We start from the raw sequence: 70,600 nt of genomic DNA, 5'->3' as shown, positions 1-70,600 counted from the left end.
CTTCTGGCACTGCTCTGAGCCACATCCCGTACACAAAAATGGCTCGGTCGTAGCCTCTCTCTGCAGCATCCCTTATCAATTCCACGCCTTCACCATCGTGCAAGAAAAAGTAGGCTTGCATCCCCCTCTGGAAAATAACCCCTGGATTACCCGCGTCATAGAATCTCCTCATCATCGGTGGGTAATGTGGAACCGCCGCTTGTTCATGCACGATTTCGGCGGGATCAATCGCTCGATAGAAACTCCTGCTTGTGCCGATACGGTTGAAACGAGAACATACAGCACGGAGGCGGGCTGTTTCCCTTATAGTTGGGTTTGTAGCGGCCAGAATTGTTTCCAGCAATTCATCAGGGAGTGAGAGAAGATAGGAAAAATCACCATCACCACCTCTGTTTCTCCTTGGAACCATCTTTTATTTCGATGAAAAGAGAAAAGATAAGAAAATGGATTGAGGAAGAGGAGAAAGGATTGAAAATGGAATGAAAGAGGAAGTTATGATGGTTCTAAGTAGGATGTTACACTGAAGGGATTGAATTTAAAGAGGTAGTGCGGTTTTAATAGAGCCGAATAGCTGTCTTTGAAGAGAGACGTTGAAAAGAGACGAAAATGTGTCTTTTCGTTTACCGGCAAAATTAAATTACCACAATAAATACAGGGAATAACCAAATCCAAGCAAATTTCACCGTTAAACTATTATGATGAATGATTTAATTTAATTTATGATATACCACAATACATTTATGATTTCTGCCACAATACTATTTTTATTTATGATTAAATCGAAATTTCAATAACAACACAGACCTTTTTTATATTTTGGAAACTATATTTCTTGTCATCATTACAGAAGTTTTCTCAACATCACGTTAACCGAGATATAGAGTACAGATTGAGTCCACATAGACGAAATCATGATTAGTTTTAAAATATGCGTACAGAAATAGGTAAGGTGAGACTTTAAATAGATAATGACGTTTGTATACCAAATATTCTCCGAAAATTCCCACAAAAGAGATAATGTCGTTTGTATACTCAAAATACATAATATGTGATAAATGTCTGTAACATTCAAGTGTACAAGTTTAGGTGTACATATTGAGTCCAGATTGAGGTGTTCTTTTTTTTTTCTAGTTATTAGGCGTACAGAGAGAATTTAACTGAGATTTTAAAGATATAAGAGATAATGCTTCTCGAACAACTGCCACAACCACCCATCGAAATTAATTAAAGTCAACAGAATTAAAGTATACATAGATAGAAACCAAAACAAAGTACACCTACATACATAGAAGGCCTAAATAAGTACGTGTACAGATCCTAAACAAAAGATTAAATCATAAAGTACGAAATATGGAATCTAATCGATTACATAAACCAAAAAAACATATTCGCGGATGCTAATCAAATCGATGAATTCTGAAATAACAGCAACGCCGAGGTGTACACAACGCAGGTGTACACACTGAAACTTGTTGAGTTTCACCAATTAGTCACCATTTTTCCATTGACGGCCCAGACCTCACTGCATACCAAACAAATACGAAGAACTTTTGCGTTTCCTGTGCCCAAAAACACGGCGTGCACATGCTTGGCCCCTTTAACAATTCGTCATGCCAATCAAGTTGAGCATTGGCAACACCACAGCGACAAGACCAAAGTGTGGCAAACTGAGCATTAGTTTCAAATCTCCTCTTCGAGAATTCTTCAGGCAAATTATTGACATAACCACGCTCACCTCGATCAATAATTTTACGAATTATTCTTCTCATTGCCCCGCTGCTTAGTTTTGAAAGATACTCTAAACCCACGGGGTTTTCGACCACTGCTTTCATGTACATGCCATACATGTAAATACCTGTTTCGTATCCCATATCTGCAGATTCCTTGATGAGTTTTATGCCACATTTGTCTGCACGGCAGAAGTAGTCTTGCATCCCCTTCATGAACAGCAAACCCGGATTGCGCGCGTCATACATCCTCTTCAACAAGTTGGGAAATTCCCAACTTGCGATAAAAGGCATATCGAAATCTTCGGGAATAGGCATCTCCAATTCCACGGGATCAACCGATGCTAGAAAATTTTTGGTTTCTGTACAGGCCTGGAACCGTTTGCAAACTTGCTTCAGTGTGAAAATATGTTGGACGGAGTTGCAACTGTATGCGAGAACCTTTTCAAAAGATCTTCGGGTAGCGCCATCAGAGGGGATTGACAATCACGGATATCTGCATCACATCGCCCTCTCTTTGGTGCCATAGTTAATTTGTGAGGTTGATTTGTGAAGAAAACGGTTGTTTATGGAGAAAAAATAACTGCGGTTTAGGATTTGTGAGGATAACGGTTGTTTATGTTGCATATATATAATCATTAAAAATTCCACTAACTGAGCGTATACATTAAATGCGGTTACCCGTTCAGATTATAAATGAGTTTGTAAAATTGGTGGCTAAACAAAAAATTTTCTTGTTGTACACCCATTTGATGTACACCTAAATGGATATTGGTATATAGATACAAATTAAGCCGGGAACAAAGTATTCACACACCAATTAATAAATACTAAAATAAAGTAAAGTATAAACAAATTTATCTTGATGTACACCCATTTGATGCATTTGATGTACAACTAAACGCATATTGGTGTACGGATACCAAATTATTCCCGGAACTACGAATTGACACACCAATTAATAGATAGTAAAGTAAACTAAATTATAAGCATATAAATTATCAAATAAACCCACATCCTAAACATTATCAAACACATAATCCAACAAATACACCTTTCATAAATTGTCAAGTTCAACATTAAACTTCGCCATTCGTCCTAAGTGTTGGCAACAGCCGGATTCCCAACAAACTCTTCGTATGACTCCATGGCGTATTTCTCCCTTAACCTGTCAACGTCATCGTCCGTTATCAAACCCATATCCTCCACTGCAAGCCCTGCAGCATGCATCTCTAAGAATTTGGCCGCACATGGGCCACAGTCACCGGATCTCTTGTTCTGATATATGCCCTCCAAACGACTCCATGTGTAAGGGGTGGTACGTAGGCCTTCCGTTAATTTGCTATGCAAATAACGCTTCAATTTAAATGGCATACTTTGACACACGGGCGCCGTATACTGCTCCACAGCCGCTTCATCATTATGACTGATGAATGAGTCCAAAATCTTTATGTTGCCCATTATAAAGTCAATTACAAGGCCCACCCAATGCTCAGACCCACAGTTCATCGGGACGTATACAACGTCCACAAACCGTAGAAACATTTGCCTCTGACGTTGATTAGCCCACTTTGCAGGTTTTCCCAATACAATGCCCTGAATGGTTTTCCCCCAGTCATACTGATTTTTTTCTCCAGATATGAAATCGTTGTAGTAGTTGCCGATGATGGATATGAACAAGGTATCTACAAATGCTACCCTGTCTTTCAAGTATATTTCACCTCTACGTCTCCAAAGCATGGCCATTATGACTTGCATGTGCTGACGAATAACAAAACATAAATAACATATATTACAGATAATTAAAGATTCAGTAAGTACTAACTATATACTTACCATCGTGTTAACCCACTCAGTAGGCTTCGCTATTTATAGGAAGAATTGATTGTTCACAGTATGACCAGTGGTAATGCAAAAGTCGCTGTAATGAGAGCAATTGGTAATTGATAACAATGAAAGTTTAAGGATAAATTGCTTTGAATACGATATAACTTACATGTTTCTTTCACGTGATAATAACTCCTGGAATGCTTGAAGTGGTCTTGTTCCACTGTTTCGAGTGGTTTGTACGCAGCTTTCGATCTGGATACAAATAGAGCTTTCACCTTTGAATCTGCGGTGTAAATATGTCGAATCTTGTCCGACCGTACGCGTGCGCGTTTTCCTCTACCTCTTCCTCCTCTTCCTGTTCCTCTACCTCTTCCTCCTCTTCCTGTTCCTCTACTTTTTCTCTTTACACCAGACGATCCCTCAACTTCTTGTGGGGGTTCTGGAGTACAAGGGGTCTTCTGCGAAGCATCACTTGCATCCTCAGGCGCAGTATGGTAATCTTTCCCCGCATTTGAGTCCTCCTCATTAGCCACAGCCTACAAACCACCGTAACAATAAAGCGTATAACATATCAATCGTATACCTAGCGTATACCTAAAGAGTACTGTATACACATGCATATCATATGAACAAGTTTAATGTCTGACCTGTGCATCCAGTGCATCTGTCTGCGCTTCATTTTTCTTATATGCGTAGCTCAATGGGTGAGGAGTCTGAGGTTTGTAGACTACTAAGGTGCCTGACACCAAATTTGTTCTACCACTATCCACCTGAATAAGTCATAAAAACATAGCACAGTACACACACGTTATGAAACTTAATAGAGTCAGCTGCTGACTAAACAATTAGCTCACCTCGTTGAGGCCAGAAGGTGGATCTTCATCCGGATTGACGAAGTAAGGAGGTGGACGAGTTGTTCCTGAATTGGCTTGTTCAGGTTCAGGGGTCTTCGTCGGAGCTTCTGGAGTCTTCAAGTACGCATGGTCCCTGGGAGAATAATGGTCTGGGCCGTAGTAAGTAGAGGTCCCTTCTTCATCATCTCTTTCTTTCTGGTGTACACCATCTTGGGGGTGTACACCATCATCATGGCGTACGCTAGACTGTGCACCATCATAACCTCCTTCTTCACCTCCATCTTCGGCTTCGTCTTCATCTTCATCCGGTTTTTGACCACCTTTTTTTGGATTCTGTCCTTCGTCATCCTGTTCCCCATCTTCTTTTGACTGGTGTACATCGTTATCTTCTTCGTCATGTTGGTATACGCCCAATCTCTTGTCCAACTCTGTCTTAATCTTACGAAGGAGCAAATTATTCTGACTTACTATCCATCTTTTAAGATCTTCAATCTGTCCACTTTGAGGGGTTTCATCTTCCGATAGATTAGAAGAGTTCTTGCCCCTGCCTCTCTTCCTCTGCATCTTACGTTCTTCAGTTTGATGAGTTTTCAGTTTCTTCTTCGGTCGGGTGGATGGCTCAGGTTCCTGTTCATTGGTAACCTCGTCCTCTGCATCACTAAGATCCACGATAGGTGTCGGTGCCACTGCAATATCCAAAGGTGTGAATTTGTACCCCTCGGCCATGAGTTCCTGCATGAATGCAACTTCGGCATCCTCTACCTCATCTCCCCAACGCAATTCATTCTGTTGGTCATTGTCACCATCATCCACTACCATCTGTTTCACAGACAACTAAGACAAAAACAACAATTGCAAAATTATCAACCAAAATGACAGAGTACTTATCTTTTAAGACAAGTACTACAAAATAAGACTACAAATAGTACAAAATATAATACTACAAATAATTTACCAGAGGATCGGATTCCACGGCAAGTATGTCCCCAAGATGCAATAGTGTGATAACGTTTTGACAGCTTTCGGGATCTTCAACGAAAGTCTTCAAGTTATCAGGTTGAGGAATTTTGGAAACCAACATTGGTATAGATTGGAGGGCCATGAGTTGTAGTGATAGAGGGAATCCATAGCATGCACTAGTTTTCTGTTTAAGTTGACGGCGCAATCGTGTTAAAGGATTCTCCCTTTTCTCGGCATCCGTGATTGCCTTCGGAGCTTGAAAACGAGATACTGTTTTGTTAAAGGATACCCTCCCCCATGGATACAGCATGAACCTATCCAAGTCAGTCAACATCTCAACGTATTTCTCGGTGAGGGCCAGATTTTTGCTATTGCAAAATAGAACACCGTCGACAAGAACGATTAGGGCCAATGGAAGCCGTTTCCATCGGGGTAGATCTGGGTCCTTTAGCATTTCAAGCACATCAAACACGTTTATAGCGGTCGCTCTTCCGAACAGGTCTTTCCAGATTCCTGTCTTTCCGATATCTTCTTCTTCTTCTGTGCTATCAGGTTCGGGATTGCAATTCAATCCAGTGATTTCCTTAAACTCCCGTATCGAATATCTCAGAGGCTGTCCACCAAAGAGGAACCAAATCTCGTGTTTTTTCGTGGTCACAAGTTGTCGTGATAGAAGGGCATGGACTAGTTTGGCGCTGTTGCAAAATAACTTCCCAAACTGGGAATGAAGTAGCTTCTCAAGATCTTCAGTACCCTTTAACGCCTCAACAAGGAGGCCAATGACATTGGCCTTTGAATATATGTTCAACCGAGCACCAACGGGGTAGCAACCATCGCCGAAGACCCTTTTTGGTAGTTTTTCCGAAAGGTGATTTGAAGCTTCTCCATCTTCCATGCCTGTATTCGAAGGTTCTCCGTCTTCCATTCCTGTATTTGAACCAAAACAACAATTCAGAAATGCAGGAAAGATATAATATTCTGGATAAACAGTTAAATGCAAACCAGGGGAAAAGTTTGAGGGAGTTCGAAAGGAGTTCGAAAGAGAGAACAGAGATCTGGAAAAACTACCCTATTCGTATGCTCTCCTATATAAACTTCTGTAACTGTTTCTAGATGATATAAGAGTAATCCAACCGTTTGAATTCAATATATAGACATAAGTACTAGAGTTCATAACCGCTAATACATAAATCAGGCCAATCAGGCGCCCCGTTTCAATCTTAATTTGAGTTACAAACCGCCAGTACAGTTCAGATAAGGTCGAAGTTCATAAATGTAACTTACTTTTAGAATTCTGAGCAGGCCATTCTAGAAGATGAGGAGCGAATTGTACTTTGAATCTACACCGCCGGCGTGGATTGAGACGACTCGCGTGAATGGGATGTTCAACCCGGTCACTCCGTCGCGGTGGCATGGTCGGTATGGGCGACTGCTCCGTCGGAGCTGTCTTCGAGTTACTCCGGAGCACTCGCCTCGACACCGGAGGCACGGTGTTGTTGTGCCTTAACGATTTTTTTACTCTCCGCGCCATTACAACGGTCAGTCGGATGGCTAATCGGAGATGGATTGCCCGAGATGCTAGATGGACTACGTCCAGATGTGGATCCCAAATTTAATTTTTAATTTAAATGTTGGGGTGTCGATAAATTATACATTTGGTTTTACTTCGGTTTATGATATTGGACTTCGGTTTATAAATTTGTGTAATCGGTTTACCAAATCGGATTTAATCAGAAATTTTTAGTTATTTTACTTCAATAATGGCAATTTTGAAAATAGAAAATTGTCTTAGGGCCCTTGTAGGGAGACAAACAGTAAAAACAGCCATATCCTTCCTTGGTTTTGAAAACATCCTATTCCTCTAATTTAAAACTTAAAAATTACCCATTCAGCAATTTTCTCTTTTATATTTTGGGTGAGATTGATTGTGGAGGTGCCAGCCATCTAATCATTTTTTCAGAAAGTTAATTTTCGATTAATATTTAAGGGGTTGTATTTTGTTTTTAATTGATGTCAAAAGAAATCATAACACATTTGCTTATTCTTATTTAATTGACGTCATACGATAAGAGTCGATAAAAATATCGAAATTTAACAACTGATGTTAAATTGAAATTTGTAACACTTAATATATATTATTAAATACCTCTAATTGGTGTCAGATATCTAATTAATGTGAATAATTACTTTTCTCTATGATATACTCCAGAAAGAAAAAAAATCTCGTAGTACTTGGTTAGCATCATAGCATGGCACTATTGGTGGACAAGGTAAGGCTTTGTCGCTTTTGTAAAACATTTTCTTCGGGCATCAATTGAAGTGCAGAGCTTCTTGTCTTTTTTTTCTCCTAAAGAAAATTCTCTAATCATGTCTCTGCTTCTCAGCCGATTCTCGATGCTCAGCCCTGTAGCCATGAGAAGGTCCTCTCTTCTTCTTCCTTGCTTCAAACCCCTCCTTGTTCCATCGTTTGTGCTTCTGCTTGTGGACCGACTCTAGGAAAACTCACCATTAGTGACTTTACTGAAAGTGGTACCACTAATTCGGGTAAGAAGGTGCCTTATTAGTTGGTGTATCCTGATCTATATGATTATGCAGTGATGACGATTGGGGCATCTCATGGCTGGGCAGCTACTCTGAACAAGGACGACTGGATCCTGCGTCTCCAAGATGATCTAAACCCATATGCATCGGACACAAACCCAAAATGCATCTCGCTTCCTCCTCTTGTGGCTCTGCCTCACTGCCAAACCAAAATCATCACGTACGTGTCAATGTCCTAGTCTTCTCCAGAGGATGAAGACTGTGTTGTGGCTGTCAAGTTCTTGGGACCTCAGCTCAACTTTTGCAGACCCTCTGCCGCTGCTCAGAGCGAGTGGACCAACGTCAGGATAAAAAAACCCCTGCTTTTTCTCCTTTAGAGTCATGTTTTCCAAGAAAGACGACATGTTTCGCATCCCCGGATTTGGAGGCCACGTCATCGGGTCATGGGATCCCTGCAAACCAAGCGGTAACCCCAAGTTGCAGAGCTTGGGATTTCAAAACCTTCAAAAGCTGCTGCCGTGCGCACACGAGGTTATGCAATCGTGCTCTACGACCGAGCACTTGGTTGAGTCAAGAACCACCAGTGAGACTTTCTTGGTTAAGATATACAGGAAACTCGACGAGATCATCGATGCTGTTTCCAAAATGAAACAAATTGTGTACTGACGTTAAAGCTAGACGAAAAAGGCAATGCTGTTCTCATGGGTGACATCGGAGATCTCGTCATTTTCATCTCCAGGAATGAACCTTTCTGTGTCCCTGCTAGCTCCTTTCCCGGTTTGGTACCTAACCATGTTTACATCTCAGATGTCGATGAATTCTCATATGTCCATCTGTCTCGCATCTTAATCCTTAATTACATTGGTACATACCCAGCCCCTTACCATATCCCACCTCAAAATATAAATTAGAGTTGTGCTTTGTAATGTACTCAGAGAGTACTCATGCATATCACTGCTTTTATTTTCACAACTAGCTAGTTTGACTAGATTTTTATGCGTGATCATCCATAATTTTCACCATGAACCTTGAAACAATACATTCCATGAGTATTTTGAACAGAATAATCAATTTCTGCATCCATAGAAGTAAAAGCTATGATATCATTATATGCTCTTATATATTGGAGAAACAAAAGCTCACTTAAAAGCTTAACTAATAATGGTGGAGGCTCACGAGTAGTAGAGAGTAAAACACGACTTTGTGTAAAATAAATTAAGAACAATTGTCGTTTACTAACTGCATCTGTTTCAGTACATTCGAATGACCAAACCCAAACATGACAATCGGGACATTGCATTAAGCTATTATTTGGTTATTTTTTTCGTGGTCTTCATCCTTTTATTTAAAATTTTTAATATTATTAGTTCTAATATATCAAAGAAACAGTATAGTATTATAACTAGCAATAAAAATACTCATTATTCTATTTTTTTTGGGATAATGCTGTCATTTAATATTAGTTGAAAATCACCATCTATTCAAAAGAAAATTTTAATTAATATATGTAAATTAACATTCCAAAAGTATATTTTTAGAAATATCTAATTTAAGTGATATACTGTTAATCAAAGTTTGTTGTTGGGAGAAACTTTTTAATTCTGTTTAATTTCAAGTATTCATAGATTTTTTATACTTTCCTGCAAGCAATATATTTTTAAAAATATATTATATCAATTTTATATTAAATTTTTACACCCTTAAATGGAGAATAACACAATAACAGACATTATCAGCCAAGTTTTAATTACATCATACAAGAGTAAATTTTAAAAAATGATAAAGCCAATACAGAATAACTAAATTTGATATTATTGAATAAATAAAACCTTCTTTGTTTAACAATAGTGAACTTGTAGATCTTAAGCCAATAGTATTAGAAAAATTGTAACTATAGCAAATACTTTCACTTTATGGCGTTTAACAGGTAAATTGTATACTTGATAAATAAAATGTTTACCCATCTCTAAATAAAAATAAAAACAAAACTGTGTTTTATACTTCTTAATGAAAAGTTGTGCATCTTCAATATGTAATTGTGTCTTTATTTTGAAAAGATGCAATGCTTCAATATTGAAATATAAATTATTTAAATTTTGAACAATTGCAAGAGTTTAATAACCATTAACTCAAGAGATGTAATTGTTGGTAAATTAACCTTAATTTCAAGGGTTGTAATATTTAGTAGATAACTATATACTCAAGAGTTGCAATGGTTGATAAAATGACTATAATCTCTAGAATTGCAATGTCTAGTAAAATAACCATTACTCAATAACTATTAACTCAAAAAGTGCAATGATTGGTAAATTAACCTTAATTTTAAGAGTTACAATGTTTAGTAAATACCTATAAACTCAAGAGTTGAAATAGTTGAAAAAATGACCATAATCTCTATGATTGCAATTTCTAATAAAATAACCATAAACTCAATAGTTGCAATGGTTCACCGAAATAACCATAACACTTAAATCCCCAACATTCATTTCCTATTAAAATGTAATCATAGATTCACTATACAAACAAAAAACCAAAAGACAACCATACAATGGCTAGAAGTTATATAAAAAATATATACAGTTAAAAATATATTTAATGAAAGACACAACGGTTCATTCGTAGTTTTCCACAGAAACGTATAATTAAAAAAATAAATGAAAAGACACAACTTTATAATAATGATATCTTTCATATTAATAACTGTTATACACACAAAGGTACTATTAATTTAAAAATAATAATAAATACAAAAAAATGATTCATTCATAGCTTTTCATATCATTATTTTCTTCACATATTTAGGGTTTTTTTGGGTTCTTCCTAGCCTTTTCTTTTGTCTCGAATTTGTTTTTGGGATTTTTCATTTTCTTATTTTCAAGACTGAAATCTTCATCACTTTCACATAAATTGGCTTCTTCTTTGTCTTGAAAATATTTTTGGAAAAAAAAACCCAAAAAGTTTGGACTAAACAAAAAAATGGTAATTCTTTTGGCAATTATTTTACTAATCTTAAAAGGCAACATAAAATATTTTCCTATGTTTTTTTAGTTTTATTTTAAAATTTGTTTTTTAAAATTATATTTAGCTATGAATAAAAAATATCTTAGATTGGAGGGTCTCACATCCTCTCAACATCCAGAAAAATAGTTTTGGAAAACAAATTCAAAAATTAGGACTAACCGAAAAAATGGTAATTCTTTTGACAAGTTTACCACTAATTTTAGAAGTTAACATAATATTTTTTCCTATGAGCTTATTAGTTATATTTTAAAATCTGATTTTTAATTTATCATTAATTATACAAGTGTAACACTACTTTTGGTTATACTATAATAATTATATTATTTATTTGACACAGGAAACATGATATACCAAACTATAATGGGAAATAAAGATGCACTTTCTAAAGTAGATAATACAACTAATAGATTTGGATGTGACGTGAAAAAAGAAGACAAAGTAGAAGTTAATTTATGTGAAAGTGATGAAGATTTTAGTCTTGAAAATAAGAAAATAAAAAATCACAAAAAAGTTTCAAGACAAAAGAAAATAAAAACCTAAATCTGTGAAGAAAATAAAGATAAGAATAACTATGAATGAACCATTTTATCATTTTTATTAATATTTTAATTAATTATAATTTTTTGTGTATAACAGTTATTAATATGAAAATGTTATCATTATTATAAAGTTGTGTCTTTTTATTTTTTAAAAAATTATATATTTTTGTGAAAAACTACGAATGAACCATTATGTCCTTCCATTAAATATTTTTTTTTGTAAATTGTATTTTTTATGTATATAACTGTTTGCTATTGTATGGTTGCGTCTTTAGTTTGTTATTAGTACATGTGTTGTTATTTAGTGAATCTATGATTACATTTTAGTGGGGAATGAATGTTGGAGATTTAAGTGTTACCTTTTTTTTTAGTGAACCTTTGCAACTATTGACTATGGTTATTTCTCTAAATATTGCAATTCTAGAGATTATAGTTATTTTACCAATCTTTGCAACTCTTGAATTTATGTTATTATCTAAACATTGCAACTATTGAGTTTAAGATTATTTTACCACCATTGCACCTATTGAGTTAATGGTTATTAAACCATTGCAACTGTTGGAATTATGCTTCTTCTAAACTATTGTAACTATTCATTTGTACCATTTTGAATTCTATAAAATAAAAACTATGAGTCGACCACTGTGTTTTTTCTGTTTATTTTTTATTTTAAATTAGTTATATATTTTCGTGTATAACTGGTAATTTATTCAATGGTTACAATTCGAAATATGTCTTTTCGTTTTATTTTATTAAGTGTACCATTTCGTACATAATCACCGATTATTAAAATTTTCTTCTCTTAATGCTTATGTCTTTTCAAGATTGTATATATTTTGTTACATTTTTTATTATTTTATTGATTTTGTTTTCTTAATAATGCTCTATAATTTTGAAAAATAACACCTTATACACCAATTTTTTGTTAAAAAACCTCAAATTAACTTAATTCTATTTTTTTTACCAAAATGGTGTTAGATGATTTTTTTGAAGTATATGGTTAGACATGAATAAAGAGAAACTTGAAGTAGAACGTGAAAGATCTGCTCATTCTCCAAAAAAATATTTTTGGAACGAAAGCCAAATAATTTGGACTAAAATGGTAATTCTTTTGGCAATTATAGTACCAATATTAAAAAGCAACATAATATTTTTCTATGAGTTTTTAGTTCTATTTAAATTTTTTTTAAAAAAATTCTCTTCAGTCATGGATAAATTAGAGGGTCTCACATCCGCTCAATATCCAGAAAAGTATTTTTGGAAGAAAATTTTAAAAATTAAGATTAAATGGAAAAATGATAATTCTTTTGGCAAGTTGATCACTAATCTTAGAAGGAAACATACTCTTTTGTTATATAAGTTTATTAGTTATATTTTAAAGTCAGATTTTAAAATTTAATTTATCAAATAGCACTACTTTTGCTTATACAATAATAGTTATATAATTTATTTGAGATAGGATACATGATATACCAAACTATAATGGGGATTAAAGATGTACTTTCTAAAGTAGACAATGCAACTAATAGGTTTAGATGTGAAGTGAAAAAAAAAGGACAAAGAAGAAGCCAATTTATGTGAAAATGATGAAGATTTTAGTCTTGAAAATAAGAAAATGAAAAATCACAAAAAAAAATTTCAAGACAAAAGAAAAGGTTAGGAAGAACAAAAAAAAACCTAAATATGTGAAGAAAATAACGGTATGAAAAGCTATGTTTTCTTTGTATTTATTATTATTTTTAAATTAATTGTACATTTTTGTGTATAACATAAGTTAACAATATGAAAGGTTATCATTATTATAAAGTTGTGTTTTTTTGTTTTTTTTTTTGAATTATACATTTCTGTGGAAAACTACGAATGAACCGTTGCGTCATTCTATTAAATATATTTCTAACTGTATATATTTTTTATATAACTTCTAGCTATTGTATGGTTATGTCCTTTGGTTTTTTATTTATATATGTGTTATTTATTTAGTGAATCTATGATTACATTTCAATAGAAAATGAATGTTAGAGATTTAAGTGTTATTGTTATTTCGGTGAACCATTGCACCTATTGAATTTATAGTTATTTTACTAGACATTGCAATACTAGAGATTATGGTCATTTTATCAACCATTGCAACTTTTGAGTTTATAGGTATCTACTAAATATTACAACTTTTGAAATTAAGATTAGTTTACAAATTATTGCATATTTTGAGTTGATGGTTATTAAACCATTGCAACTGTTAAAAATTTACATGGCCCTTGATCCCTGCATCTCAGGGGAGGAAAAAAAATCCCTTATTGCCAAACCTACGCAGGAAGAGATCAGGTCAGCATTGTTATCAATCCATCCTGATAAAGCCCCCGGTCCTGATGGTTTTTCAGCAAGCTTTTTTCAAACCAACTGGAGTACAGTGGGAACAAAGATACAGAAGAGATAAAAGAGATTCTTACCTCAGGGATAATACCGAGATCTCTGAACAGAACCCATGTTCTGCTCATTCTGAAGGTCCAAGCTCCAAAAACAATGGCGGAGTACAAACCCATTGGTGTACTATAAAATCATTTCTAAGATCCTGATCAGAAGACTCCGACCATTACTCTCCAAGATAATCTCTGAAAGCCAATCAGCCTCTGTATCTGGAAGAGCAATTGTAGACAATGTGTTAATAACACATGAAACCCTCCATTTTTTCAAAGTGTCTAAAGCTACCAAACACTGTTCTATGGCCGTCAAAACGGATATGAGCAAAACCTATGATAGGCTATAATGGGAATTCGTAGCTACTGTTTTTTAAAGACTTGGTTTCCACTCTAAGTGGACCAACTGGATCTTACACTGTATATCTACGGTCTCCTATTCATTCCTAATAAACGGAGCAGCAAAAGGCAATGTCTTACCTCAGCGAGGGATCAGACAAGGAGATCCTCTATCGCCCTATATCTTCATTCTTTGTAGTGAATTCCTGTATGGTCTCTGCAAAAAAGCAATGTATAGTTATTTACTAAACATTGTAACTCTTAAAATTAAGACTAATTTACCAATCATTGTATCTTTTGAGTTGATGGTTATTTAGGTGAACCATTGCAACTATTGAGTAATGGTTATTTTACTAGACATTACAATTCTAGAGATTATGGTCATTTTATCAACCATTGCAACTCTTGAGTTTATAGGTATCTACTAAATATTACAACTTTTGAAATTAAGATTAGTTTACAAATTATTGCATATTTTGAGTTGATGGTTATTAAACCATTGCAACTGTTAAAAATTTACATGGCCCTTGATCCTTGCATCTCAGGGGAGGAAAACAAATCCCTTATTGCCAAACCTACGCAGGATGAGATCAGGTCAGCATTGTTATCAATCCATCCTGATAAAGCCCCCGGTCCTGATGGTTTTTCAGCAAGCTTTTTTCAAACCAACTAGAGTACAGTGGGAACAAAGATACAGAAGAGATAAAAGAGATTCTTACCTCAGGGATAATACTGAGATCTCTGAACAGAACCCATGTTCTGCTCATTCTGAAGGTCCAAGCTCCAAAAACAATGGCGGAGTACAAACCCATTGGTGTACTATAAAATCATTTCTAAGATCCTGATCAGAAGACTCCGGCCATTACTCTCCAAGATAATCTCTGAAAGCCAATCAGCCTCTGTATCTGGAAGAGCAATTGTAGGCAATGTGTTAATAACACATGAAACCCTCCATTTTTTCAAAGTGTCTAAAGCTACCAAACACTGTTCTATGGCCGTCAAAACGGATATGAGCAAAACTTATGATAGGCTATAATGGGAATTCGTAGCTACTGTTTTTTAAAGACTTGGTTTCCACTCTAAGTGGACCAACTGGATCTTACACTGTATATCTACGGTCTCCTATTCATTCCTAATAAACAAAGCAGCAAAAGGCAATGTCTTACCTCAGCGAGGGATCAGACAAGGAGATCCTCTATCGCCCTATATCTTCATCCTTTGTAGTGAATTCCTGTATGGTCTCTGCAAAAAAGCAATGTATAGTTATTTACTAAATATTGTAACTCTTAAAATTAAGACTAATTTCCAATCATTGTATCTTTTGAGTTGATGGTTATTTAGGTGAACCATTGCAACTATTGAGTAATGGTTATTTTACTAGACATTGCAATTCTAGAGATTATGGTCATTTTATCAACCATTGCAACTCTTGAGTTTATAGGTATCTACTAAATATTACAACTTTTGAAATTAAGATTAGTTTACAAATTATTGCATAGTTTGAGTTGATGGTTATTAAACCATTGCAACTGTTAAAAATTTACATGGCCCTTGATCCCTGCATCTCAGGGGAGGAAAACAAATCCCTTATTGCCAACCCTACGCAGGAAGAGATCAGGTCAGCATTGTTATCAATCCATCCTGATAAAGCCCCCCGGTCCTGATGGTTCTTCAGCAAGCTTTTTTCAAACCAACTGGAGTACAGTGGGAACAAAGATACAGAAGAGATAAAAGAGATTCTTACCTCAGGGATAATACTGAGATCTCTGAACAGAACCCATGTTCTGCTCATTCTGAAGGTCCAAGCTCCAAAACAGTGGCGGAGTACAAACCCATTGGTGTACTATAAAATCATTTCTAAGATCCTGATCAGAAGACTCCGGCCATTACTCTCCAAGATAATCTCTGAAAACCAATCAGCCTTTGTATCTGGAAGAGCAATTGCAGACAATGTGTTAATAACACATGAAACCCTCCATTTTTTCAAAGTGTCTAAAGCTACCAAACACTGTTCTTTGGCCGTCAAAACGGATATGAGCAAAACCTATGATAGGCTATAATGGGAATTCGTAGCTACTGTTTTTAAAGACTTGGTTTCCACTCTAAGTGGACCAACTGGATCTTACAATGTATATCTACGGTCTCCTATTCATTCCTAATAAACGGAGCAGAAAAAGGCAATGTCTTACCTCAGCGAGGGATCAGACAAGGAGATCCTCTATCGCCCTATATCTTCATCCTTTGTAGTGAATTCCTGTCTGGTCTCTGCAAAAAAGCAATGTATAGTTATTTACTAAACATTGTAACTCTTAAAATTAAGACTAATTTACCAATCATTGTATCTTTTGAGTTGATGGTTATTTAGGTGAACCATTGCAACTATTGAGTAATGGTTATTTTACTAGACATTGCAATTCTAGAGATTATGGTCATTTTATCAACCATTGCAACTCTTGAGTTTATAGGTATCTACTAAATATTACAACTTTTGAAATTAAGATTAGTTTACAAATTATTGCATATTTTGAGTTGATGGTTATTAAACCATTGCAACTGTTAAAAATTTAAAAATATATTTTTTAATATTGAAGCATTGCATCTTTTCAAAATAAAAAGACAATTACTTATTGAAGAGGCACAACTTTTCATTAAGAAGATACAAATTTCTAAAATAACTATTGAGTTTATGGTTATTTTATTAGACATTGCAGTTCTAGAGATTATGGTCATTTTACCAATCATTGCAATTCTTGAGTTTATAGTTATTTTACTAAACATTACAACCATTACACCTCTTAAGTTAATGGTTATTAAACTATTACAGCTGTTCAAAATTTAAGCAAGTTATTTTTCAATTTTGAAGCATTGGATCTTTTCAAAATAAAGACATGATTACTTATTGAAGATGCACAACTTTTCATTAAGAAGATACAACTATATAAAATATAAGACATAATTTTTGTTTTAATTTTCAATTAGAGATGGGTAAAAATTATATTTATCAAGTATACAATTCACCTGTTAAATACCATAAAGTTAAAGTATCTGCTATAATTACAAATTTTTCTAATACTATTGGCATAAGATCTACGATTCACTATTGTCAAACAAAGAAGGTTTTATTTATTCAATAAAATGATCAAATTTAGTTATACTGTATTGGTTTTCTCATTTTTAAAGATTTACTCTTGTAGGATGTAATTAAAACTTGGCTGAAATGTTTGAATTGTTACTGTGTTATCCTCCATTTAAGGGTGTAAAAATTTAATATAAATTTGATATAATATATTTTTAAAATATTTTGCATGCAGAAAAGTATAAAAAAATCAATGAATACTTGAAATTAAATAGAATTAAAAAGTTTCTCCCAACAACAATATTTTATTAACAGTATATCAGTTAAATTATATTTTTAAAAATATTTTTTTGGAATGTTAATTTATTTATATTAATTAAAAATATATTTTGAATAGATGGTGATTTTCAACAAATATCAAACGATAGCATTATCCCAAAAAAAAAGTTAGAATAGTGAGTATTTTTACTACTAGTCATAATATCATAACTGTTTTTTAAATATATTAAAACTAATATGTTAAAAATTTAAAAGAAAAAGGATGAAGACCATGCAAAAAAGAACCAAATAATAACTAATGCAATGTCTCGATTGTTGTTGGGGTCGGTTTTCACCCCAAGCGGATAAAACCATCTCAAAATAACTAAGTATGGAAGAAAGACAAGTGGGAGAGCCGTTCTCACCAAGACCAGTGGGAGAGCCGTTCTCACCAAGACAAGTGGGAGAGCCGTTCTCACCAAGACAAGTGGGAGAGCCGCGATCACCAAGTGGGAGAGCCGTGAAGATAGACCAGTAGGGAGAGCCGCGAAGAAAGATAGATGGGCCGAGCCGTATCGTAAGAAATGGGCTGAGCCCCTCTCCAACATGCCTGGGCCGAGCCGCGCCTCGGTGAGGTGGACCGGATCATGTCTCGACTAAAATGGCAAGTGGGCCGAGCCGTGGAGAAGTTAGATGGGCCGAGCCATGGAAAAGTTAAGATGGGCTGAACTAAGGCCTTGAGAGACGGAGCCCATAAAATTCAGCCCATAAAAACCCTAGGCGAAATACAAAGGCGGTGAGCCGCACGAGGCGATAAGGAAATATTCCGAAAATCTCTCCCGAGATTCTCGGCTAGGCGGTTCGGAGAATTAGTATAAATAGATGATGTGTACAATTCATTTGGTAACTTTGGCAACCCTAAGCAATAAGAGCTAAACACTTTTACAGCAAGAAAAACTTTCTTTCGATCTTACTGTTTTTGACGATAAACCCTAGAAGTTTCCGATCCCTTAGTTTTCCTTAAACAAATTTCTGGTTGTGCGAGTTTTGGCTCACACAATTGTCATGTTTGGGTTTGGTCATTAGAATGTACTGAAACAGATTCAGTTAGTAAACGACCATTATTCTCAATTTATTTCAAACAAAGTCGTGTTTTACTCCATAATGCTCTTGAGCCTCCACCGTTATTAGTTAAGCTTTTATGTGAGCTTTTGAAATATTTCTGATATATAAGAGCATATAATTCTATCATAGCTTTTACTTCTATGAGTGCAGAAATTGTTTATTCTGTTCAAAATACAATTAAGAATTTTCTAAACCAATATAATATGTCCAATGCTATATGATCTTATAAATTCAAGACAATTTTAGGTTTTCGAAAGATTATGTTGACTTAAAATATATCAAAACTATTTCTAATAGCTTGCACTTTGAAATCCAAATACTTTCCATATTTTTTTACAGATCATAATAGGTCACAGACTAAAGGAGATACACAAAAAGATTTCTCCTAATGGAGACAAAGAATGATGAAGACTTTATCAAAACTAAATTAGATTTTCTCTTGTCGGAAGCTAACCACTTTGTCCCACCCCACAGCCCTGGAGGAGGAGGGCTAGCCCTGTATTGGAAAAAGAGGTTAATCTCAATATATACTCAGCATGCACCAACTACATTGACACCATGGTCACTCTCAAAGATAAGAAGTTTGGTGTCACATTTGTCTATGGAGAACCGAATCAACAAAAAAGGAGAGCAATCTGGGATCAACTATCTAATATTACCGAGGGAAGAGACTTGCCATGGTCCTAACAGGCGATTTTAATGAGATAAGGGACAATTCCGAGAAAGTGGGAGGACCAACCCGAGCTGAAGGTTCCTTTGGAGACTTTAGAGCCTTCCTTTCCAAGTGTGACCTCTATGATATCAGATACTCAGGCAACCACTTATCATGGAGAGGGACCAGAAATACTCACCTCATTCATAGCCGACTTGATAGAGCTCTGTCGAATAGTCTTGAGGACAAAACCTTCCCTTCTAGACGCTGCCAATACCTCCAGTTTGAAGGCTCAGATCACAGACCAGTTATAACCTTCCTGGTACCAACCTCGCAGAAGAAAACAACACTATTCAGATATGATAGGCGAATGAGAAATAATCAGGAGATTAAAGATCTAGTTTCAAAGTTCTAGAATGAGAATCCAGATGAAGATGTGGGGCACCGTATAGCAAGATGCAGGAAAGCTATATCTCGCTGGAACAAGGAGCACCATCAAAACAGCCAGGAAACAATAAAGGAGGAAAAGAGTAAACTGGAACAAGCTATGTCATCCCTTGTACCTGATGAATCCCTCATTCAGGCAATCAACCTACGACTGAAAACTGCATACTTGGCTGAGGAGGAATATTGGAAACAGAGAAGTAGAGTTCTCTGGTTAACCCTGGGCGATAAAAATTCTGGTTATTTCCATTCCATAACCAGAGGACGAAGAGCAATCAACAAATTTCTAAAAATTGAAGACATGAATGGCAAACCTTTCTACGAAGAGGATGAGATTGTTGATGTCATAGCGGAATATTTCCAAAAAATTTTCATCAAGAAAACCTCGACATGTATGGAGACTGTCTACATGGCCCTTGATCCCTGCATCTCAGGGGAGGAAAACAAATCCCTTATTGCCAACCCTACGCAGGAAGAGATCAGGTCAGCATTGTTATCAATCCATCCTGATAAAGCCCCCGGTCCTGATGGTTCTTCAGCAAGCTTTTTTCAAACCAACTGGAGTACAGTGGGAACAAAGATACAGAAGAGATAAAAGAGATTCTTACCTCAGGGATAATACTGAGATCTCTGAACAGAACCCATGTTCTGCTCATTCTGAAGGTCCAAGCTCCAAAAACAGTGGCGGAGTACAAACCCATTGGTGTACTATAAAATCATTTCTAAGATCCTGATCAGAAGACTCCGGCCATTACTCTCCAAGATAATCTCTGAAAACCAATCGGCCTTTGTATCTGGAAGAGCAATTGCAGACAATGTGTTAATAACACATGAAACCCTCCATTTTTTCAAAGTGTCTAAAGCTACCAAACACTGTTCTATGGCCGTCAAAACGGATATGAGCAAAACCTATGATAGGCTATAATGGGAATTCGTAGCTACTGTTTTTTAAAGACTTGGTTTCCACTCTAAGTGGACCAACTGGATCTTACAATGTATATCTACGGTCTCCTATTCATTCCTAATAAACGGAGCAGCAAAAGACAATGTCTTACCTCAGCGAGGGATCAGACAAGGAGATCCTCTATCGCCCTATATCTTCATCCTTTGTAGTGAATTCCTGTCTGGTCTCTGCAAAAAAGCAATGTATAGTTATTTATTAAACATTGTAACTCTTAAAATTAAGATTAATTTACCAATCATTGTATCTTTTGAGTTGATGGTTATTTAGGTGAACCATTGCAACTATTGAGTAATTGTTATTTTACTAACATTGTAATTCTAGAGATTATGGTCATTTTATCAACCATTGCAACTCTTGAGTTTATAGGTATCTACTAAATATTACAACTTTTGAAATTAAGATTAGTTTACAAATTATTGCATATTTTGAGTTGATGGTTATTAAACCATTGCAACTGTTAAAAATTTAAAAATATATTTTTTCATATTGAAGCATTGCATCTTTTCAAAATAAAAAGACAATTACTTATTGAAGAGGCACAACTTTTCATTAAGAAGATACAAATTTCTAAAATAACTATTGAGTTTATGGTTATTTTATTAGACATTGCAGTTCTAGAGATTATGGTCATTTTACCAATCATTGCAACTCTTGAGTTTATAGTTATTTACTAAACATTACAACCATTACACCGCTTAAGTTAATGGTTATTAAACTATTACAGCTGATCAAAATTTAAGCAAGTTATTTTTCAATTTTGAAGCATTGGATCTTTTCAAAATAAAGACATGATTACTTATTGAAGATGCACAACTTTTCATTAAGAAGATACAACTATATAAAATATAACATAATTTTTGTTTTAATTTTCAATTAGAGATGGGTAAAAATTATATTTATCAAGTATACAATTCACCTGTTAAATACCATAAAGTTAAAGTATCTGCTATAATTACAAATTTTTCTAATACTATTGGCATAAGATCTACGATTCACTATTGTCAAACAAAGAAGGTTTTATTTATTCAATAAAATGATCAAATTTAGTTATACTGTATTGGTTTTCTCATTTTTGAAAATCATATCTATTAATTTTTTACAATTGTAGTTATTTTTTCAAAAAATTGAATATTAAAATTTAAGTATCATCACTTTTTATTATATTTATTATATGTATATTCATTTATATATATTCAAAAATATTAAGAGTTTAAAATACTTGATTTCTCCCACGATTTCGTGGGGGTTCGAGACCTAGTTTAACTAATAACAATCTAAAAAAAACTAATACCAATCTTGGAGATGCTCTTACCTAAAAACTAATACTGTACCAATCTTCTTTTTTTTTACTGTACCAATCTTCACTGCAATCTTTACCTAAATAATTCTACTTCCTTACCGACGGAGGTTGAAATTTTACTAAACATCACGCAAGACTTCAAGTCGTATGATAAAGGTTTTAATTTATAAATTCAAAAATTGGAACAACAACTTGATGCATAATTTTTTGTATCTACTAAACATAAAGTATAAAACCGTTCAACGAAGCAAAAATACAAGAAATATTCTTAGTTCTTCTTGTCACGACCACACTTAACTTGTACAGCAAGCGTCTTCACAACTTTGGGACATGAATCCTTTTTATCTTGCTGGAACATGCTCTTGTTCACCGGAATGACACATTCTGCTTTACCCAAACAATACTGATACAAAAAGGAAAACAGTTTTCATTACTTCATTTAATCGCAAATAATATTAGTTAAAACAATTAGGCAAGTTTTTTTTTTTTCGTACCTTCTCGATGACTTGCTTAGAGACAGGAGCATTACAAGAACCAAGGGTGAAGTTTCCACAAGATCCAGTAGGGTTTCCAAAGCTAGCGAATTCCACCGCAGAGATCTTCTTAGTACCAGAACATTTGAGATTAGCCGTGAGATGCACGTCATCACCGATGGCTTGGACTTGGTCATTCTTCTTTGTCCAGTGTCGGACACTAGGAGTGTATTCTTCCCCGATGTAAGTACATACAGTGTCTCTATTGACGATGACAAAGTCGATAAGCTCTGGCTTCACATTTGGTTCCTCCTCAAATATAACCAAAAGGTTTTTCTTGGGCTTCAAGAAAGACCTAGGGATGTGATACTCGATTTGTGTTGGCTTGCCTAAAGGCGATAAAAACGACATCCAGTATCTACCAACACCTTCTCCATTAACCCAAATCAACCCTTTTCCCATTCCATTCATCCTAATTGCTGTTGCGCTTTGGCTCTCTGGTGCATCGAAGTATGTCTGCAAAACATCTCAAAGATTGTTCATTAGAACACATGTCTTGTTCTCCGAGTTATTGCGAAACTATGATGATCATATTTTTATTTCTATGGGAAAGTTTAGTATTTCCACCTGGTACCATGTAAGTCCTGGTGCTTTTTTTGAGAATTTCTCCCATTTAACCTTCTTCAATCCTTTCTCAGCGTGGATACCGAGTCTTTCGCCTTCCATACCAACCTAAAGATTTGGAAAACCGGATCAGAACAGAACGACAGTGGAGAAGGTAAGATTCATGACAGACCTTGTTTCCCCATTTGCTTTTCTCAGTCAGATCAAGTGTTCCAGAGCTCAACCCTAAGATGGAAACACTACGTGGACCTGTGTATCTATGCTCCATATAAGATCCACTATCCTGTTGATACAAAACATTCATACATCTCATCATCAAAAATTGAATATTTTTGCTATTATAATGTTTTTTCTTAAGAACAAATATATGTTTCTTACTGGAAATCCTGTCAAAACGCCTAGCAAAGTGAGGTGGTTTTCTCCTTCTTTTAGAGAAACTGGCTTCAGGAAAACGAAACTCTTCTCTTCATGGCTACCATGTCCGTTCCCTGAAAAAATTCATTAATTATGCCAACTTCTTGTAAATGTTTCTCATAACTTCAAAAATGATTTAGACGATTGATATCGATTGTTTCTCGATCTTACCAATGTATTCTCCATTGAGCCATACATGCAACGCGTGTCCAAGACTTGCAATCCTCAAAGTAGGCTTAACTCCTTTCTTCTTAAGTTCATTGTCATCTATCTCGAAGCTATACATAGTAAAATAAGCAGAGAGAGTTTCTTATGTTTGTATTTTGATGTCTTCTTCTTAAGACTTTTTCATACATAAGAATAATTCCAATTGTAGCCTTACTTTGTTGTGTACCATCCGTAATCAGTCTCGTCTTTGGTCAAGCCATAGAGCTCAACGGGGACATAAGAGTCACCTTTAAGCTTACTAGGGACTGTCTCGGTGAACACCTTGAAATCAAACTGCTTATTTGCCTTTTTCGACTTCACAAAGTTCCTTGCAGTGTGATGAGAAACAATCTGAACCATATAGCAACAAAAAAAAACTTAAAAATGTAATTCAAGATTAATTTTCTTTCTTTCAGGATTAACTTTGATTTGCAACAAGATTATCGATTTATCATCACCTCCTTGGTGTTATAAACAACGGTTTTGCAGTCAGGGAGAATACTGATAGAGCGAGGTGGTATAACATATTCCTTGCCCTTGAATTTGATCTTTTCTGCAGATTCTGTGTTATTGTTAGCTAGAAACGCTGCACAAACTTTCGTTCCAGGCTGCTCATAGTATCGAATCTGCAATTACAAAAATACATCAAAAATCAAGAAACTTACCGTTTCCATGTATTCTGTAAGAAAGATTTAAATGCTTGGGTTTGTTGGTGCATATAGATGCAATTACCTCTGTTTCTTTGCCAGGCTTCTCAGTTCTAGATTGGCCCCAGAGAAGTGCCTTCTTGCACAAGTTAAGCGCGTTGTGAAGATGTTTTAGATGACCGTATTTAGGCTCTTTTTCCAATCCTATGTATAACAAAATGCAAATGAGAAACATACATATTGTTCCGCAATTAAATCTCTTACCAATTCATAAAGATCATATGTTATTTTTTTTTGTTTCAATTTTACCGAATTCATCAAGAGGTGCATCGTCATAGTAACGAGTGGTTACGTAATGTGCAGATGTTCTTCCAAAGTTTGTACCTCCATGATACTACAAGAAACAAACAATTTGACAACAAATCAATAATCTTTAAATATAAAAATTAGTTTTTGTTTGATTCTTTACCATGTAGTAGTTAACATGGCTTCCATTCTTGGAAAAGAACCGGGCAACGGAAAACGCGATATCTTCTGCCGATCTTTGCGTTGGGGGGTCGCCAAAAACGCGGAACCTACAATAAAATTACAAGAACCTCTTACCTCATTGTCTTTTGATTCTATAAGAAACTAGTAAATGAGTTAAAGTGAAGAACTCACTGAGTAGTCCAGTTCTCTGTCCATAAAGATGGCTTGTGGTCTTTGTTTGGACCAGGGAACGTATCACCGCAATGTCTTCCGTTACAAGCATTTATCTGTTAGAAAATTAAAAGTTCTTGGTATAACCTTTTATGATTATTATCAGTATTGTGTTATAAATATGACTTACCATTGGATCAGGAGCATCATTTTGCTTACACATAACCCATGGGATCCCCAAATTCATAGAATGTACCAATTTAGCTGCCCACTTAATGTAGTTTAATCCGTCTTCTTTATATGCACGTTGAACCGCACTATACTCATTCTCTATCTGCATCCAATTTTAATCTTTCAAAACTAAAACTAGTTTAAGATTCATAATTTTTGTTTGATAATCAATGTTACCTGTCCTAATATAATGGGGCCTCCTTGTGAAGCAAAAAGCTTCTCCTCCTTCATCTTGTCAAGTATCACTCGAACATACCTCTCTGTATGTTCCTGCAACCAATAGTTTTGTCCAACTTTTTTTTAATTTGTTCCATTATATATACTTATTAATAATTATCATACAAACAAACGTATAACTAATATACCTTGAATGGTTCATTGTCGGTACGGAAGAAGATCCCTGGAACTTCTCTAAGCCAGTAAGGAAGTCCTCTGATGTTTCATCATAACCATAACCATGAAAACATGTCTCATAAGAACTCAAAATATTAAAACCATTAAATTTTGGATAGAATCAAATAACATAACATCATATAAACATACCCATGAGTCCATTCAGCCTGAATAAAAGGTCCAAGCCTTAATGTTACATACATACCGTTCTTCTCAATCAATTTTATGAACTTCACCAAATCGGCTCTACCGGAAAAATTGAACTGTCCCAACAAAAGAACAAGCAAAAACCAAAATCCTCAAAACAATGATGAAGCCTTTCTCCTTTATTTTTTTCCAAAATGATGTCTATAATTTACCTTCCCTTGTTCATATTCATGAATATTCCAAAAAACATATGTCTGAATCGTGTTCAAACCGCCTTGTTTTGCTCTTTTGATAATGTTTGGCCACATCTAAACACAACATTCTCGATAGTTAAGTACAAAAACAAAATTATAAAATTTAGCGAAATGATTTACCTCAGGAGTGCTACGAGGGTAATGTATGGAGCCAGAGTAAATGAGTTCTCTTTTTCCATTGATGATCAAAGACGTTCCATCATAAGTTACTTCTTTCTTCTTGTTCTTCGAGGTAGTCTTCTCCTCGTTGGCACTCGATAGAGCTCCAGAGAAGGAGAGGAGAATCACAAGAATGGCTAGTAAAAGCCATGAATGATTAGAAGAATGTATTCTCATTTGACTATCTTTCTTCTTTCTTTTTTTTTTTTCTTTTCTGATAGATTTATTTTTTAAAATATCAAAACTAGAACCCAACCAAAGGGATCTCTTCCTTCTCAGAGGAATAAAAACAAGGAGAGCTCAAATAATAGACTCTGAAAAAAGACAATGAAATAAGAGAATGTTTCGCAAAGAACATAAGGTTTGAGAGAAATTCACGCGTTTCAATTTGAGAATCCACCGTTTGTTGTAAATAACACTCTGAATAACTCTCCTTTTTATTTCCTTATTTTCTCCTTTCAATTTTTTTTTTGTTTCTTTGTTTCGTTGAATTTTCTAAATTTAAAGTTTTTGTTTGAAGAGCCTAATTTGGCGGGTAAACACACATCGACTTCTCTCAATCAAAGGCTAACACCATCAGATTAACAAAGGAAAAAATGTGAGCCAATGCCTATGCTGAGAAATGAATATATAACTTGGTTTATGCGACACCATTGATATTTCGATGATTGTTGTGTTCATTATAAATTACTAGGACGCAAGACCGGCTCAACATTTCCATGAGTCTTAGGACAAACTTTGTTTTTGGCCTTATAATTTGAAATTTCTGAATTTTTTGTTAAATGAAAATTTTAAAAGTTTTTTATATTAAGTTTTTTTGTAAATTTTATTATGAAAAACATATGTATAAATTTTTTATGGATCTTTTTAGTTTTATTTTTAATTTTTTTATCTATTTTCTGTATTTTCAAACATATTTAAAAATATGGGTGTTTCAATTATTGACCCCAGGTCGTCACACCCTCTATTCCCCCTCATAAGCTGCCCCTGCGAGGATAGTGGCCTGTGACTTATGCGCATTGAATTTACCTCTCTTGCTGAAAATGCTTAAGCTTATGTAATCTTTTTGCTTTCTTAAGCATCAGAGATTTCATCTGCCTCACTAAAACTTATCTGTATACATATAACGTGTACCTTGTTTACTTCTCTTGCATGAACAATTTGTTAAATAACGGTTACTGAAAAAAGTAAAAAACCTGTCAAACAAAAGCCTGCGCGTGTATGCATATTTGTAATTAAAAACAAGAACAAAAATAGAGAGATGATGGATATTGAAAAAAATACATATGTCTTTTTTAGAAATATATTGATAAATTATTTAAATAGTAAGGTAGGATGTTGAATTTTATTAAACAAAATTTTTACAAAGTTTAAAAATTTAATGTGTGAAATCTTTGCCGGTTTTGTTGTAATGTTTGGCTTCAAATTTTAATATAGTCTTTAGATGGTAAAAAATGAGTGTATGTTGAATTATTATATAGAAAAAAAAATGATGTAAAATGTTAAAAAAAGAAAAAGAAAGTGTTGATTTGAGAAATCATTACACATAGTCTAATTGTATGTCTTATTTTAAATAATGAAATGAGATTGTTTAGTTTTTTTTTTTGTCGACCAACATTTCATTTAAAGCCCAAAGGTCTAGAACATACAAAGTACATCATTAGAGCCCAGTAACAAAACGAGCCCAAAGTACACGTGAAATCAATACGTGGACATACGCGCGTTAAGTTATAAAGCTATTAAAAAAAACACGTGTCTGCATCGGGTTTGTCTGCAATACGATGCTGTTTCCGCCTCCACTCTTCACCGCCGGCTGCTTCAACGCCGTTAAACATTAAGCTTCACCACCAGCGATTTCAGCTTCTACAGCAAGAGATTCTGTACCTTGATGTCAACCTTTTGCCGATCTTCACTTTTTGGATAAGAGTCGTCAGAAAAGAGAATCCGCAATAAAATTTATGAACACTTCAAAAACTTCTTCCAGATCTCAACCTCCGAGGAAGCTCCGCCGTTGCCAGACCCAATTTATTGGTCTGAGCAGTGTCCATCGTTGCTTCGAGTGACAAGCAAGAGGGTTCAGCGAAAAATTACTCCAAGAGAGAAAAAAAACCTGAAACAGATTAAGAAGAAAAACGGATAATCCGACGATAAGATAAAACAGCCAAAAAAAAGAGAGATCAGAAAAGGTAAATTTGGACTTAGCCGGAAGACAAAATCCGATCTATGTCCGAAGTTTATTATCCGATGAAAACGAAAAAGAAAACCGATCAAATGATCGGAATTTACATCAAAATTTGAGAGAAAAAGTGCTCTCTCTCTCGAATTAATTGCTCATATGTCATAAATTAGAAAAGGCAAGTCTTGCGTGCCATAAGCGAGTCTCTCTGCCATAAAGCATATAAAATACCGATTTTGTCCTTAATGAAATTTGTTGTGGCATTTTGAATTATGTAGAAAAATATTTATTTAATTAATTTTTAATATTAATAAATTAAAACAAAATTAATTTTCAAAAAACAATTATTTTTTCTTCCTCATCCTCATCGTCGAGATCTATCGAAAATCACCAAAATCTGATTTTCACCATCAAACCTTCTTCGCCTCTTTCTCCTTCTTCTCCTCCTTATTCTCTGCAATTAATTTCTTGTTCTTGTTTCCCCGCACCTCCATCATTATTGGAACTTCAAAACTAAATGAGATTTTTATTTGGGGATTTCACAATTAGGGATTGGATTTGCTAAAATTACTTGTTTTGGTATGCAAATTGGATTGATAACCCAATTTTATATGAGGACTAGGTTTTTGCATTAGTAATTTGCCGAGTATAATTGTTAAATTATAGTGATTTTCAGGTTGATTATAATTGAAACCCGAGTTCATTGCAGAAAAAGACAACTGGTACAAATAGAACAACTGTGAGATAGAAGACAACTGGTACAAATGGAACAACTATGAAATAGATGATAACTGGTACAAATGGGACAACTAGTACAAATTGTACAAATGATATAACTATATTCCTTACAATATACAAGAATGATTTGTCTTACAGCTGAATACATTGTCGAAGTAGCATGAATAATATAAAATTATCATTTTCCTAATACATATTATTGGTTTCACATCAAACATCCTTTATGATACAAGAAAGACTTTGATAATGTTAACACTCTTTTAATGGAAAAGACAAAAATATATGATTTTGCATCATTTGTGTTATGAAAACTTTGTAAATGAACAGCAATAGTCGAAAATCATATGGAGAACTACAAGATAATAATTTGTATTAAGGGACAACTGGAAAAATGCTAAAATCGATAAAGAACAACAACAAGAATTTTGGACAACAGGACAATTTGGTACAACTATGTACAAAATTGACGGCGCATTTGACGGCGCACATGTCTATTTTTGTCGACGCACATGTGCTCTAGCTTCGTGGATGCGAATAAGCAATGGACAACTGGACAAGTATGGACAACTATATGCAACTCCTTAATTTAATAAAAATTATAATTAAATTAAATTAAACATATAAAGAAAATATCTACTTAAGAAATGCAAACACGTCTTAAACTATAAGGAACACTATTAATAACATGGATAAAATGAAATTATCATTTTTCTAATACATAGTACTGGTTTCACATCAAACACCATTTATGATATAAGGAAGATTTTCATAATGTTAACACTCTTTTGATGGAAAATATGTAAATATATGATTTTGCATAATTTGTGTTATGAAAACTTTGTAAATGAACTGCAATAGTCGAAAATCATGTGGACAACTACAAGATAATAATTTGTATTAAGGGACAATTGGAAAAATGCTAAAATCGAAAAAGGACAACTATGAAGAATTTTGGACAACTGGACAATTTGGCACAACTATGTACAAAATTGACAACGCATTTGACGGCGCACGTGTGCTCTAGCTTATAGAGGCTTCTTTCTTCTGGGAATTGGCAGTTGCTTGTGGATGCGAATAAGCAATGGACAACTGGACAAGTATGGACAACTATATGCAACTCCTTAGTTTAATAAAAATAGTAATATATTAAATTAAACATGTAAAGAAAATATCTATTTAAGAAATGCAAACGCCTTCAACTATAAGGAATAATATTAATATCATAGATAAAATAAAATTATCATTTTTTAATACATATTATTGGTTTCACATCAAACATCCCTTGTGATATAAGGAAAACTTTTATAATGTTAACACTCTTTTGATGGAAAAGATGTAAATATATGTTTTTTTTTATAATTTGTGTTATGAAAACCTTATAAATGAACTGCAATAGTCAAAAATCATGTGGACAACTACAAAATAATAATTTATATCAAGGGACAACTCGAAAAATGTTATAATCGCCAAAGGACAACAATGAAAATTTTTGGACAACAATGAAAATTTTTGGACAACTGGACAAGTATGGAAAACTATGTACAAAACTGACGGCGCAAATGTTACTTTGACTGCGCACATGTTATTTTTTGTCTACATACGTCTTTTTTTTAATTAATGATAATTATAATTTTAAATTATATAGTTATACCACTTGTACTAAACTATACTTAGTTTTAGTTGTACATAGTTGTACTTAGTTGTCCACAATTGTATTTAATTGTAATATAATTGTATTTAATTGTCCATAGTTATACTTAATTGTCCATCTTTGCTTTTGAATTAAAAGATAAATAAAATAGAATATAACAAAAAATGAAAAAACGATAGCTGATTTCTTTTTTTTCTTCCTGTTTTGTGAAGTATACATAATAGATAAAACAAAACATCCAAGATAACATCTCACCAAAGAACTTACAAACTCTGGTAATCTACCTTACTTAAATTCTTTGTAGTAATCCTCAAACTTGGCGTCCTTCAAAAATGGCAGCAAAAGGAACCACACTTGTTCTCTTCTTGATGCCTTCAAAAGCCTCTCTGTATCTTTTATGTAATCTCATGTCTTCATTCCAAGCCCCAAACAAATGTTGTGCAATCAAACCGAGAGAAGCTGATGCAACTACTGTGTTTCCAATCCAGGGTATATGTGCCAAACACCAAACGATTTATCCAACCATCTAGAGAAAGAGAGTACTCACAATGGTGTTCATAGCTAAAGGAAGAGAGATGCCAGAAAATAGAACACAAAATGCTCATTGAACTATGATTTTATCTCCTATATCCTTGAGACCAGCTAAACCACTATGTACCGTTGCAAATATGAGGATAAGCATTAACATAGCAACCTGCGAAAAGAGTGGGTTGTACAGTCAAATAATTCCCTCAAGGAAACTGAAATTGGTTCAGTTACTGTAATTTATGCATACCTCCGGTGTATCGGAGATGCTAGAGACGGTGTCGATGCATTTTCCAAAACTGGTGGAATGATCGATCCAAACTATGTTGAGGATGAAGAGAACGACTCCAAGGACAATCGGAAATAAAGCCAAGAAGCAAGCTTCTGTTTGCCTAATCCAAGTGCAGCAGAATCCTCACCGATCAGTAGAACGAGATCCTCGGCGTTTGGAGAGACGGGGTCTTCCCGAAGAGTCCTACGGATCAGAATTTTTTGATCGATCAATCCAAATACGGAGCTTGTTGGAGGAATCAACAAAGTCTGCAATCCTGTCGGTTCTTTGAGTCCTTGCGCCGAGATGATATTGAGCTTAAGAACGTGAGATTCCTCCTTGTCACTCTTCCCAGCCTCCATTGCTTGCATCTCTATTTGATTTCACCGAGGTGAATTAATCAGCTGATTTCCTGGTAATAGTGAACTAAAAAAGAGAGAGAGGAGAATCTGGAGTGGGAGAAGAGAAAAGAGTGAGTGAGGTTGAGAAGAGAAATTGTGAGAAGAAAAGACAGAGAAAGGAGATTATCCAAGTGGTGGAGAAGAAGAAAAGGTTAAAGAAAGAGAAGATAGTGGTTGATTAAAAAAAGTTACGTGAATTTATTGTTTAATTATTTAAGAATAAATGTAAGTTGGGTCGGGTTATTGGGTTTGAGTGGAATGAGTGAGTAAAATTATGGTTGGATTGGTAATATTATAGATGTATGAGGATAATCAATGTGTTTTTGAATTTAAAAAAAAAATCAAAATTAAATTATTTATTAGAGTTATGACATTTTAGCCTACTTTTTTCTATTTTATGGCATTGGAGCTTCGGACTCCTCTCTCTCTCAAAGATATCGATGAGAGAAAAGAGAGAGGAAAAAAACTTTCTTACGTGACTCTTGATGAGATTGTTTTACTAATAGTAGGTTTGTTGTCTTCCTCCTTCGGATGCTTTGTATGTGGGTTTATCTCTGATCTTTTTTTTTTGTATGTGGGTTTATCTCTGATCTTTTTTTTTTTGTATGTGGGTTTATCTCTGATCTAAATACAATGAATTGGCCTACCAAAAAAAAAACCAAGAAAAAAGGGAATGTAAAAGAAGTAGACCAAAAAAAATTTCAAATGCGATGCATGTGAGATAGTTGAAAGAACTGAGAAAAGTCTGCCAGAGACTTTCGGTCTCAGCAGCTATTATTTTGTCTCCTAGCTGCCTAAAGAACCACTCTTTCTCTCTCTTTACCAAATCCTCTGCTCAAATCAAAATTAGGGTTTTGAAGTTGACGGCGAGAAGATGAGTGCTTCAAGGTTTATAAAATGTGTCACCGTCGGTGACGGCGCCGTCGGCAAGACTTGTCTTCTCATCTCCTACACCAGCAACACTTTCCCTACTGTGAGTTCACTCATTTTCTTTCTCGATTTCGAACTAATTGTAAAAAAGTTTCCAATTTTCTATTTGAATCCGATGAAATTTGCTTTATACAGTTGGGTTTCTCAAAGGATTGTTCTTTTTGTTCATCTGGTTGGTTTTGGCCTTTTGGGTAGTTTCAAAACTGTGTTATAACGATCATCACAAGCTTTGGAGGATATTAGTTCAAGGATCTTTGGCTCAAAGATGTAACCTTTACTGATCTATAAGATTGAGATTATGACTATCCATTGATGTGGATTCTACCCAGTAATCCTTAAACTTTGGCAAGGATCACTAGAAGCTTAAGAGGGATCTTTTGTCTCAGTGATGTTACTTTACTGTTATTTGGGATTTTGAGATTGTCTGCTACATAACACAGTTATAACTGTGTTATAACGATCATCACAAGCTTTAGAGGATATTAGTTCAAAGACCTTTGGCTCAGTGATGTTACCTTTACTGATCTATATGATTGAGATTAAGACAATCCATTGATGTAGATTCGAACCAGTAATCCGTAAACTCTGCTAGGATCACTAGAAACTTAAGAGGGATCTTTGTCTCAGTGATGTTACTTTACTATTATTTATGATTTGAGATTGCCTGCTTCATAACATCCCAATTGTTTATTTTGGGATGTTTTTAATCTCTTCATGACAATCCATTGATGTTGTCTTGACAGGATTATGTGCCAACGGTGTTTGATAATTTCAGCGCCAATGTTATTGTCGATGGGAACACCATCAACTTAGGATTGTGGGACACTGCAGGCAAGTGAGCTTTGATCTTGTTTCTTTCTTTTTCTTGTTGTGTCTCTTCTTCTTTAACTTTCTGGCTTTGATGAAACGCAGGACAAGAGGACTATAATAGACTAAGACCGTTGAGCTATCGCGGTGCTGATGTGTTCTTGCTTGCGTTCTCTCTCGTCAGCAAAGCTAGCTACGAAAATGTTTCTAAAAAGGTTAATATCATCAATTTTTGGTCCTCCTGTGGAAATTTTTTCGAGTATCTCAATTCTCCAATGTAGCTTAGTGAGTATTGTGATTCTGATACAATCCATTTGGTGTTTTGTCCAGTGGGTTCCTGAACTGAGACATTATGCTCCCGGTGTTCCCATCATCCTTGTTGGAACAAAGCTCGGTTGGTTCTTCTTTCATTTCATCTATTCTCCATCAAAAACGCAAGAATTCTTCTGATTAATGGATTCTCTTTCAGATCTACGAGATGATAAACAGTACTTTCTTGAGCACCCTGGAGCTGCTGTGCCTATATCTACTTCCCAGGTACCTTTCTTCAACTTCTTCTCGCGGACCGTTTTCTTGAGTAAGTTTCTTCTTCTTATGTTTTCTTTCGTTATCCGTCCCAAGGGTGAAGAGCTAAAGAAGCTTGTTGGGGCTTCTGCTTATATAGAATGCAGTGCAAAGACACAACAGGTACCTTAAATTCATTATCTTGAGTTTCACCACACTTAAAACCGCAAACAAAACCTCGCTGACAAAGACCTCCTTCGATCTTGCAGAATGTAAAAGCTGTCTTTGATGCGGCTATCAAAGTAGTTCTCCAGCCACCCAAAAACAAGAAGAGGAAGAAGAGAAAAACTCAGAAAGGCTGTTCTATATTGTGATTCTAGAGAAGAAGATTCTAGAGAAGGATAGTTTACTAATCCTTGTTGCCGAGTGCGCAGACACATTTCTCTCATTTCCATATAACAGGAAGCTGTTGCTTGTACTTTGTAGTCTTTAAAACTGACATATCAGAAGAACTCATTGGTCAAGTGTTGAAACTTTTGGGTTGTATTCTTGTTTGCGCTCCGAATCTGTATATATATATATGAATCCTACGTTTGCTTTCGATTCTATTAGAGATTATTCTCCAAAGTCTATATGCAGGTTCAAGAGATGGTCGCAAGAAGAGATAAAGAGCCTTCTCTTTCTTGATTGTGATTTGAATGTTGGTAAGTTTGATTTGATCATAGCCGTAAACTTATTATGCTCATCACATCACCTTTCTGGTCCAATGAACATGGACAAGAAGACAGGAACAAAGGATATAGTAAAAACTATTCTTTATGTTAAAAATTCTGATTCTCAGATCCTTTCTGGAGAACAAGTACTTTTACAAGTCCCATTAAAGACCGTTCAATAGATACAGTATAGTGCATCAAGCATGTAAGACCATCCGGCTTCAAGGTAAGTCTCTCTTTCAGAATCAAAACACAGATTAATGGTTCTTTCTCCATTACCTTTATGGGCAAAGCGGGCGGCTCGAAAAGAGACTTTTGCAATGACACCTATATTGCTTAAACAATTGTAAAATTAAAATCTGAGTCCAACCATTCCTGTTTGCAAGAGAATCACCAATCTCTGCTTACGGTTCACGCTTTAAAAACAGGCCTCTTCTTTTTTTTCCTAGAGTGTTTTACTTTTACGTTTTATTATAAATAAGGATTAGGTTTCGTTTGTGAGACCTATCCAACCAAGAAGAGAGAGCTTTGGAGGGTGAAGAGAAGTTATTGTCTTTTGGGAGTTTTTACTCTGTTTCTGATTACTAATATCTTAATAAAGATTTTGGTTTTTCCCCTCAGCTTCTCTCTAGTGCTAGATTCCTTTGAATCAACACTCTGCAGCACGATGGCAACAAGACGGATATTGAAAGAACTAAAAGAGTTGCAGAGAGACCCTCCTGTATCATGCAGTGCAGGTAAAGAGAAACTTTTGATTGTATTTATCTGATGCAAAGACACAATAAGCCAAGCATCAAAGTCATATTACTACATTTTCCTTCAAAAGATTTGATATTTTTCTCAGGTCCAACAGGAGAAGATATGTTTCACTGGCAAGCTACGATAATGGGTCCAAACGAAAGTCCATACTCGGGTGGTGTTTTCCTTGTCAATATCCATTTCCCTCAGGATTATCCTTTCAAACCTCCCAAGGTAAATAACTTCCACATCACAAAACTTTATAGCCTCTTCCTAATATAAGATCAATCGACCAGAGGGCTCATCATGATTGGGTTGTTTCTGATCTGGTCCAAGATAAAGTTTTGATCTTTCTTGTTCCTTTTGTTGTTTGTGTTTGGTTAATGTTTTCAGGTTGTATTCAGAACCAAAGTGTTTCACCCAAACATCAACAGCAATGGAAACATCTGTTTGGATATCCTGAAAGACCAATGGAGCCCTGCCCTTACTATCTCTAAGGTTTGAAACCACTAAAAAAGTCATCTCTGTTTTTCAAGATTTTCAATAACTCAAATCCGTTTTGGTAATATACAGTGAAGCTCAAGGCTTTTGGCTCCGTTACATAGATAGCACAAATTACTAAACATTTTTGGTGTTGCAGGTGCTTCTCTCTGTGTGCTCTCTTCTCACAGATCCAAACCCTGACGATCCTCTCGTTCCGGAGATAGCTCACATATACAAAACCGACAAGGCGAAATACGAAGCCATGGCTCGAAGCTGGACCCAGAAGTATGCCTTGTTCTAAAACTCACAACTCCAGAGTTGTAACCCTTCTTCATTCTTTGCAAAATGCTTACAACTTCTCTTTTTCTTCTTCTTTTGGTTTGGTCTTATTTTGTTGTAATAAAACAAAAGAAAAGAGTGGAACGTCATATATTGGTAATCTCTGTTTTTCCTTGTTAAATTGAGAAACTTGTTTTGTATTATGTTGATTAGTGTCATTACTATATTTGATATTGATTCTGATTCTTGCCTAGATCTTTTGTATCAATTTATTGGCATTCATGCTGATTTTTGATTCTTTGCTTCTTGGTGGTTGATCAATCTCATTCTTTGTAATAACTACTTCTCAATTCAAACCCACCAAATTATTCGATAGGTACATATGATTATGATTATTTTCTAACCGAAATAATTCACCAAAGCATCTATGTGTTGCAATATTTATGAAAAGTTATGGCTGTATTACATGTTCAAATATTATTATATACTTTTAAAAATAATATTTCAACAATTTTAGATAAATTACCTTTCTATTAACGGGAAGATTTGTTTCTTTTTTGTTATAGAAGTAACTAGAAGATTGTAAACTAAAACTCTAAAAGTAAGCTAATCTGTGGTATTGACATAAAAATTATGTAGTGGGTCAAGTAGTAGGTGTGTCCAGCATAAATTGATTTATGGCTTCAAAACATAACTAATTCACATCAACATTGTAATAGCCACAGATTTACATCAACATTGTAATACCCACAGATCACATCAACATTGTTATAGACTTATAGCCACATATATTCGCATGTTATAGATAGCTATAAAAGAAATTAACACCATAAACTATGTTTTCTTAAACTTACCATATGCTATATTTGAGTACGCAATTAATGCTATATACCTCGAGACAGTGTATTCTTTATGCTCTTCTATGATTAATAGGTTATGTTGTATGTGGGCTGAGCACAGCCCCTATTTGGTAAATTTCGATGAAGCCCATTGGGAGGTTGGTAAAAGCCCAACATATCGAAAGTGGATAAGGGTCCAGTCGCCAGGCTAAAACGGGGTCGTTTAAGAGATGAACTCCGCAAGTTGAAGGAGCAGCTCGCCATGTCGATGCGGATGAAACATCTCGCCACGTCGATGCAGATGAAACAGCTCGCCAGCACGATACTCCGATAGATGGTCGGTCAGGTCTATCTACCCGGCCGCCCAAGTGATGAGTGGAGATTTTGGCTTATTCTAACCTGTGTTTACTAATTGTTTTAGGAGTTTTTGGAGTCTTTTCAGGAAGTTTCGGGTGACTTAGAGGCCTTATCAGAGGATTGGAGTGTTTAGAAGGCATTGGAGCAAAAGGAGATGAATCTGAGCAATAAGGAGCTATTTCATACGCTTTTGGAGAAATCATCCGCGGAGCACCTGCTCCCGGTTTGGACCCTTCGTGGAGCACCTGCTCCAACCTCTGGAGAAAAATAAGGAAACAATTTTACCTAATCCTAAGTTGCGTGAGATGGAATAAAAAGCCAAGAGCCGCCTGTGTTTTATCCTAACCCTAAACCCTACAGACTTTTTACGCTTTCTTTTTACAATTTTCTGAACCAGAGAGTTTTTACTTGTAAGCTTTTGGGAGAAGAAATCTGCTACACTTTGAGAAGAATTCTGAACCCTATTATCTCTTCTGCGATTTTAATTCATGAATTCCTTTCCATATGTTGCTGTGTTTCTTTCCTCCATGTCTGAGTAGATCTCTTAGCTAGATTAAGATTTTCAAAGGATTTCATGAGTTAGAGATTTGGATGCAAATAAGGTTTAAAATCGATTGTCTTCACCTTTGTTAGACTTAACGCTTAGGTTGAATTGGCCATTCAATTTATGTTCATAGGTTAATCTATTCATCAAAAGTGTAATAGGTTGCTAGAATAAACACTGGTGAGCGATTTGTCCTTAGCCAACGACAGTTGAAGTTAAGGCAAATCGTGAACAGATCAAACCTGCTTGTTAATGCTTGTCTGCAATTTTCTAAGTTCAAACGACAGTTTAGAATTTAGGTTATTAGATAAAGTTATCGAGATCACGACAGTGGATCGATAAGCTTTTATGTTTGAGTTCGAGACCTGCATTTAAGTTGTGCCCTGAATAGTCATTCGATTCTCATCTCTGAAACTCCTGCGAATTACCTTGATCTAGTGCTTGTTTTAAATTTGAATTGAAATCGTTTTTAGCTTGTTTTTACTTGTCGTTAACGTTACAAACAAACCATCTTTCGTCTTAGCTTTAATTCAATCCTCGAAAAGTCATAGAGTAACACTGGTCCTCTGAATTTCGAATCCTTTATATTACAACTACATCACTGTTCTATTGCAGTAGAAACTAGGAGTACATCCAGTGTGAATAACCAAGCTACTCTGACCGAGATGTAACCTGATTTGAACACTATAAATAGCCCTGTAACCACATTTATTACGGGATCCGTAATCTGAAATAAACACTAAAATACTCGATACTTGTGATCACTAACTCTTACCTCGCTTAGTAGATCTCGCTTAAAAGACCTCGACGAGATCACATCGACCTCACCTCTATCTAACAAGAATCTCCGAGCTTTACCTAGTTATATTTACCGAATTAACCTTGTGTGCGGATAATAAACAATAATTGGCGCCCACCGTGGGGCTAAGAGATTTCTTTCTACGCAAAGAGGGGCTCGATAATGTCAGGAATTCAAACCAACGAAACGATCAGTCTGCCCACATCGACTACTGCCGAGGAGGGACTTAACGTGTCACCAGTTAACAATCCAGAAACCTCGAATAGGCGATCACCGACGATGAATCCCGTAGAAAACGCGACCTTACACCCAGAGGCACAAGATGTAAACCGAAGCACACCAGCCCCTGCCGACGTCACAGCATTATTCGCAACAATGATGGCTCGAATGGAAGAGTTGAATCATCAGACAAGTGCTCGCCTGAACGAGCTAGCTGCAGCACAACTCTCTTGTCAGGACCAGGTCAATGTATTGCACTCGTCAGAGACCCAAGCACCGGAGAGACGAGCGCAAGAAATTCAGCGTGTACAGCGCGCCTTATTCGGAGACTCTCCCGCACCACCGACAACAGAAAATCACCCAACCTCGAATTGTGACGAGGTGAATATCGGAGCTCCCGAACACGAAACGCGTCGACTTCAAATTAGAAACCCACAGCAAGATGAAGAAATGAACGAAATGAGGGCCAAATTGCGAGCTATGACCTCGCTAGTACATCAAGTTACCAGCTCGGTGCCTGAGATCGTTCGCGTGCTGAAAGAAAGCCAAAACACCCCGTTTACGACCCCAATCACCGATTTCCCGATAAGGACTCAAGTGAAGTTTAATCTCTCGACGTATACGGCAACTCAGATCCAAGCCAATTTATGACTGCGTTCAACATTCAAATGGGTCGAGCACGATTCACCCCGAAGAGAAAGATGCTGGTTGCAGCCAGCTGTTTGTCGAAAATCTCATTGGTGCGGCTCTCGTTTGGTTCTCTAAGTTAAAAGCGAACTCGGTTGACAGCTACCAAGCGTTGTCAACCGCCTTCCTCAAGAGATACATGATGTACGCCCAAGGCGCAATCTCCAGCGCCGATCTTTTCCAAATCAAACAGGGCGAAAAAGAATCCTTTCGATCTTTCATCGGAAGGTTCAATGCGATAGTTTCTCGTATCACCGTGACCGATGAGGCGTCACTCTCGGCTCTTCAAAACGCCCTGCGAATTGATACGAAGTTTCGGGACAGCCTCAAATTCAGTAAATCCCGAACTCTCGAAGACGCGCTTCACCGCGCCACCTTATACATCGAGGACGAGGAAGAGAAAGAGATTGCCTCGCCAGCAAAAACGACGCCAAGGCAGCAGCCTCACAAAGAAATCCTCAAACAAGATTATCAAGAACCTCGACAATAACTATCGAGGTGACAGCCACCAAGGAGCGACATACAACATCAGCACTCAACAACAACGCCAGTATCAAAACCAATCAAACACCTGGCAACGGGGAGACCGCGGGGAGACATGACCTTTCTGCGACTATCACAACAAGTACGGTCATCCGACTGCGATGTGTCGCGAGCTACAAGCTTATTTGCCTTAGCAAACCAGCCCCAAAACACCACGCCGCGCAACAACGAAGCTCAACCGACGGTTCCTACCGAGCAGCTCCCACCTCTTCCCCTAGCGAGCGAGCAACCCAACAACGACCTCGCAAAGAGAGATCGGGGTAACCAACCTCGAGGAGACACTCCTCCGGCATCTCTAAAAAAGGTGTTCATGATTATGGGAGGCTTATCGACATGCAACGACTCTGTTAGGTCAATAAAAAAGTACGGCCGCCAAATCATGCTTGCACAAAAATGGCGAGTAAAAAACCCCAAAATTGCTGAAAGCGATGCGATCATATTCTCCGAAGCCGACACGGAAGGAGTCGACATGCTGCATAACGACCCGCTTGTGATCGAGCTCCGGGTGGCAGATTGCGAGGTGTCGTGGATATTGGTCGATACAGGAAGCTCGGTAGACCTGATTTTCAAAGAAACTCTTGACAAGATGGAACTGGCAAACCATCACCTCAAATTGTCAGTTAAGCCATTCACAGGATTCGATGGAGATATGGTCTACTCGATCGGAACGATCAGACTCCCAGTCTACGCGGCGAAGACGACCCGCCTCGTCAAATTTGTTGTCATCGACAAACCTGCCATCTATAACGTGATCCTGAGAACACCTTGGCTACAATCTATGAAGGCGATGCCATCAACCTATCATCAATGCCTCAAGTTCCCAACAATGTTCGGGGTAAAAACTATTCGAGGATCTCAAGAGATGTCGAGACTCTACTTCGTGGCCGAACACAAGCTCCGATTCAAATCCATGGTTCCAGCCAAGGCGTGCCTCACGATCTTACCCGTAACTCAAGTCGATTTACCATCTCAGGAAGGGCCTAAGCGAGAGCTCGTCGTCCTAGTAAACATCGACGAAAGCGATCCCGAACGATGCGTAGGAATCGGAGCTGACCTGAAGGAGGAGATTAAGGTTGAGCTCGTAAGACTTCTTCGCCGAAATACGACATTCGCCTGGTCGGTACGCGATATGTCTGGGATTGATCCCTCGATAACAAGTCACGAGCTCAACATCGACCCTACCTTTAAACCGATCAAGCAAAAACGGAGAAAGTTAGGTCCGGAAAAGGCACAAGCTGTCAATGATGAAGTGGAGCGTTTGTCGAAGGCTGGCTCGATCGTCGAGGTCAAATATCCGGAGTGGTTGGCAAGCCAAGTTGTCGTCAAAAAGAAAAATGGCAAATGGCGAATCTGCGTGGACTTCACCGATCTCAACAAGGCGTGCCCCAAGGATAGTTTCCCCTTGCCACATATCGATCGAATCGTCGAGGCAACTGCAGGGAACGAGCTCTTGTCGTTCATGTATGCCTTCTTCGGCTATAATCAACTCACGATGCATCCTGAAGATCGCAAAAAGACGTCATTTATCACTGACCGAGGGACCTACTGTTATAAGGTGATGCCGTTCGGCTTAAAAAACGCGGGCGCAACGTACCAACGACTAATCAACCACATGTTTGCCGATCAGTTGAGACGAACGATGGAGGTTTACATCGACGATATGCTGGTAAAATCACTTACCGCCGGCGATCACATCGGTCATCTACAGGCTTGCTTCACTGTCCTGAATCAATATCAAATGAAGCTCAATCCAGCAAAGTGCACTTTCGGGGTTACATCGGCGAGTTCCTCGGCTACATCGTCACTAAACGAGGAATCGAGGCAAACCCGAAGCAGATCGACGCCCTAATCAATCTCCCATCACCTCGCAACACTCGCGAGGTCCAACGTCTTACCGCCGGATCACGGCACTAAACCGATTCATCTCGCGATCCACAGATAAATGTCTCCCGTTCTATCAACTCCTCCGAGGCAATAAACGTTTCGCATGGGATAGCAAGTGTGAAGAGGCGTTCCAGCAACTGAAGGAGTACCTCGCGAGCCCACCAATTTTGGCAAAACCTGAAACGGGCGAGACCCTTTATCTCTATATCGCGGTATCGAGCTCAGCAGTGAGCAGATTATTAGTCAAGGAAGATCGAGGCGAGCAAAAACCGATTTTCTACGTCAGTAAAACTCTGGACGACGCGGAAAAACGTTATCCAACCTTGGAGAAACTCGCACTTGCAGTCATCATGTCCGCCAGAAAGTTACGACCTTACTTCCAATCTCATTCAATCGTCGTCTTGACGAATCAGCTGCTTCGAACGATACTACACAGCCCGAGCCAGTCAGGTCGCATGGCAAAATTGGCTGTCGAGCTAACAGAGTATGACATCGAATATCACAATAAGACAAGCGCCAAATAGCAGGTTCTCGCAGATTTTCTGGTAGAGCTTCCCCCGGAGTTAATCCAGACCGACCTCCCTGACGAGAAGTGGTCTTTGTACGTTGACGGATCCTCCTCGTCCCGAGGCGCAGGTATTGGCATCCGACTGAATTCCCCGACGAAAGAGATATTGGAGCAATCGTTTCGGCTCGAATTTCCAGCCTCCAATAATGAAGCAGAGTATGAGACCCTACTTGCGGGACTTCGTCTAGCCCAAGGGATCGGGGTCAAGAAAATCGAAGCTTTATGCGACTCCCAGCTCGTTGCAAGCCAATACAGCGGCGACTATGACACGAGGAACGACCGGATGGATTTGTATCTTAAAGCCGTTAAGAGCCTCACTGATCGCTTCGAATCTTTCTCCCTCACCAGAATCCCGAGAAGCGACAACACTTCCGCCGATGCGCTAGCCGCTCTCGCTTCGACTGAACCACATCAAAGGCGCGTTATCCCAGTTGAAAGCATTTACACCCCTAGCATTGTCTTACCTCGAGGAGTATGTGCCGTTCAAGAGCTCGAAGCAAACAGCATAAACGCCAACGAATTACTTCTCCCCGATGTCGTCGATGAGCCTGCTGAGCAAGAACCACCAACTGACGACTGGAGGATCGAAATTTTGCTCTATATTACGGATGGCCTAGTTCCACCTGACCGATGGGCAGCAAGACGTCTTAAAGCTCGGAGCACCAAATACGTCCAGTCACACGGCGACCTCTATCGATGGAGCTCGACAGGAGCCCTGCTCAACTGTCTGAACGGCAAGGAGACGCTCGATGTCATGAAAGAAACACACGAGGGAGCATGTGGAAATCACTCCAATGGTCGATCTCTCGCTCTGAAAATCAAAAATCACGGCCATTTTTGGCCGACAATGCTAACAGACTGTGATCGATTCGTAGCTCGCTGCGAGCAATGTCAACGGCAGGCACCGATGATCCACGCGCCAGCCGAGCTCCTGGCCGCTTCCTCGCCGCCTTATCCCTTCATGCGATGGGCGATGGAAATCGTAGGTCCGCTTCCTCGATCCCGACAGAAACGATTCATACTTATCATCACCGATTACTTTACAAAGTGGGTCGAGGCCGAATCTTACACCAAAATCAAAGCAACCGATGTGAAGAACTTCGTCTGGAAAAACATCATCTGCCGCCACGGACTACCCTACGAGATCGTCACCGATAACGGTCCTCAATTTATCTCCGACGTATTCGAAGACTTCTGCGCCAAATGGAAAATACGGCTAAGCAACTCTACACCGCGATACCCACAAGGAAAAGGACAAGCCGAGGCAACCAACAAGACTATCCTCGACGGCATCAAGAAGAGACTCGAAGATAAAAAAGGTTTATGGGCAGACGAGTTAGACGGAGTTCTATGGTCACATCGAATTACACTGCGATGATCGACGAATAAAACTCCTTTCTCATTGTCTCACTGTATGGAAGCCTTAGCTCCCGGCGAGGTCGGTCTACCGAGCATACGCAGAACAATGTTGACACAAGACAGCAAAAAGAACAAAGAATGATAAAGGATAGCCTCGACATGCTCGAGGAGGAGCGAGATCGCGCTTTACTACGCATGCAAAACTATCAGCAGCAGATCGCACGTTACTAGAACAAACGAGTGAAAGGTAGGCACTTCGAAACTGGCAACCTCATCCTTCGCAAAGTGTTCGACAATACCAAGGAAGTCAACGCCGGAAAACTGGGCGCAAAGTGGGAAGGCCCCTACCAGATCACCAACGTCATTAAGCGGTACTACTACAAAAAAAAAAAAAAAGGTCGCTCACCGAGCTATACTCAGTCGAGCTAGATCTCGAATGTGAACTACGATCGGCTTGATCCCAGTTTGTTGGGTACGTAGGCAACCTCTTACAAGGTACAATTATTAATAAAATCTATTAATAAAGTTTGCTTTTATCATCTTTTACATCGACATCTTTTACATCGACATCCTAGCTAGATGTTCGATCTACTAATACGCATTTCCCTACAATGCAATCTCTTAATAAATCCGAAGGAACAAAAACCTTACGATTATAAGAGAATAAGCTGGGACCAGTCCCGCATCCTTTCTTAAATCACCCGAATAACTACGTGTAGAGCATTCTCACTATTCGGACACGATTAATGAAATAAAACAGGGTAAGCCGAGTCATACCTCGCACCTATTGTTCCCTTAAACCGAGTTTCACCTCGCAACTATTGTTCCCTTAAGCCGAGTCATACCTCACACCTATTGTTTCCTTAAGCCGAGTATCACCTCGCAACTATTGTTCCCTTAAGCCGAGTTTCACCTCGCAACCATTGTTCCCTTAAGCCGAGTTTCACCTCGCAACTATTGTCTTATCTCGCACCAGTTATCCTGCTAAAACAGATTTTCTATTCGTTTCAAACGTTTTGTTAAACGAATTTTCACCTCGTCTCAATCGTTTTGTTATGCTTTTGAAGGTTCTTGAACAAGTCCATGTTTTCCAGCCTCATCGTCTCGATCTTCTCGGTCAACTCCTTCACCCCGACATCCACCTGCTCCGCTTTTCTCTTCATGGTTTGCGAATTGTCTTCGGCAATCCTCCGCTGGGAAAGGGCGGCATCGCGTTCGTCCACTGCCCTCTGACCTGCAGTCTGGGCATTTTTCAGTCGAGTCGCAGCATTCTGAAGCATGCGCATGTAGTGGCCCCTCGTGCGATTGCAGCTCGCAATAAACTGAACAAAAAAAAGCTATGAAACTATCTTAATTGAACTCACACTGCGAGCACGAACGTTGAATAGAAATTCTAAACATACCTTGAAAGCGAAGCTCGCCATTTCCTTGAAAGCCACATCGGAACCAGTAGGAACCTCAGTAGTAGATCCCCTTATCTTCCCGAAGAGCTCGGCGCACTTGTCAGCATTGTTGAAGAATGGTCTGCTCGACTCGGGGTACTCAAATGAGAAGCTCCAGTCGACCTCGTTGACCCTGTCACCACCGGACGGAGCGACCCTCGCTCGTTTAGTCGCCTCCTCGCCGCTAACCCGACCTCCATCCCTCTCTTCTCCAGCGGAAGGCTCCTTCCTTTTTCCACTCGCCTTAGACTTGGCGACCTCCTCCTTCTCCTTCTGCCAAACCAAACGAGCAGCTTCAGCTTCTTCCTTCTTCTCCTTCCTCTTCTTATCCTTCTTCTTCCTCTGCTTCTTCTCTGCCTTCCTCGCCGACCTTGCCGCTTCGTCTGACGCTTACTCCTCCTGATGACTCTCCTCTTGATTTTGAGCATCGTCGTGGTAAGCGACTTGGGTCTCGACCTTGCCCTCATCAGCAGGATCGAGGTTTGCATCATGTTGAGGAACAACCTCGGCATCCCTCTGAACCGTCTATACTCGATCCGAATGCTCAGACCGAGAGGCAGAAGCCTGCTGATCCTTCTTCTCGCTCTTCTTAGCCTTGAGACGTGCAGCGAGGTTGGGCGCGTTCACCTGAATCGGAGCCATCACGATCGATCTCTCCCTTTGAAGGTTTTCTCTCCTCCAACTAGCTGAAATGAGTTAACGAGTTAGACGATATTAACAATAAAAAGAAAACCGACGACATCAAAACCTACCGTTCGTAATGTGAATAATGGCAGCCTCGACTCTCCGACGATGAATGTCAGACCACTTCTGAATGCCAACGGATCTGAGTTTTTGGAGATTTTTGAAGTAATCTTCTGGATAGGAGTCGAGGTTTACGTTTCGATCTGCAAAAAAATCTAGACGTAAGTAAGATATAGAGAGAAAACCAATAATCGATCGAACTAACGATCTACCAATGCTCCGGCTCCATTCGCTTCTAAAAAAATTCTAGTCATGTCGACGACTAACGACTCATCGACCTTGGCGTAAAAGAAAGATGCCTCCCAATTCGATGTCCTATTCACGGGATAGATGAGAGAACAATTCTTCCTGGCTTTGATAGTATAGGTACCCGGGATCGAGTTATTCCTCTGGACAGTGGTCATCTCTTCGAAAAAACGCCTGTCGACATTAACCCCGACCTCGCTCCCAAAAAGGAGGGCTGCGACCATGTATCGAATTCCCGCCGAGAGCATCTGCGAGAGAGCGATACCTCACCGGTCTGCGTAGTCCGTCAACAGCCTCGGCAGAGGAACCCAAAGATGACACATGCTGAACCAGGCTTCATACAGCGTGACCCAACCGTCCGGAGCTCGCCATGGACAATCGTCAGGATCCGGCAATCTGAGCTCACAACGAAAATCGTAGAGCGCCCGCATCTCTTCGAGGTGCTCCATCGTCATCCGAGATCTGATGTCGACCAACTGATTCTTGATGTTCCCCTTGCGTTTGGAACCTCTCCTCTGAGGTTTTGTTTGGTTGTCTTCCTCCTCGTTGTCGTCCTCGTCGACCTCATCCTCAGCCTGTTCTGCAGCATCCCCTTCGCGAGAATCGTCTTCGAGATCGACTATCTGAGGATTCGAAGCCTCACGTTGCGAGGACGCGCCATCAAGTCGAACTCGATCAGCCAATTCGGTGAGCGGCGACTCCTCTCGATCTGATTTTCAGATATCGACCGCACCTCGGGTGAGGAGCTGTCATTCACGGAAACTTCCTGATCCGACTCGGAGCCAAAATCCAAGCTCGATTCAATCCGTTGTTTCCCCAACGCCATCGTCGATGTCAAAATATAACCGGGAAAGTGCGATGATCGGAGAAATCAAACCGCAAAAAGAAAGACAAAAACGGCAGGAAAAATAAAGTCTAGAGAGAGAAAGAAAAATTCTAGAGAGAAGAAAGAGCGAAGTTACCTTTTGTCAACGGAGAAGAAAATGAAAAGAAGAGAATGAGAGCAGATTATATAAAGGAAAAAGTAGCGGTTACCGAGGAAGGTAATAATGACTCGGACGCTTCCCAGTATCTTATTTAGATGCGGATTCCACGTGCTTCCCGATAATCACGCTTCCACTCGCAACTTTTTGTTTCCCGATTCGACCGTTCCTTTTTGCGACTCTTCGTTAAATAGCGTTAAGGATCACACGCAACCCCCCGACTCCCAAGTATCACCTCGATTCCGAAGATCCCACACCGATTTCGAGGTCCCGAGAGTTGAAAGGTTTTGAACTCAATGCGTTGAATATCGATGTAACATCTCCATCAACGGACTGGGGGGGACAATTATTGTATGTGGGCTGAGCACAGCCCCCATTTGGTAAATTTCGATGAAGCCCATTGGGAGGTTGGTAAAAGCCAAGCATATCGAAAGTGGATAAGGGCCCAGTCGCCAGGCTAAAACGGGGTCATTCAAGAGATGAACTCCGCAAGTTGAAGGAGCAGCTCGCCACGTCGATGCGGATGAAACAGCTCGCCACGTCGATGCAGATGAAACAGCTTGCCAGCACGATATTCTGATAGACAGTCGGTCAGGTCTATCTACCCGGCCGCCCAAGCTACTCTGACCGAGATGTAACCTGATTTGAATACTATAAATAGCCATGTAATCTCATTTATTACGGGATCCGTAATCTGAAATAAACACTAAAATACTTGATACTTGTGATTACTAACTCTTACCTCGCTTAGTAGACCTCGTTTAAAAGACCTCGACGAGATCACATTGATCTCATCTCTATCTAACAAGAATCTCTGAGCTCCACCTAGTTATACTTACTGAATTAATCTCGTGTGCGGATACTAAACAATAAGTTACGCAATAATGTGCTAAATACAATTATTAACAAAAAAAATATGTGTCACATGCTAAATAGTAGTGCAAATATATTAAAACAGAAAAGTGGACACAAATGTTTTTACTATTGCTTTGTCCGTGCAGTGGCAATAGATCCGAAAAATTAACTTATGATATTGAGTTAAAAAGACCCATCTAATTATTTGTACACGGCTAATATATTATGAAAATCAGCTCTTATTTTAAGTTCAATACAAAACGATAATTTTTTTTATACAATATATGTATATATTAATGAATGTTTTGTACAGTATGACTTATGATCATATGTTAAATTGATTAATAATCTATTGAAAAATGTTTGGTGGAGACGAGTACAACGTCGTCAAATGACATATTAAATTTACAATTGACAACCCACAGGACGCAAGCATCACGACATTTCTATTTAGCACGACACTTGGTAAAATGGACTATTCTAATATATTTGACATTCATTGAATCTTTGTCAATTTTGTGTTTTCTTTATTTTTTCCGGATAATCTGATCCAATTTTTTTACCAACCAGTTAATTTCTCTAAAGTAAGTGTAGTTGTCGAGTATCCTACTCACCAGATCTTTTAATTAATCTAAAAAATAACACCATTTCGATGTCCAAATAAAAGCTGTTTGATAATTCCAAATTTGGGAGGAATCTGGTTAAGACCAACAATTAACTCTTCCACAAATAAAAATAACTAGTTCACTACCAGTCTACCACTTAGTTTTGTTTGACTTTGTCATCTTACAAAGACTATACAAGTGTGCTATATGAACAGAGTTGATATAAGATTCACGTTATGTAAAATGTGAGAGATCGCTTACATTCAGAATGGGCTGAAGGATTGATGTTGGGCTTGTGTGTGTCACAGGAAAAGCCCAGGAAGAGTCAAGTCCAAGAATCAGCTCGAAGGGACGAAAACACATGTTCGGATGTCGTTTGAGTCAAGTGTCTTGGTGCAGTGAACCTTACGGATAAGGTTAGGTACGATCAGTTGAGAGAGTAACAAGCTCGAGTTTGACGAGCTGGAATCTGCACAGGTATAAGACGAGTAAGGCAAAGAATCTAGACGGTGTGAGTAGGTGAAGAGATAGAGAGAGACTGAGCTTAGAGAGAGAATAGGGTTAGAGAGAGGACTCATCTTCTTCCTCGATCTAGTCTTGAGTGTTCTCGGTTGTAAAGCTCCATAGCCTTCTCAGGCACCTTGTAACTCACACAGATTCTTTGTGAATGCCTTGAGAGCTGGCTTAGCTCTCCAAGACGTACCTTGGCCGGTGATTTTGGCCTTGGGAACTTGTAATTCTTGTGTACCATCTTATACTCTGTTTTACTCTGCATAAACACATACGAACATAGATCAGTAAAGAGTACGAATAAGATCGAGATTCTAAGGAAAAGAAGAACGTAGCTGAGGCAAAAACTCTACAAGTGGTATCAGAGCCTTGGTTGGCACTATCAAGGTGATTGTTCGAGCTTCTTCTTTCGGTATTCCGTCAGCAGGATCTATCGGGTTCAGAGAAGCAACGACTCAGCAGGTATTAAGGATCGATCAACCTGGTTTCTGAGTCATATTTTGTTTCTCTGGTATTCTACGGTTTTCTGGTGTTCTGTTTGTGAATCGCTCTCTGTGTGTTGGTCATCTCTGGAAATCTGTGATTGTCAAAGTCTGTGATCTCAGATCTGACGGATCAAGATGCTTGAGCCTACGCATGGGAAGTGGGAGGTCGAGAAATTCGACGGTGAAGGTGATTATGCGATATGGAAGCATAGAATTCTCGCACAGCTCGAGATTCTTGGTTTAGACTCGGTTCTAAATGTTGAAGGTATGGTTTCAACTTCGGATCCTAAGGGAAAAGAGGTAGACGATGAAGAAGTAAAAACGGATCCTAAGAAGCTGGAAAAGGACCGTAGGGTAAGGAATCTGCTGAGCATGAGTCTAACGGACATGGTACTGAGAAAGGTTGGCTTGAAACATCAGACGGCACAATCTATGTGGGACTCTCTTGAGTCACAGTATGAAGATAAGTCTCTGCCTAACAGATTCTATCTTAAGCAGAGGTTCTACAGCTTCAAGATGGAGGAAGGTAAAAATTTAGACAAAAATCTGGATGTGTTTAACAAACTTGTATCAGATTTGGCAAGTCTTGATGTGGAACTAAGTGACGAGGACCAAGCTGTTATTCTCCTTAACAGCTTACCCTCTCAGTTCGCACAGCTAGTGCATACTCTAAAATACAGAGGAGGCAAACAAACGATAACTCTAAAGGAGATCACCACTGCAGCCTATTCTTTGGAGACAGAAATGAAGCAGAAGGGTACTTACTTGACAAAATCAGGGGGTGAAGGGCTGTATATGCAGCAGAAACAACAACCTGAAAAGAAGAACAACTCGAAGGGTAAGCAACAAGACAAAGGCAAAGCCAAAACTAAAAACAAGAAGGCTTGCTGGGTATGTGGAGCTGAAGGTCACTTTAAGAAAGATTGTCCAAAGAAAGGTCAAGCTAGCAGTTCTCATGCTAATGTTGGACAGTCAATAAATGACGAGCCCTTAGTGTTGACTGCTTCAGAATTGTATTCAAAGGATGGATGGGTTCTTGACTCGGGGTGCTCGTATCATTTAACATTCCGGAAGGATCTTATGTTCGATATTCAAGAAATTGATGGTGGAAAGATCCTAATGGGCAATGATACTCACTGTGTTATCTCGGCTATTGGGAGTATTAAGATTGTTAAAAGTAACGGTTCAAGTGTTATTTTAACCAAGGTCAGATATTCTTCAACGGCAAAGAGAAATCTGATTTCTTTGGGACAATTGGAATCTCAAGGTTGTTGGTTTCAATCAAAGAACTTCAGACTACAGGTCTTTTACAAGGATAAAGAAGTACTGGCAGGGGACTATCGAGATACCCTCTATATTCTAGATGGAACACCAGTGAAAGAGCAGGTTAATGCAGCAATTACTACAGCGGATAAAGCAATGCTGTGGCATAGTCGTATGGGTCATATGAGTGCAAAAGGCTTACAGGTTTTGGTCAAGAAGGAGTTACTCAAAGATATTAACATTGAAGACCTAATACAGTGTGAATTTTGCATCCTTGGGAAATCCCATAAGTTGTCATATAAGATTGGGAAGCATACTTCAAAAGTTCAGTTGGAGTATGTTCATTCTGATCTTTGGGGCTCACCAAATGTTACACCTAGTCTATCTAAGTGTCAGTACTACATCTCGTTTGTTGACGACTTCTCAAGAAAGGTTTGGTTGTATTTTCTCAGAACTAAAGACGAGGCTTTCAACAAGTTCGTGGAATGGAAAACGTTTGTGGAGAATCAAAGTGGGAAGAAGTTACAGGCATTAAGGACCGACAATGGTCTAGAATATTGCAATAAGATATTTGATGATCATTGTAAGGTTCATGGAATTATGAGGCATAAATCATGCCCCTACACTCCACAACAGAATGGAGTTGCTGAGAGGTTAAATAGAACTATACTTGAGAAGGTTCGTAGTCTACTAAGTGAGACAGGTTTGGGTGAAGCATTTTGGGCAGAGGCTGCATCAACAGTGGTATACATGATAAATAGGTCTCCATCCACTCCTCTGAACTTTGAAGTGCCATAACAAATTTGGACAGGGTCGAAACCTGACTATAAGCATATGAGGAGGTTTGGCTGTTTAGTGTACTATCACGTGGATCAAGGGAAATTGAAACCGAGGGCAAAGAAAGGTGTATTCATGGGATATCCTCAAGGAGTTAAAGGATATCGGATTTGGAGTTATGATGAGAAGAAATGTGTTATCAGTCGAGATGTTGTCTTCTGGGAAGATACTTTGTTCAAAGATATTGACAAGAAGCATGTTGCTAACAATAAAGAAGGAGAAGTGAAAGTGAAAGGAAAGGAGAAAGTTTCCTTCCCGGTTATTGATAGCAAAAGTGAAGAGGATACTCTGCAAGGTGGAGCTACTTCAGGTGAAGGTGGAGTAGTTTCAGATGAGGAGATAGACAAAAATTCAGAAGAATCAGATGATTCTCCTCCAAGTCCAGACAGCTATCTACTTGCAAGAGATAGAGAAAGAAGGGTAAACATCAAACCACCAAGTAGATATGATGATTCAGATGTTGCGGCCTATGCACTACATGTAGCTGAGTTAATGGAGGTTGAAGAACCAAGGACTTTTAAGGAAGCTATGAATGGTAAAAACAAAGAAGAATGGTTGGGTGCAACAGATGAGGAGATGTTATCTCTTGAAAAGAATTACACTTGGAAGTTGATTGATAGGCCTGTAGGACAAAGAACAATCGGGTGCAAGTGGGTATTCAAATTGAAACCAGGTATTCCAGGTATTGAGAAGCCAAGGTTTAAAGCACGGTTAGTGGCAAAGGGGTTTTCTCAGATTGAAGGGATTGATTATAATGAAGTGTTTTCTCCTGTGGTAAACCATACAACGATTAGACTGTTCTTATCTATGGTGGTAAATTTGGATCTTGAGTTGGAACAGTTGGATGTCAAAACGGCTTTTCTACATGGAGATTGGATGAAAGAATCCTTATGGAACAGCCCGAAGGTTATACTAAAGGAAATAAGGTGTGCTTATTACAGAGGTCTCTATATGGTCTTAAGCAATCTCCTAGACAGTGGAATTTGAGGTTTAATAGGTTTATGAAATCTCAGAAGTTCACACGAAGCAGGCTTGACACTTGTGTGTACTTCAAAGCTTATGGAGGAGGAAATTTTGTGTATCTTTTGTTATACGTTGATGATATGCTAATTGTGGCTAAAGATTTAGCTCAGATTCAGGTGGTTAAAGATTTGTTGAGTCGTGAGTTCGACATGAAGGACCTAGGACCAGCAAGAAGGATCCTAGGCATGGATATTTTAAGGGACAGGTCTAAAGGTGTTTTGGTTTTATCTCAGGAGGCTTACATTGAGAAGGTGTTAAAGAATTTTGATTCAGTTGATGTGAAATCAGTTCAAACTCCTATTAGGTGTCATTTCCGGTTATCTAGTACTAAGCCAGAGAATAAAGCTAAGGCTGAAGTAGAAATGAGAAGAGTACCTTACTGCAGTGCCGTAGGAAGTGTGATGTACGCGATGGTTGAAACTCGGCCTGATCTCGCTCATGCGGTAGGTCTAGTCAGTCGATTCATGAGCTCTCCTAGCACAGAACATTGGAAAGCAGTTAGATGGATCTTAAGGTATCTAAAAGGAAGTTCAGATTGCAAGCTAACGTTTAAGCGGTCACAGGAATTTGATATCAAAGGTTATTGTGATAGTGACTATGCAACTGACCTTGATAGACGTAGATCCATCACCGGATATGCTTTTCAAGTCGGAGGAAATACTATGAGCTGGCGCTCAGGTCTGCAGCAAGTGGTAGCATTGTCAACAACGGAAGCCGAATATATGGCGTTATCAGAAGCTGGAAAAGAGGCGTTATGGTTAAAGAGGATTAACGAAGAGTTGGGTTTTCCCCAGAAGAGTGTTGAGATCTTCTGTGACTCGCAAAGCGCCATATGTTTAGCGAAGAATAGCGTCTTCCATGAGCGTACGAAGCATATCGATACTCGCTACCACTTCATCAGGGGTTACATCGAAGAAGGAGACATCGTGGTTACCAAGATAGACACCAAGGTGAATCCAGCAGATATATTGACGAAGTCGGTGCCTGTTGAGAAATTTGAAGAAGGAAGGAGTCGTCTGAGAGTGATCAGAGACTGGAATCTAGCTCGGATCTGAGCTAGGGTTTCGACTGTGGAGTCGGTCGGAATGAACAAGATTATCGGATAAGATTGTCTCGGGTATCTTTTGTCTGAATGACACGAGGTGGAGAATGTGAGAGATCGCTTACATTCAGAATGGGCTGAAGGATTGATGTTGGGCTTGTGTGTGTCACAGGAAAGGCCCAGGAAGAGTCAAGTCCAGGAATCAGCTCGAAGGGACGAAAACACATGTTTGGATGTCGTTTGAGTCAAGTGTCTTGGTGCAGTGAACCTTACGGATAAGGTTAGTTACGATCAGTTGAGAGAGTAACAAGCTCGAGTGTGACGAGCTGGAATCTGCACAGGTATAAGACGAGTAAGGCAAAGAATCAAGACGGTGTGAGTAGGTGAAGAGATAGAGAGAGACTGAGCTTAGAGAGAGAATAGGGTTAGAGAGAGGACTCATCTTCTTCCTCGATCTAGTCTTGAGTGTTCTCGGTTGTAAAGCTCCATAGCCTTCTCAGACACCTTGTAACTCACACAGATTCTTTGTGAATGCCTTGAGAGCTGGCTTAGCTCTCCAAGACGTACCTTGGCCGGTGATTTTGGCCTTGGGAACTTGTAATTCTTGTGTACCATTTTATACTCTGTTTTACTCTGCATAAACACATACGAACATAGATCAATAAAGAGTACAATAAGATCGAGATTCTAAGGAAAAGAAGAACGTAGCTGAGGCGAAAACTCTATATAAAATTTGCATTTAAAAATCTCTAAAAAAATGTTTCTAAGATTAAGAAATTAGAACAAATAATATAAGGGTTACTTTTCAATTACCTAATTAAAACAATGACTATCTGAATCGATTACAGAATGCCTTCTTCTTATCTAACGAGACATGAAGTTATATATAACGTTTCAATTGAAGAATTTCCTAATAATTGATCCATGCATGATCATGAGTTGAAAAAACTCGAATGCATGTTACAGGATATATCTAAATTAATCGACGTAGTGTCTACGACTCTACGCAGAGAATTGTGCAGTGGCTAAGATTGGAAAGAATATTTGCTCGGCTGCGGAATCCTAATGAATTATTTGACTTATAATTTTAGAAAAATATGTACCGAAGTGTTTTTGAACAAAAAAAAAAAGGTTTAAGACACTGGTAGTTGTCTACCTGATAAATATACAGATGCATTATGTGGGTCAAAACGTGATTCTTATGTCACATTATTTCGAAAAATCTGTTAAAAATGAAGACTCTGACTATATGAGTTATTAAATTTAGGGAATATACATAAATTAGATAACCCTATATTAAATTTAGTCTAACGGATAAGGAAATGAGCCGAGTATGGAGCATATGTAGTATTCGAAATACTCGTATCAAAGTCGACTTTTATCCAAATTAATGAAAATTGATATGTTGGTTTTACGGTATCATCTACTCGAAATTTTCCGAACCTTACCCCTAATTTTATTCCATATTTCATCATAAATATTTTAGGAATGCTTCTCATTACCCAAATTACATGTTCTCGGGTTTTACCCGCTATTTAATGTTTCAAAATCAAGGATGAACATGCCTATAGACATCATGGTAGTTTATAAAATCACACAATTTCACATATATGCAAAATAGTATTACAATGGTTATTTTCTTAATTTTTGCTTGACATTTGACGACTTATCTGAGTTAACTCTGTACTTTATTATCTCATTAAAGAAAAAACATTTGTCTACATCAAAATAAAAGAAGAAATGATCAGTTCTTTTTATATAGCCGTTTCCGTGCCGTAAGTAAATGAGGTAGCTTTCAAGGCTTTTTGGCCGTCTTGGTTGCTCATAACCCGTTATAGCCGGTGGCCACACATTCACTTGTGACTTAGCCTTCTTAAAATCACCTCATTTCATGCTCCTTCCCGCTAAATTTGCCTGTTTCCTCTAACCAACTCATTTATTTTATCATCTTATAAAACCAAGAACACACAAAAAACCTCATTTATTCGTCTTTAGTTTCCCTTTTTTTTTCATTTCAATCTAAAAAAAACCTAAAAATTAAAAAAGGAAAATTGGAAAAACAATATTGGTCCCCTGTCTTCTTTTGCTCACTGGACCCTTTTCTTGGCTTCTCTTAAAGTCAGTCTCTGTTTCTCTGTCTCTTCTCACCGACACTTTCTTCTCACTTCTCTCTTCACCTCTTCTTTCTTCTCTGATCATATCAGTTTTATATTAATTTATAAAAAAAAATCAATTAAATAAAGCCAATCTTCTTTATTTTTCTTTAAAAGAAGAGAAGAGAAGAAGATCAGCATTTACATTTAAGAAAAATTGAGGTCCTTTAAATGTAAGTTTGTCTTTCTTCTTGTTTTATAATTAAATATGGGTCAATCTATTTGGTTTTTATATATTCGTGGCAGAAGCAGGTACAAATGCTGATGGCACATGGCAGCCAAAAACTATCAATTTTATTTTATTTTTGTTCTAAAGAAATTTTTTTTATATTAAATACAGATGATTTAGGTGATACTATGTTGTCTGTTAATGTTCATCGTGTATCTTCTTTAAAATCCAATTTGTTTATTTTTATTATCTTTAAATGTCCATTGAATTTTCAAGTGTCTCTCTCTCTTTCTCTACTCTGGAGTTTCTATTTGTTTATATCTGGTAGTAGTTGCAACATCAAGTTTTCTGACTTTCCTATCTTTCAACTTCCCTACAAATTGAGTTTTTAAATAACAACAAAAAGTTTGGGTTTTATTAATTTATTTGATATTGTTTAAGCCATTGATTCCTCTCTAATTCGCATTTTTAGTATTAGTTCTTTGCACAAAGGCCAAAAAATAATGGCAGTGGAGAAAAACAAAAAAGTGGATAGTGTGAATGTGAAGCAGAGGAACACTATATTGGTTGGAATTAAAATTGATGAGAGTGGCAAAGAGATCTTGAAATGGACACTTGAAGATGTTGCAGAACATGGCGATTGTGTTGTTGTAGTTCATGTTTGTTCAACTTCTCGTGAGCTTCTTCTCCTCTCCAAGCTTGTTAATTAATTTGCTCTTTTGAAGTTTCTGTTTTCTAAACTTTTTTTAATGTTTCTGAATTTATGGAATTTGATGCAGATCGTGCCTTGAAAACCAAGTCATCGTTGGATCGGTACTTGGAACTTTTTAGTGAATTCTGCTCAACAAAGAAGGTATTTCTACATTTTTACCGTGTTTATTTCGCGTAAAGAGACCATTTTGACCAATCGCTAATGGATAATATTTGGTTTTTGAGACAGATTGAGCTCAAAGGAGAAGTTTTGAAGGGAAGTTCAGTTCAAGAGGTTTTAGTTAAAGAAGCAAATAGTTACAAGGCTATATCCATTGTTGTTGGAGTTAAACATCAAAGAAAATTAAGGTGAGAAAATCTATAAGAAATAAAATTCTACTGTATATAAAATTTAATATTCTCTTACTGATTTTAGATATATATTTTTTTATAAGTCTAAAAGTAGCTAAAGGCTGCGCAAAAGAGCTTCCTCCAACAACTTATGTTTTGGCTATCTATAGAGGGAATATAGTCTTTAGAAGTTCCAACCATTACCACCTACCTCTTGGTTCGTTGGTTTTCTTTACAACTTCATCTCTATAAGTCTATATAACATTCTTCAGATTCTAATATATTGACAAGAAGTGGGGTTTCATTTTTCTTGCAGCTCAAAATATGAACTCAAGACCAATTTCTGAACTTTCTGATGGATTTTCAGATAAAGAAAGCCAATTGAAATCCGAAGAATCAAGCAGAGGGCTCGAAAAAACTGTCCAAGAGAAGAGGAAGATTTCAGGAAGATCGCTATCTCTTCCATCAGTAGAGGTAATGGACCAGAAACCGGGTTGGCCATTGCTAAGAACAACCACTTTAGCTACTCCTCTGGCTCAACATCACACTCGTAAAATATCTGTTGTCAATTGGGTCATGAGCTTGCCTGAACGGTTTCCTCATCATCCGAATATGACTTCTCAACTGAGTTTATGCGATAAAGAAGTTAAAGACATACTAAAGGAAATAAACAGATGGTTTAGCTACGATGTTCTTAAGACAGCAACATCAGATTTCTCTTCAGGTACTAACAAACAACTCTGTTTTGTTTTGTTTTCTCAGTCACTTTATGTTCATCGAATTCTTGGTTTTTTGGATTGCAGAGAATCTTATCGGAAAAGGAGGATGTAACGAAGTCTACAAAGGGGTTCTTGAAGCTGGAAAAGCAGTGGCGGTGAAGATCTTGAAATCATCTTTTAAAGAAGCAGTGAAGGATTTTGTTCAAGAAGTGAGCATAATCTCTTCTTTGACTCACCAAAACATCTCTCCTTTGATCGGTGTCTGCGTTCACTACAATGACCTAATCTCGGTTTACAATCTCTCATCCAGAGGAAGTTTAGAGGAAACCCTTCAGGGTTAGCAAAATACTACTCTACTCTCTAAACAATCTACACAAAAATTGCTTTAATATATTAAGTATGGTTATTCAGTTTCTGCAGGTAAGCATGTATTGAGATGGGAAGAGAGATTCAAGATAGCAATTGGGTTAGGGGAAGCCCTTGATTATCTACATAACCAATGTTCTAATCCTGTCATCCACAGAGATGTCAAATCTTCGAATGTTCTTCTCTCAGATGAGTTCGAACCCCAGGTATTAGAACTGCTGACTCAGAACTCATAAATATATGAAAGAACTCATAAGATTTAACCTTTTTTCGGATCTTTCTTGCAAGAATAGCTTTCTGATTTCGGGCTTTCGATGTGGGGATCCAAGTCTTGTCGATACACTATACAAAGAGACGTGGTGGGGACGTTTGGATACCTAGCGCCTGAGTACTTCATGTACGGAAAAGTCAGCGATAAAATCGATGTGTATGCCTTTGGAGTAGTTTTGCTAGAACTCATATCAGGAAGAACATCCATTTCATCTGATAGTCCAAGAGGACAAGAGAGTTTGGTCATGTGGGTAAGTGTTGGTTTTGGTTGATTGTAGTGTAAGAAATCCTCATTGAAAAACTCAAATAGAGATTACTTGGGTTGCAGGCAAAACCGATGATCGAGAAAGGCAATCTAAAAGAGCTCTTGGATCCGAACATAGGGACTTTCGATGAAGCTCAATTTCATAAGATGGTTCTCGCCGCTACACATTGTCTCACAAGAGCAGCCACTCATCGACCTAATATCAGAGAGGTTAACTACACTAATTGTGCTGGCTTATTGTTTAGGAATAGAAGTGTTGGATCCTCTGTTTAATCTATAAATTGCGCCAAGATCTAACCTTTTAGTCTTTTTTTTTAATTACATTTCTTCAGATACTCAAGCTGCTAAGAGGAGAAGATGAATTAGAGAAGTGGGTGAAGAAAATAGAAGAAGATGAAGATTGTTTCGATGACGAGGTTTACCCCAATTCGAACACAGAATTACACTTAAGCCTGGCTATGGTCGACGTGGAGGATAATGACTCTGTTTCAGTCGGCAGCTTAGAGAGAAGTAACAATAGTCTCTTTTCTTCTTCTTCTTCCTCTCAGGAGCTTCAGTCGTAAGTAGGGTTTGTGCTTAGTGTCTCGAGTTTGCTTGAGGATCACGTCATCACTCACGATCTTTACAATCAAATCACGCTAGATATCATTACTCTGACTTGGCTTTTGCAACCGTTGTCGAAAAAGTTTTTTTTTTTTGTATAGATGAGAGGAGGAGAAATACTGATAAAAGATTTCTAATGATTTCTAAGCTTATTTGAGAATTTACTATTGATTTAATAACTAGTTAGCTTAAAAAAAGAAATAATAATAGTATATGTCTGATTTTTAAATTTGTGAATTTATGTCTCTATTAGTATCATTTGTGATAGGTTTTTTTTTTTTAAGTATACCATTACTTTTATAACAAGTTTTTTTTGGTAAAATTTTTTATAACAAGTTAACTACTCAAGTTTCATGGACTAAACATTCGTTCAAGGAAGGTCTTCTTGGCCAAAGAATCTGGTAAAGAATTTGCATTGCAAGAAATGTAACTAAAAGAGGTAGAGGCTAATTTAAAATTGAGGAATTTCATGTCTAATTAAGAGGACACCTTGAAGCTTATTTATGATAGGTTTAAACTAATACTCCCTCCGTTTTTTTATTAATTGTCGTTTTAGAGAATTTTGTTTGTTTTAAATTAGTTGTCGTTTTCAGTTTTCAATGCAACATTTATTAGTTTTTTATTTTTTATAATTATTTTTATTATGCATGCAATTTATTTTATTATTGGTTGAATTGCGTTTAAATAGATAACTAATGATGTTTTTATATTGAAAAACTAATACTCCTTCTGTTTTTTTTTTTAATTGTCGTTTTAGAGAGTTTTGTTTGTTTTAAATTTGTTGTCGTTTTCAGTTTTCAATGCAACATTTACTAGTTTTTTATTTTTTTATAATTTTTAGTGAAACAACCCCTCAACTAAGTTTGAATCGGATAAAAACCCTTCAACTATTTTTGTAACGTAAAAACCCCTCAACTAAGTTTTCGTAATGATTTAGCCCCTTCGTGAACAGCACCGTCAAATCTTAACAAATCGTTCTTTTCTAGCAAAAACTACACGATTTTTACTATAAACAACAAGCTTTTTGAAAACCAGATATAAGAATCCCAAATTAAACATAATCTCTAAAATCTCCAAATTTTTAAACCTAAATGATGAACCCTAATTTTTGAAAGTGTGATTCTAATTAAGTAATTTTTATGGTTTGGAAGTCAATTGGGTGAGATTGAAATGATTTGTTGTGTTGATTAAAACGAATTTGAGAGAAAAACCCTTGGATTGAGAGAAATATTTTCGCAAATTGGGAGAAAGAGGAGAAAGAATCACAAATCTGAAGCTTGGAAGAAGATGAAGCAACTGTTTTATTTTGATGTTTAAAACCTGGTTCTTCTTCCTCCAACAAATTTACTAAGAAGAAGAATTTCAGAGATTTTCAAATTGAATGAAGAACCCTAATTTTTAAATTGGGAATTTTTAGTTTCAAATCGATTTTAGGTTTTTTTTATTGAAGTCATTTCGTTTTCATGTTTTCATTTAGCTGTAATCCGTTAAGATTTAACGGTACAGTTCACGGAGGGGCTAAATCATTATGAAAACTTAGTTAAGGGGTTTTTACATTACAAAAATAGTTGAGGGGTTTCTATCCGATTCAAACTTAGTTGAGGGGTTTTTTCACTAAAAACCCTTAATTTTATTATGCAATTTGTTTTATTATTGGTTGAATTGTGTTTAAAGAGATAATTAATGATGTTTTTATACTTAAAAACTAATACAATTAATATTTTCTTAATCTGTGTGCATAACCTTAAAACGACAACTAAATAAATCCAGAGGGAGTACAATTAATCCAAACACTCCCAAATTTTTTTTGAAAAAAATAATTTATATATATATATATATAAATTTAATTCTGAAATTAATTTAGATAACTAAAAATTTCCTTTAATATAGGTTATATTTATAGTGTATAGATATTAATTTAAATAGACTTCCTTAAATATATGTTAGATTTAATTTAACATTTGAAATTTAAATAAGATTTTCAAAATAACACATATGATTTACAAATATCTTATTATATTTTTTTATCATATTCTATCAGATTAAAATTTCACATATTGAAAATAGATAAATATTAATATTATATAATAATTTGATGGGACAAGTTAAGTTTTTTTATAATTATGGTCTTATACGGGTTAGGTTATCAAAGCATGCAAGATATTTGAAGAAAATTATTTCAAAATTAGTAAATATTTATATTATAAAGTAATATAAACGGGCGGGTTAGAATTATGGTTTCATAATCATGGTTTTTTTGGATTAATAAAATGAGTGAGTTAGAAATATATTTTTATAATAACGGTTATTTTTTATTAGTAAAATAACTGGATTAAAATTATGTTTTTATGATTATGGTGGTCATAATAATACTGAAAAATAAATAAAAAAAATTATATCTAAACATAATATTTTTATATCACTTATTGAAAAATTATATTTATAAAGAAAACATAAATTGGATTACAAATTTTGATTAAAACAAAATTCTCGTACGAATGCACGGAGTAAAATCTAGTATTTTCTTAATCTGTATGCATAACCTTAAAACAACTAAATAAATCCGGAAGGAGTAATATTTTTGATAAATTCTAGATAATACCTTGGTGGAGCCGATGTTACAAACAATTCATTTGAGAACTCCTGAATCTCGGGTCAATCCTGACCATAGAAGGTGTCTAAAGAACAAGTTAATGCGCAACTTTATAACCTAAGTACGAATAGAAAACATAGGGCATATAGAATAAATGGAAAGCTATCGAATAAGATTATCTTCCATTAACCAGAAAACAGAGATCAAGAAACTCGAATAAAATCCTATGGCTATTTTTGATAAAGCTACTTCTTTCACGATCACTAGTTCACATCACTCATGTTAAGACAAATTGAAAAGAAATAAAGAAAATTAAAGGAAAAGACAGTGGATGGTGATTAATGATCTACTATTTTATCTGGCTTTGGATGGAACAAAATTAAATATAAGTTTTTATTATGATGTAAAATCTGATGGTCTAAAATTAAGGGACGATGAAAGTTCTGTAATGTATGTTGTGCTTTTTTTATCGTGTTTTAGGAACTGTTAAAACATTTTGGAACTGTGAAAAATGAACTTTACATTTTGTGTGAAAATTTAGCAAGTCACTTTATGATTGTTTGTGCAACTTGGAATTGTGAAAAATAAAATTTAATTTTTTGTGAAATTTTAGCAAGTCACTTAATGATTGTTTGTGCAACTTGGAACTGTAAAAAATATATATATTTTTTAATTTTTAATTTTTTAATTTTTCAAAAAAAATTAGCAAGTCATTTTACGCTGCCTTGTAGAATATTTAAAATCAATTTTAAACTTGTTTGTCAAAACAAAATATAAATTAAACTCTATTAAATTAGTGATTTTTTTATCCTAAATTCTCACTTTAGTAGTGCACCGTACACCTGAATGTCTCCCTCTTTTTGTAGGCTTAATATGCAACTATAGCCCAAAAAATATTGAGGATAAAAAATCACTAATTTAACTCATGTTTTCAAAATTTCGAAAAATAACATTTCTTAATTAAAAGTTACCAAAATATCATAATTAATATTTTCAGTAAATAATCGTTAAAAAAGTTTCGTGTAGTGTTGGAAAAATTATGCTGAGTTTTTTAATAGCGTTGAAGAAATAAGGAATTTCACCTTGTTTTGTGTAAACGATTTTTTTAAGTGAAAAAGTCATTGTTTTTGTCTAGATCCTACTTTACGTTGCTATATATTCTAATTTCAACAATTTATAATTTTTAAAATTTGTTGAATTCTCGAACTAATGTAATCTCTCACAACATAGTTGAGAACAGTATGAGCTTCCATATCTTTAAGATTGAACAAACAAACACTCTTATAAAAGAATTACATTTTTTGATTTTTTGATGTTAAAGAATAACGTTTTTAAGCCATCGTACTGCATTAATGTAAATACTTGAATCACATGATTGTTGAAAGTAACAAGACAATGATACATCATCCTCTATATCTTTTTTTAACAAAAAAAAAAACAAGACAATGATACATGAATTAACAATAAAAAACTTTACTGGTCATATTAACGTACTAATATCTAAATCATGCTAAAGATGACTAAGTGGACACTTATTTCATCATCATGTTGAATATCTATTGTTTTTTTTTTTGAATTAAATGTAAAATTTATTCAACAAAAAAAACCTTTTTACAATAAATTTATCATTTTTGAATTTGTAAAGGATAAAACTAATCTAAAAAAGAAAAAACAGAGGTTCCATTTACTTCCAAACCAGATTTGCATTGCTTCATCATATCTTGAAACTCCTCGGCTTCGTATTGAACTTAGCCTGTTTCAAACTTGCTTGTCAATGTGCTTGAATTAGCTGCACTGAAGTGGAGTGCGATTCATCGTGTTTTCTCCCATTTCGCTCTCTCCATACCGAAGGAATTGTTGCTTGAAAGGTGTATCTGGTAAGAAATAGATTTATCTTACCGAGCTCTGCATCAAAGAGTATGATGTTGATGTTTTGCCAAGTTTTTGTATATTTTCTGCCCAGAAGTTTCCTCGTTAAACTAGCCCATATCTCTACCGTGAAGCTACATTGGAAGAATCCATGTTCGAAAAGGCAGCCGCCTAGTCGCCTAGTCGGCTGCTTACGCGCTGGAAGGAGGGTCACCGCCACGATTTTGGCATGGTCGGTGGTGGTAGGCGGAAAACCGATTTTCCACTGCCTAGAAGCGACTAATGAAAAAGGCGGCACAAATCAAAAAAAAATCGCCCCAAATTTTTAGAAAATCAGATAAAAATTTGGGTTTATTGATGGGATAGTCTCGGGCCCATATCTGTTTTTCTTTTCTTTGTAAAACGACATAAGGTCTGTTGATTAAACCCGATCGATCTTAAACAAACCCTAAACTAAATTTCCCCAAATTCTAATCCTAATCGCGATGAAAATGCAGAAACTCACGATGAAATCAGGAGGAAATCAAGCTTAATCAACATCAACCTCCGAGAACATCAAGAAATCCTGACCAAATCAAGCTCTTTCATCATCTACAAAGTCTTCCATTTCGTTTTCGAGGTAACAATCTCTAAATCTCTCAATCTCTCTAACAAAGAACAAGTTCTTTGGTTTGGTGTTGTGTATTGGTTCCGATTCTGCTCTTTGATTCATCTTCATTAACTTAGAACCCACATTCATCTATTTTATAACCCATCTTCATCTAACTTATTACCCACCATTCATCTAACTTATAGCCCACCATTCATCTTCATTAGTTCCTGGCTGATCCACCACCTAAAATGGCTGATCCACCACCGGAAATTTTAACTTTTCTTAAGCGTAATTCAGCTGATGTTGGATGGGAGGATGGTGTCTTGTATGATCCCCTGAATCCAGACAAAGTGAAATGTAAACTTTGTGGAAAAGAGATATCGGGTAGAATTCATCGATTGAAGCAACACATTGCACATAAGAAAGGTGTCGTGGCTTCTTGTCCCAGGTCAAGTCAGGAGGATAAAGATAAGTGTATGAAGGCATTGAATGAAGCAAAGGAGAAGAAAAGTCTGAAAAGAAGACATGGAGATGATTTGCGAGCTGAGGTGAATGTTAAGAAGCAAGCCACTGATGAACTAGGAAAAGAGCTTGGAACAATGAGATCACCTCATTTCCAAGATCCGATTGATAAGTTTGTAATCTGCATTGATACAGAAGCTTCGTTAGCTACTCGGAAAAGGCAACAGAGCATCCATGATGTTATTTCTAAAGAGAAGACACATATTGTACGCCAATATTGAGCTAGGTGGGCCTATCATGCAAGCATCCCATTCAATGCTACAGACAACGAACTTTTTAAGTTGTTTTGTGAAGCATTGGGACAGTTCGGGCCTGGTTGGGTACCACCAAGTCAATACCAGCTGCGTGAACCATTGTTAAATGAAGAAGTTCTAGAGGACACAGCAAAAATTGAAGATTTTAGAAGAATAATGGGAAAGAGAAGGTTGCTCTGTGATGACTGATGCATGGACTGACATGAAAAGAAGAAGCATCATGAATTTGTGAGTTAATTCAAGAGGTGGTACTTGATTTCTTTCTTCAAAGGACACCTCCAAAGATTCACATACTGGTTTGTACATCTTCAACTACATTTACCAGTGCATAGAAGATGTATGAGCTGAAAAAATAGTGCAAGTGGTTACTGATAATGCAACCAACAATGTATCAGCGGCTAGGATACTTAGAGAGAAGAGACCAACTATCTTTTGGAGTGGATGTGCAGCTCACACCCTAGACTTGATGCTTGAGGGAGTTTCGATGTTGCCTAATTATGCCAAGATTATTAGTCAAGCAAAAGAAGCCATTGTCTTCATATATGCTCATCATAAAACTTTGTCAATGATGAGAGCATATACAAGGAAGAGAGATATCATCAGACCTGGTGCAACAAAGTTTGCAACTTGTTTCTTGACTCTCCACTGCATGCATGATAAGAAAGCTCAGCTTAAGGCAATGTTTACAAGTGATGAGTGGTATGAATGTACACATTCAAAATCTTTGAAGGAAAAGAACACATTTGATACTGTTATGAATTTTGGTTTTTGGAATTCTGTGATGATGGTTTTGAAGATCTTCAGCCCTTTGGTGAAGGTTCTAAGGCTAGCCGATGGAGAGAAGATACCTTATATGGAGTTTATTTTTGGTGAGATTTTAGAAGTCAAGAAGTGCAGAATGGAAGCTTGTGATCATTTGGAAAATAATTACCAGCCTGTTTTTAAAATTATTGATGAAAAGATGAAAGGGAGGTTGGATTCTTCATTACATGTGGCTGCATACTTCCTTAACCCGTTTTACTTCTACAAAGACAACAGTATACAGTTTGACATGGCCATCGTAGAAGGATTCATCAGCTGTGTAGAGACTTTTTAATATGGTAACTTTGATTCTCAAGATAAGGTTATGAATCATGAGGGTAAACTCTACAAGAACAAACTCGGATTGTTTGGCAAAAACTTAGCATTAAGAGGCTGTGAAAACAAGAGATGAGAAGTTTGATCCAGGTTAGTCTCCTCGCTGTAATTCTCTTAGTTACTCATCCTCACTACTTATTGATCATCCTCACTTGAATTGACATAGGGAATTGGTGGTCAACATATGGATGTGGTGCACCAACTTTGCAAAAGTTAGCAACAAGAATACTTGCTTTGACCTCTAGCTCTTCGGGTTGTGAAAGAAATTGGAGTTGTTTTGAATCGGTTAGTGTATTTTGGCTTTATATCTTATATTGTTTTCTCACAAGCTCATAATGTTAATCGTTGAACTCTGGTTTCTCTCTGGTTTTGCAGATCCACACTAAGAAAAAGAATAGACTAGATGTGAATCGCTTAAAAAATATAGTCTATGTCCAATTTAATGCTAAGTTGTTCAACTAGCAGAAAAAGATAAGAGAGCAAAATGCTGATGCTATCTTCGAAGATGGTAATGAAGATACCGTTGAAGAATGGATCGTGGGACCACGTTTGGAAGAGCAAGACAGTGAAATCAATCTGATGCTAGCCACACAAGCATCACAGACAAGAGACATCTATGATGATGATTTTGATTCTGAACCGGAAGATGCTATTGACATGGAGTTCGAACCTGATGAATATCAAGAAGTTCCTCTGTTTCGGGACTCACAAACTTCTTAATCAGGTTAGTTTCTTGTTTGTCATTTCTTGTTCTTTGAGGTCAATGTTCTGATTTTTTTATGGATCTATGTATTTGTCTTTCTATGATGTCTTCGATGCCTTGCTCTGTTAGGATTAGACAATAGGCTTGTATCGTATGTGATCAATTAGTCATGGTTTTTATGGGATTAAAAACCTTGTGTTCTCAATTCATTATGTGTTATCTCTTGTATTGTAAACTGTTTTGACCTTATAATTTTTCTTTTTTTGCAGGTTTCATTAGTAAATGACAAGCTCAAACACATCTAGAAGTACAACACACATGATAACTTGATTATTGAAGAGAAAACGGATGAAGATTATGCTTTCCTTGTATTTTTTTGGCCTCTCAATATCAAGACTATCTTTTTTTTTTTGGCATCATGTGCTTGTACTTCTCTTTTGTTTTTTAAACTTTGATGTGTGTTTGAACTTGATTTCTTATTGTTATGTTACTTTGACAATCAAATATGCATATTTCATATTACGTTTGACAATCAACTATACATATATCGACCATGGTTTATAACTTATAACCCAAAAAAAAATTCCACTAATTGGCGATTAAACACCGACTAATCAACGATTTTCTGATAAGACTCTAGTCGAGACCCAAGCGCCCGCCTAACGACCAGCGCCATTTCGACCATGGGGAAGAATAGATGATCTCTGCTTTCCAAGTCTTGACAGAAAATGCAATCTCCTATTGCTCCAACATTCCAGTGCAACATTCTATCACAAGTGGTTAAACGATTATGCATTGTAAGCCCGTTTATGAATGAGTATTTAGGTGTTGTATAAGAGAACCATACACCTTTATACCATTCACAAGTGGGCTGAGAGTTTCGAGTTTGGATCCAAGTTAGCTTGGAGCTGAAACTTGCTTTGAATTTGTCATTCTTTTGTCTCCATAGCATAACATCCTTATATTGTGAATCACCTCTCTGTGGCAAGGTTTCAATGGTGTCCTCGATTTGGTTTATAAGGATATTACATGTTTGCTAGTTTAAAATTTTTGAAAATATGGGTTACTTTTCAAATTATAAGAATTTTTTAGATTATTAAACAAATCTCCCATATATATTTGGTATACTTTTGTACTACAGTTCAATGATTGATACATGGGAAATTCTAGTTCAACATTAATGTAAAATTTTTTTTTTTGAAGATTTAATTATATCACTATATACAATCAATATCTAATTATTATTCTTAAAATGTTATAGAAATAACCTTTTTGGAAAACCAAATTTAGTTGACCAAAGAGATTTAGTTGACCAAGAGTTTATTTGGTAGCAGCTTTGTTTTTTTTTTTGGTCGAGTGGTAGCAGCTTTAATTTACGAAAAGGTCGAAACAAATCAAAATTTGATACGAATCAATTAACACAAAAAAGGAAGAAAACGAATCTGTGCAACTCCAAATCTCTTTTAGTACGTCCATGTCTTTCCGCCATGGAAATGATGCCATCTGTTAATACGCTTCTATCATCAAAGTTATAGCACCATTTCGTCTCTAGGGTTTCCTTTCTCTAATCCTCGCGTCTCTCTCTAAAAACCCTCCTCGCCGATTCGCCTCTCATGTTTCTCAATTCGAAACTAGGGTCTGTAATGGCGATTCTCCTGCATTTCTCTTGAAGCTTTTCGCCTAATTTCTTCACTTGTCTCGATCTTAAAGGTACGAGATTTCTTTCAATTTAGATATCAATGATTGGATTTTGACTTCTCTTGAATCGTATGAATTGAATCAGCCGATGATTAGATATTTGGTAATTGGATTTTGACTTCTTTTGAATCGTTTGAATTGTCTTTTTCCCTCTGAAATTAGGTCTGGTCTTGATCGGGAAAGCTCATTTGGTCTCTAGAACAATTGTATCCATAAAGTGTCATACTTTTTGGGTTTAGATCAATCAAAATTGTTAAAAGGTTCCTACTTGTTGCTGGGTTTCTGTGATGGACGACGGTGAGCTTGAGTTCTCGAACCAGGAAGCTTTGTCGAATCCGAAGATGCCTGAGTTTCCTCCTAGCAACTGTTCGATGGATTCTTTCTTCGATGAGCTTCTCAACGACTCTCATGCTTGTACTCACACTCACACTTGTAACCCTCCTGGACCAGAGAACACACATACTCATACATGTCTCCATGTGCACACCAAGATCCTCCCTGCGCAGAGCGACGACAAAGCTTCCACCGATGACACATCGGAATCTTCAGGGAAGAAGAGCAAGAAGCGACCTTTGGGGAACAGAGAAGCGGTTAGAAAGTATAGAGAGAAGAAGAAGGCTAAAGCGGCTTCGTTGGAGGACGAGGTGATCAGGCTTAGGGCGGTGAATAATCAGCTGTTGAAAAGGTTGCAAGGTCAAGCTGCATTGGAAGCTGAGGTTACGAGGCTAAAGTGTTTGCTTGTTGATATAAGAGGAAGGATAGAAGGAGAGATTGGTGCGTTCCCTTATCAAAAACCCGCGGTTACAAACGTGCCTTTCTCGTATATGATGAATCCTTGCAATATGCAATGCGATGTTGACAACTTGTACTGCCTTCAAAATGGGAACATCGGAGAAGGTGCATCGATGAATGAGCAAGGGCTTAATGGTTGTGAGTTTGAGCAGCTACAATGCTTGGGTAATCAGAACTTGGCTGGCAAGGAGATTCCTCTCTGTAGTAATGGAAATGGAACATTCAGTGTCGATGCTTCTGGTGCTAATAAGAGAAAAGGTGAGATTACTAGTACCTTAGGATCTCTTTCTTAGAGGTTGTCCAGTAAAATTAAATCTTGAAACAGTTTTCTATCGACTTCTGTCAACTTCTGGGTTGTGTGGATTTAGTTTTATGAACTCATGGTGTTTGCTCTTGCAACAGGTGAGACTCGTGTGGCGAAAACAGTTTGAAGCATCATCAATCATGTAGTACTATCCATTTTCACAAGGGTAGTTAATTTCTAATAAGTAGTAGAGTTTCAACTGTGTCACCAGTTTCCCTCAGGGTACGTTTGTGCTATTATCATTTTTGTAATCTCTTTTGTTTTCATC

The 70,600-nt window shown here is 37.0% G+C and overlaps 6 protein-coding genes, 1 long non-coding RNA gene and 2 pseudogenes across 11 annotated transcripts in view; 6 read left to right on the top strand and 3 right to left on the bottom strand.

Annotated features, from left to right (window-relative positions):
* Positions 1-2,825: 2,825 nt before the first annotated feature.
* Positions 2,826-6,296, bottom strand: LOC18025845. The gene is made up of 6 exons (XM_024160437.1): positions 5,367-6,296; positions 4,412-5,245; positions 4,205-4,327; positions 3,925-4,093; positions 3,564-3,592; positions 2,826-3,488 (listed from the first exon to the last, which is right to left on the bottom strand). Exons 1-6 carry the CDS (start codon positions 6,294-6,296, stop codon positions 2,826-2,828), a joined length of 2,748 nt encoding a protein of 915 aa, XP_024016205.1.
* Positions 6,297-7,620: 1,324 nt separating this feature from the next.
* Positions 7,621-8,823, top strand: LOC18025844 (annotated as a pseudogene).
* A 13,468-nt stretch (positions 8,824-22,291) lies between these two features.
* Positions 22,292-26,409, bottom strand: LOC18025843 (beta-galactosidase 13). 2 transcript variants are annotated; one of them, XM_024160726.1, is made up of 19 exons: positions 26,328-26,409; positions 26,194-26,282; positions 26,032-26,127; positions 25,823-25,935; positions 25,645-25,711; positions 25,457-25,549; positions 25,239-25,382; positions 25,070-25,164; positions 24,879-24,984; positions 24,719-24,803; positions 24,495-24,613; positions 24,221-24,388; positions 23,938-24,113; positions 23,727-23,833; positions 23,520-23,629; positions 23,314-23,424; positions 23,145-23,249; positions 22,539-23,033; positions 22,292-22,447 (listed from the first exon to the last, which is right to left on the bottom strand). In XM_024160726.1, the coding sequence occupies exons 1-19, from the start codon at positions 26,407-26,409 to the stop codon at positions 22,313-22,315; spliced, it is 2,496 nt and encodes an 831-aa protein (XP_024016494.1). In that variant the 3' UTR covers positions 22,292-22,312. The 2 variants fall into 2 exon arrangements, with proteins under 2 accessions (XP_024016494.1, XP_006409401.1); XM_006409338.2 differs by having other exon boundaries at positions 26,194-26,409.
* A 4,541-nt stretch (positions 26,410-30,950) lies between these two features.
* Positions 30,951-32,112, bottom strand: LOC112089897. The gene is made up of 2 exons (XR_002901307.1): positions 31,573-32,112; positions 30,951-31,491 (listed from the first exon to the last, which is right to left on the bottom strand). It is a non-coding gene; the product is annotated as an uncharacterized LOC112089897 (long non-coding RNA).
* Positions 32,113-32,588: 476 nt separating this feature from the next.
* LOC18025842 (rac-like GTP-binding protein ARAC3) lies at positions 32,589-34,836 on the top strand. The gene is made up of 7 exons (XM_006409336.2): positions 32,589-32,967; positions 33,668-33,755; positions 33,837-33,946; positions 34,062-34,125; positions 34,201-34,268; positions 34,353-34,418; positions 34,505-34,836. The coding sequence occupies exons 1-7, from the start codon at positions 32,869-32,871 to the stop codon at positions 34,607-34,609; spliced, it is 600 nt and encodes a 199-aa protein (XP_006409399.1). The 5' UTR covers positions 32,589-32,868; the 3' UTR covers positions 34,610-34,836.
* Positions 34,837-35,290: 454 nt separating this feature from the next.
* LOC18025841 (ubiquitin-conjugating enzyme E2 29) lies at positions 35,291-36,693 on the top strand. Its single transcript, XM_006409335.2, has 4 exons — positions 35,291-35,685; positions 35,793-35,920; positions 36,080-36,184; positions 36,327-36,693. Exons 1-4 carry the CDS (start codon positions 35,616-35,618, stop codon positions 36,468-36,470), a joined length of 447 nt encoding a protein of 148 aa, XP_006409398.1. The 5' UTR covers positions 35,291-35,615; the 3' UTR covers positions 36,471-36,693.
* Positions 36,694-56,488: 19,795 nt separating this feature from the next.
* Positions 56,489-60,018, top strand: LOC18025839 (pto-interacting protein 1). Of its 4 annotated transcripts, none has more exons than XM_024160865.1 (11): positions 56,489-56,608; positions 57,077-57,279; positions 57,384-57,457; positions 57,545-57,663; positions 57,750-57,862; positions 57,962-58,369; positions 58,449-58,700; positions 58,776-58,936; positions 59,024-59,251; positions 59,329-59,475; positions 59,598-60,018. In XM_024160865.1, exons 2-11 carry the CDS (start codon positions 57,108-57,110, stop codon positions 59,826-59,828), a joined length of 1,905 nt encoding a protein of 634 aa, XP_024016633.1. In that variant the 5' UTR covers positions 56,489-56,608; positions 57,077-57,107; the 3' UTR covers positions 59,829-60,018. The 4 variants fall into 4 exon arrangements, with proteins under 4 accessions (XP_024016633.1, XP_006409394.1, XP_024016635.1 ...); XM_006409331.2 differs by having other exon boundaries at positions 56,491-56,608; positions 58,785-58,936; XM_024160867.1 differs by lacking the exons at positions 56,489-56,608; positions 57,750-57,862 and having other exon boundaries at positions 57,116-57,279; positions 58,013-58,369.
* A 5,152-nt stretch (positions 60,019-65,170) lies between these two features.
* LOC112089688 lies at positions 65,171-67,555 on the top strand (annotated as a pseudogene).
* Positions 67,556-68,932: 1,377 nt separating this feature from the next.
* The window catches only part of LOC18025838 (basic leucine zipper 23), a 1,769-nt gene continuing 101 nt past the window's right edge, over positions 68,933-70,600 (top strand). Inside the window, exons 1-3 of the mRNA XM_006409329.2 lie at positions 68,933-69,248; positions 69,399-70,286; positions 70,431-70,600. The exon at positions 70,431-70,600 is cut by the window's right edge and continues 101 nt beyond it. Of these exons, the coding sequence (XP_006409392.1) occupies positions 69,524-70,286; positions 70,431-70,459 (792 nt within the window). The 5' untranslated portion in view covers positions 68,933-69,248; positions 69,399-69,523 and the 3' untranslated portion in view covers positions 70,460-70,600. The remainder of the gene's footprint in view (positions 69,249-69,398; positions 70,287-70,430) is intronic.

Source organism: Eutrema salsugineum, unplaced genomic scaffold (assembly GCF_000478725.1).
Source record: "Eutrema salsugineum unplaced genomic scaffold, Eutsalg1_0 scaffold_11, whole genome shotgun sequence".
NCBI lineage: Eukaryota > Viridiplantae > Streptophyta > Magnoliopsida > Brassicales > Brassicaceae > Eutrema > Eutrema salsugineum.
The sequence above is the reverse complement of the archived record's forward strand: the minus strand, read 5'-3'. Positions and strand labels throughout refer to the sequence as shown.

Coding starts and splice junctions, on each gene's coding strand:
- LOC18025845 (XM_024160437.1), bottom strand. CDS start 6,296: ATGGAAGACGGAGAACCTTCGAATACAGGCATGGAAGATGGAGAAGCT. Junction 4,328..4,411: donor CACCTTCTGGCCTCAACGAG/GTGAGCTAATTG, acceptor TGACTTATTCAG/GTGGATAGTGGTAGAACAAA. Junction 4,094..4,204: donor CAGATGCACTGGATGCACAG/GTCAGACATTAA, acceptor GGTGGTTTGTAG/GCTGTGGCTAATGAGGAGGA.
- LOC18025843 (XM_006409338.2), bottom strand. CDS start 26,409: ATGAGAATACATTCTTCTAATCATTCATGGCTTTTACTAGCCATTCTT. Junction 25,550..25,644: donor CCGACAATGAACCATTCAAG/GTATATTAGTTA, acceptor TATTGGTTGCAG/GAACATACAGAGAGGTATGT. Junction 24,614..24,718: donor TGCACCTCTTGATGAATTCG/GTAAAATTGAAA, acceptor TGTTATACATAG/GATTGGAAAAAGAGCCTAAA.
- LOC18025842 (XM_006409336.2), top strand. CDS start 32,869: ATGAGTGCTTCAAGGTTTATAAAATGTGTCACCGTCGGTGACGGCGCC. Junction 32,968..33,667: donor CCAGCAACACTTTCCCTACT/GTGAGTTCACTC, acceptor TTGTCTTGACAG/GATTATGTGCCAACGGTGTT. Junction 34,126..34,200: donor CCTTGTTGGAACAAAGCTCG/GTTGGTTCTTCT, acceptor ATTCTCTTTCAG/ATCTACGAGATGATAAACAG.
- LOC18025841 (XM_006409335.2), top strand. CDS start 35,616: ATGGCAACAAGACGGATATTGAAAGAACTAAAAGAGTTGCAGAGAGAC. Junction 35,686..35,792: donor TCCTGTATCATGCAGTGCAG/GTAAAGAGAAAC, acceptor TATTTTTCTCAG/GTCCAACAGGAGAAGATATG. Junction 36,185..36,326: donor CTGCCCTTACTATCTCTAAG/GTTTGAAACCAC, acceptor TTGGTGTTGCAG/GTGCTTCTCTCTGTGTGCTC.
- LOC18025839 (XM_024160865.1), top strand. CDS start 57,108: ATGGCAGTGGAGAAAAACAAAAAAGTGGATAGTGTGAATGTGAAGCAG. Junction 58,701..58,775: donor TTTAGAGGAAACCCTTCAGG/GTTAGCAAAATA, acceptor ATGGTTATTCAG/TTTCTGCAGGTAAGCATGTA. Junction 59,476..59,597: donor ATCGACCTAATATCAGAGAG/GTTAACTACACT, acceptor ACATTTCTTCAG/ATACTCAAGCTGCTAAGAGG.